The sequence below is a fragment of the Podarcis erhardii genome (assembly GCF_964252035.2).
Source record: "Podarcis erhardii genome assembly, chromosome: 4".
Lineage (NCBI taxonomy): Eukaryota > Metazoa > Chordata > Lepidosauria > Squamata > Lacertidae > Podarcis > Podarcis erhardii.
This window is the reverse complement of record NC_138508.1, coordinates 64,407,555-64,479,643: the sequence shown is the minus strand read 5'-3', so window position 1 is coordinate 64,479,643 and position 72,089 is coordinate 64,407,555. Positions and strand designations below refer to the sequence as shown.

The following is a 72,089-nucleotide window of genomic DNA, read 5'->3' as shown; positions in this document are numbered from 1 at the left end:
CCAACATACATTTCTACCTTCTCAACACTTAAATGGTCATCTGCATTGTTACCTGAGTAGTTAGATATTAATGGCAGTCTGAAGGGGTCCTTATGCACATATTGGTGTATGAACATACATAGGATTTCCTAATGGGAATTGGAATTGGAATTGATCAGATTCTAGTCCCCTTGGAGAGAGCAGTGTGTGCCAGTCTCTCATCAGCCAAGGGCCCCAGCCAGTGCTTGCATCGGCATCTAGCAGGTGAGAATAGTTGCCATGCTCTCCAAATTCCTTCAAGTGTTTGCTACTGGATACCTGAAAAAGGCTATGGACTTTGTAACATGTAGAGGTGTCATTCAAGTCATATCACTGTGATCACAATGAGGGTCAGAATGGGAGCTATTTTCCCTTTAGTATTTAACAAATAGCATTTGCCAAGCTCATTCTGGATGAAGCCAAGGGAAATTAATTCATCTGTTGTTGAAGTCGCTGAATGATGAGATGCCAACTGATATATGTACATGTGTGAATCAGCCTTAATATACTTCAAATACTGCAGTAACCTGACCTGAACCCTATGTTATCATTTGGAGTGACAGAGACCTATTGGGATTTTTTAAAACAAAAAACCTGTTGTAAAGTTCATTTTTTTGATTCACAGTCTTATACTTAATTTCTACTCATACTTTATCTCTGTGTATTACCTAGACTTTCTGTATTCCTTGATAGTGATCCACTTAGCACTGAAACAGAGATGCTTTGACTTAAACTGACTTGACCCTGTTGACTTACTGGAACTCAATCAGCTCAGATGCAAGCACTCTAGATTAACTGGTTTGAGAAGAGAGTTTAATGTTGTATCTTTTCTTTATAATCAGCATTTCAGTTACTTCAGATCTCTACTGTTTCTCTGCTAGATTTTTTTTAAAAATCTGGGTCTCTGCAGACTCTCATGCTCCCTTGCCTTTCTTCTGTTCTTAACTCCCAATAGTCTCTCCCGGATTCTTCCTTCTGTTGTCTTAAGTGCTTTTATTCTATCTGATCAGCTTTGTGCAAATCTTTTTAAAAAATGCTAACTTGACAACCTTAAATTAGATGTACAGTTTTAGAATGCCATCTGCTTTCATCCACCAAATGGGGTTATGACTGAATAGCAAATGAGTAGGAGGGGTACAAATGAAGCCTCCGGTCCTCTGGGGTCTGTGCCAGCAGAACACTTTGAAGCTTGGGTTGTCTGCCTTAAAGTGACTAAGTAAAAAACAGGACATCTGCCAACACAACCTTTAGAGTTAAGTGTTTCTTTCTCTTGTTTTGAAAGATCGTTCATTTGAAGACAGAAGGTACACAAAGCAGTGTTGTTATTCATAGGAAAATATTGCCAATTTTGGTTACTGCCAGCCAGTCAGATTCAACCAGAAAATCCCACTGGTAAGACAGTTATAGTATTGGCTATAAATTGCACTATTTAGCCCATCACTTCAAATTCAGTTTCAGAGCAGATGGAAGGACCATCCTCCACATCTGGTAATTTGCTTGGACCAAACCATCAGAAGGCTTTCTGATCTCACGTCCAGCTTTTGAGCAAACAAACACGTTCATGTTGGTTGTCCAAAATGCTGAAGCAGGAAAGGATTTATTTCAAATTTCATTCCTGGTGTCTGTTCAGCGTCTGATGGGAATAGAAGCAAAGTTGTATAAGCTTCTTAAAAACATTCAGAAACTTTCTAGAGCTATAAAGCAAGTGAGTGTTTTCAGGTGCCATATATGTTTCTAACTTTTGTATAGACTGTGGCAGCCAAGACCTCCAGGTGATAAATTACAACTCCCAACAGTCTCAGACTGCATGGGTAATGATCAGGGACAATGGGAGTTGTAGTCCAGCAATATCTGGAGCACACCACCTGGTTTAGACATTATAGCATAGATGACCAATTAGAGAACTGGGTTTTGAATCTGAATCCAGATCTCCAGTTCATTCTTTTACTGAAAAGGAGAGGACTTTCCTGTGGTGAAAATATGACCAGGGACTTACTGCCAATATTGGTTTGAAACCTAATTGTCTGTCAATGTGTATTTTAAAAATGAGAAGCAGCTGCACTAGAAGCACTAGTATCACATATGCATAGGATTGACAGTACATGGCCTTGAAACATACAGAGAGCTGTTCAGCTGGTTTGGCTCCTCCAGTCACTATTGTACTGTACTGAAAGAAGATAAACTTTCCAAGAGTTACCCTGGTACACAGATAAATTAGCATGTTTGTTTTATATAAATAATTTTTATTGAGATTTAAGATCACCCACCAACACCCACCAACATTAGCATGTTTGATTTGTTAGATGCATGCCTGAATTGAATTTAAATTTTCACAAAAAAGGCCGGTTTGAAGATAAAGCATAGCATCTAGTCTGCTTAAAGCCAGTATTAATACATGATACTTGATGCATATCCATGCAAGTGTCCCAGTAGAACTGGGAAATCCTGTTCTTCTGCGCAAGAGCACGGCAGCCATTTTGGGCGCCATAATCTCACATGATTTTGCACTGTGATCGTGCCCCCTAAAAGTGCTTTTTTCAGGCCCGCAATCTTGTATGGCATCCCAAAATACATGCTTTGGGGGTTTTGTGCTCTCATGCAAGAGCACAGCCCCGGAAAAAACACACCTTTTTGGTTCCATGATCTTGCGTGGGTCACACAACTTGCATAGGAGCATGGCCAGAAAGACACATGCCCTGGTTTTGAGAGGGTTCAACCTCCGCCACACCCACATACACATGTCTAAGACTTTCCTAACATGAAGGAACTCCACATGTATATACTGGTTCAAGTATAGAACCTTGTGTCATACATGGAAAATGTATTGCCAGTGGAGAGGCATAGGAGTTTTGAGCAACAGCCCACTGTTCCCATCACCATGTGAGAGCCATTCATATGAGCACTCCGATGGAGAAATGACTAAAGCAGTTACAGACAACTGACACATGCACTCACATTTCTTGCATCTTGTCCTGAGAAGTGGTTTGTGCAGTCATCTTTCCCATGTATGGAAACCTTATAACAAATATATGTGAGTTTCCTGCTTTGTTACACCAGAAGCACCGTAAACAGCTACACATAATCACACATGCAGCTGCTTATCTGTCTCTTACCTGCAGCATCCAAAGCAGGTATCTTGTTTCATCAACAAGAGAACTTTCCACCCTCCCACCTTGCACTTAAAAATAAAACAACAACCACACAGTCTTTCTGCTGTCTTTCAATGGCAAGGTTTAACATGGGGTGGGGTTGGTTGGGATTTTGTGATACTTTATCTTGATATTTTCAGGGTTATATTTTTAGTGTTTTTTATGCTTTTAACTTTAAATGGTTATAACACACAGGAAGCCAAAATAGCAGAAAATAAAAATAAATGAGCTGACAATACATTAACAGAAAAACCTGTGCAATTGTTTCCCCATGTCTGTTCAACTGTACTTTGCCATGGCAACAGAGGCTAAGCGACAATATGACTCACACTCTTCAGCTGCAAGATGAAATGGTAGAGATGAATTAAGAGATGTAGATCATCCAATCCTGTAGACCAGCACTTACTCACCAGGCCAGATTCTGTACCTGCTGCCACCCACTGCTGTGCCGTCTACTGGTTCCCACAAGCAGCAGCCAGTTTGCTTGCACAAATAACTGCTCATGCCAGTGGTCTATTTATGTGAACAGTACCACCTCAAACCCAGTTTCATATCCTGTACCTAGAAAGGATCCTGTATCCTGTACGCATTCTTGCAGAATGTAGCTGTTTGGATATTGCCTAGCTCAAAGAGCAACCTGTGATTTTTAGCAGGTATTATTAGTGTGTGCTGAAAATTTATCTTGTCTTCTTTGTTTTACTAGCCTTCATCAGTTAATGAGAAGATGAATTTTGTTCAAATGTTATGAAAGAGGAGTGAAAATATTAATGAAATTGCTAGCTTCAATGTTTTTGATGCTTTTTAGTTTTGAGGTGGTCAAGAGGTGTTTGTATGAGTGTGTCCTTCCTTTCATTCTGTAAATAATTTCACTAGTGTTCTTCAGTCTGTCTGTCCAAGGGGAAATCTCTAATTCCTCCCATGGGGCTTTTCAGGAAGCACAAGTAGTCAGGGAGGCTGCAGAGAGCTAGACAAATAAGTGGAAACCTTATTTAAGGCAGTCCTTCAAGTAATCAAAGTCTAAACTGTGTTTGTGTGTCTGTAAAATGGGCAGCCTACTTTTACATTAGGAAATGATATGATGCTCGGCTTTTATGGAATGCAGTGGACGCTTGGATTGCAAACATGATCAGTGAGGGAAGAATGTTTGCAACCCGCAGCACCGCGTCTGTGCACGTGCGGGTTGTGACTCAGTGCTTCTGCGCATGCGCAAGTGCTGAAACCCGGAAGTAACCCGTTCCGGTACTTCTGGGTTCAGTGCGGTGTGCAACCAAAAATTGCACAACCTGAAGTGTCTGTAACCCAAGGTATGACTGTAGGTTTCCGAGCACAATTCAAAGTGTTGGTGCTGACCTTTAAAGCCCTAAGCGGCCTCGGCCCAGTATACCTGAAGGAGCGTCTCCACCCCCATCATTCTGCCCGGACGCTGAGGTCCAGCGCCGAGGGCCTTCTGGCGGATCCCTCATTGCGAGAAGCAAAGCTACAGTGAACCAGGCAGAGGGCCTTCTCGGTAGTGGCGCCCGCCCTGTGGAACGCCCTTCCAGCAGATGTCAAAGCGATAAACAACTACCTGACATTCAGAAGACATCTTAAGGCAGCCCTGTTTAGGGAAGTTTTTAACGTGTGATATTTTACTGTATTTTTGGTTTTTATGGAAGCCGCCCAGAGTGGCTGGGGAGGCCTAGCCAGATGGGCGGGGTATAAATAATAAATTATTATTATTATTATTACCCTTTTTTTGCTTTATCCTACTTGATCTGCTTTTAATTGTAGAAGGATAGTGCAGATGGCCTCAGAACTGGACTACATGTTATTCTTGCTCCCCAAGGACTCATGCCAAGGTCTTTCTCATACTTGATACCTGAAGCTGTTGTATCAGGAGATGCCTAGTATTGAAGTGAGCGGTGTGGACTTTTTTCATGCAAAATATGTGCTCTACTCTGCTAGTACTACTGAGCTGTTCTGGTTGTCACAACTTACCCACAAGAGTTGAAAGAAATAGTGGAATAAATGCAGGTGAAACAACATAAGGTTGTTCCAATGCCTAGAAAAACAATTACGTTGAGAAAGGCATTCATTTTAATAACCTGTCTACACATGTGCAGTCTATACATTTCAAAGCTAGTGAATTATTTTGCTAAAAATAGACGACAAAGGAATTGGCAAATACGACAAGCCCAACAGCTTGGTAAATTGCCTTTGCAGTACTAGACCCAAGTAGCCAGCTGCCATTTACTATGATCCTTTGAGCTGCTTCAGAATTACCCTTTGGAGAAGGTCAAGAGGAATGTGACCATGTAAATAAGAGGAATAATAATTTCATCTTGAAGCCTCTTCCACCACAAAACAACTTGATGATGGAAACATTCCATAGAACCCTGTCTTAAAGTTGGCTACTAGATTATCAAACACAAGAAATATCTCTCAATCCAGCAAGATGTATAAGCCAGGGCTTCCAGCTCTCTACTATGTCTGCTTTGATTGAAGGCACTTGGCTTGTTCTAGAATGAAAAGACCAGGCCCTGACAATGTAAATGTGTGAATCTGTTCACAGGACTCCTGCTGTTACTTTTATCATACTGTGCTTTCCTATTGTGTATAGCTGCACGGTTAGGTTTGATTTTTCAAACAAAAAAGAAAAGAGAGAAAGAAAAGAAAGGGAAAGGAAACCTAGAAATAATAATAAACAGGTGCTGTGCTCGATTAGTGGGCCTCTTCATCTTTCACTGAGGCACAGCAGCCATTTTGACAGCTTGCCCAAAGCTTGAATATCACAGTCAATTTTGTACATTATAGTGCATGTAGGCTTTCCAACTGATGTCTTGCTTTGCTGAAATAATATTTCTCATTATTCTTGTTGCAGCTCCTCTATAGGCTAATTAAATTCAAATGTAACTTATCCCGCAACCCATAGAAGCATTTGCTGTCATTCGCAGAGCTCTCCTTGGTGTGCATCCTAAGGTAAGTTAACATACATAAATTCACAGAGGGCTTGTTTCCTCTCCTCCTTTGACAGCCACATGTAACCACATGTAACCAAATCTTTCAACATGTCTTTCAACTTTATTTAGTTATTTTTCTTTTTTTCTTACCCCCCCCCGGGGGGGAAAGGGTGGTACTTTAGCCTCCCCTCCACACCACACCCCCAAAAATCAAACCCCTCCCACAGTGTCTACAAGAGCCAATTCTTCTTCTTCTTCTTCTAGCTGGGAAAGAAAGGGAGATTCCTTGTTGAGGTCCCCGCCCCCCCGCTTTAGGAGGGTAGGAGTGAGGAGGTAAGTTCTTTTGGACCTGCACCTTGTTCCCTTTGAGTTGGGCTCCTTGCCTCCTGCTCTGTGTCCTGGAAAGGGGAGCAATTGTCCTCCTCAAGGCAGCAGCTTCGAGAAGGTAATGCAGCTGCTCCTGAGGTGGGGAGGAAGGCAGGGGCAGGATAACTGAGTCATTTTTCTCTCTGGACGGCTGTCATCCTCTGTGCCCCCCTCCTCCTCAGTTGGGGCTGCTGTACGCTTTGGGTCTTCCATGTAAGGAGGGACATTCCTTCTGCTGCTCAGCGGAAAATACGTATGGGAAATTCTGGACATCCATTAAAATTAAAAAAATCCCCCCCCCAGGACGCCATTTTAGGCATCCGATTTCATGGCATGTATTTTCTGGACGTTTGGCAAGCCTAGGGTAGTCAAGGGACCTTCTGAACAATGCAAGCGGGGGGAAGGGGGCTAGTGGGCAATGGAAGGGATAGCAAACATTTCCTCTGTGAACTTGCTTTAATTAACATCTTCGAATCCATTATATTCCTGCATTCATGCCCCATTGTTTTCTTAAAATGAATATTGACGCTGTATGTCATGTCTTAAATACAAAATAAAGCCTCGTAGATGTAAGTTCAATGACAACAATATAAGAAGAAGAAACAATGTATAGAGTCTGACTCCTGCTTAATATTCTAATGATTGCAATGCTGCTCTTTCTACATGGGTAATTCCTTTTTCTTCATTCTTTCCTCCAGTCTCTTTAGTTAAACTTAATTCTCCAGCCTTTTATTTTAGAAGAATTTCAAATGTTTTCATTAGCGCTTCATTATTCTGGAGTTGTCTGTTAGAAGCAAAATTATCAAAACTCTCTTGCTGCAATTAACATATAAATTATCTTCCATTTTACAATAAGAAGCTCCCCGACCCCAAGGTTGGGTTTATTCCAGTTTCCTTTAGACTCTAACTTTCCTGGGTGCATTTTAAAGTTTGTCCACACATAATCATAGTAAACAGGCACACACTATGTATGTGCATAAGTTTGTGTAAGTATGCACCCTCTAATAGAGAACTCAGCTAGTGTGCACTAACAGAACTGGAACAAAAAAGAAACATATCAAAGGACATATCAAAGAGTGGAGTAAAAATGCTTTAAATAAGTGAATAAATAATAAATCCCGAGGTTTCAGTTTAGAAACAGTAAGATATTTTTTGATTAACTGTCAACAATTTATTGAAAATAATTTGCTTGGAATGGCAAGTTCGAGAAAAAGAAACTGGAACCATTACAACCTTTCTATGTCAGGTTTGTAGGAATTGAGTGTCATGAGGATGTGAGACACTAGTGAGAGTCTTGGAGGTAGTAACTAATTGTGGTCCAATTCATAGCACCACACTGCAGTGGCTATAGTTAAGGTGTTATGAACAAATTCAAGCAAACAACAATGTGGTCTAAAAATGGCAACAATTTTATTGTTTACAGGTGCAGGTGGAATTTTGGGTGTATATCTATTTCAGCCTCCTGCCAGAGGGCTGAAGAAGCTTCAGCATTGTGCCAAGGAATATGGTCTCTCCCTCTACTGAGGTGGCCATCCTAAGGCCCCCACTGGAAGCTCTACGACCCATCTGCCCCATGCTTGGCTTCTTGACAGAGACTTCCACCTAGATACCTCTGACAGAGACCCCAAATAAGCCGCTGGACTCTTAACAGGTGAGATGTGGTGTCAGAATGCAATGCAAGAAACTTCCCCTTCTCTCTGAAGCTCCATGTTTGGGTGTGTGGAGTGGACAGGTAAGCTTTGCCATTTGAATTTGTGCCAATCCTGGCAAATTTTGAACCAAAAGAAAGTGATTACCTTGCTATATACAGAGGCTTGATGGCAAGAATAGAACAAACCTCAACAAACTTAAGTTGAAATGGGGATTGTCTGTGCTAATGTTATAACCTTCAGTAGTAGCATCAGTGTTCTCCAAGAGTTCCATAGGCAGTTTTGTTGTTTAAAAACTCCAGTTGAAATTGGAAGCAATAGCACTGAAGAGCAATTGCTTACTATTGTTGTTCTTTTTTTTGCAAGTAAGACTTTTCACCCATGTTGTATTTATTTATTTATTTTATAATATTTATAATGTTGTATTTATTGTTAATATTTTGTGTGTGTGTGTACATATGCACAGTTATATTTTGGGTTTTCTATGCTAAAAATAATGCAGTTTTGTGTGTTTCCTCTAATAACTTTTGTACTTCATCAGGAGGAAATGCTTAAAAAGTGATATTATCTCTATTTTCACCTGAATAGAATGTCTCTATTTTCACCTGAGGAATGTTGGCAGAAGAAAGGGTTTGTTGGCAAAGGAGTGTAGGGAAAGGAGCAGGCCTCATCCTATTTCTGATTAGTATTGTTGGTTGTTTTTGCTTGCAGCTATGTTTCCTTGAGTGCTTGGGCTTGGAGGCTCAGACTTGGTGTTATGGGGACAAAGATGAGTCATTTTCAGTTGCTTGGAAACCAGTGGAGCTGCTGGTGGGTTGGCTTAATGCTGTGGGTTAACTGTTGCTGTTGCTTCACCAAGAGCTGAAACATGAGCAGTTTCCCTGGTGCTTTTCATCTGTCTTGGAAAAATTGACCTTGGTAAAATATCTGGTCTTCAATAAATCAGCAACATCTTGAGGGATGTTGGGCCCATTAAATTGTTGTTTTAGGGGAGTTAGGATAGCTTGTGAAAAATCGTCTCTGGGAAGGATTGATGAGAGGCTATGAATCCTGCTGGATTTAATTGGTCAAGGAAGAAGTCAAACTGGGACAAAAGCAGGATTGTTGTATGACAGGGGATGTGTCAGTGAGCAGCTTTAAACATCATCTTATCAGGGCTGATATTTGTTCTCTAAGAAAAGATGCAGCAATTTAACAAGTCCTGACAATTGGGATTTGGGAGGGAAAAGAAACAGGAAAGCTCTGGGCTGCCTCTTTCCATGCCAGAAGCTCTGGTTGCTGTGATGTTTGTTGTGTGTCTGGGGCTACAGTCCTGCACACATTTATCTGGGAATATGTCCTGTTGAACTGAGCGCAAATGATTGCAGTCTCTCTGTCTCTCTCTCACTCTCTCTCTCTCGCACACACACACACACACACACACACACACACAGCATTTTGTTATGTACACCAAACAAACAACACTCCCTGCTTCTAAGGTCCTCAGAGGCCCAGTCCTTGCTATTTCATGCTTTAGTCCATCTAGCGAACCACAGGACTAGTTAAAAGATGCCACTGCTTGGATGGATTGCATGCGGAATGGGCCTGTTTTAAATTACCAAAGTGAGGGGAGGGAATAGGAGCGAGGCAGATAACAAACTGTAATTGAATAATAGTGATGCAACTATTTAATAAATGCTACACCACTTGCAGATAGAAAATTAGAGGCAAAGTTTGGTGTTTTGTTTGTTTTCTCAGGGGCAGCAGTTGCAAAAATGTTTTGGGGGCTGGGAGTTTCAGGCATTAAGTCAGTGCATGTTACTCTTCTTTTATTTTGCCAACCATTCTGACAGTCGAAACAAAATAAAAAAATTCCTTCCAGTAGCACCTTAGAGACCAACTAAGTTTGTTATTGGTATGAGCTTTCATGTGCATGCACACTTCTTCAGATACTACTTATCTGAAGAAGTGTGCATGCACACAAAAGCTAATAACAAACTTAGTTGGTCTCTAAGGTGCTACTGGAAGGAATTTCTTTATTTTGTTTCAACTACGGCAGACCAACACGGCTACCTTCCTGTAACTACTGTACATTCTGACAGTGGCAGTGAAAGTCCCCTAGGTGGCTGTCTCTTGTCTCCCCAGAATACCTAGGATATATCATTCCAGTACATTCTGGGAAAAATTGGAAGCCACCAGAAAGCAGCTTCCAAGAGGTACTATGCCTACATTTTAAATGCTTAAAGTATATTAATAAAGTCAAGGTTGTATGCTTATGCTAAAATTTATAGTGCAAGCAAACGAACACTAGATGATTTTAATGTAAAATATTACATAGTGATTTCCTTCTTTTGGTATTTTTGTTCATAAAGAAGTCAAGTTACAGTATGTGTTCTATGATTTCATCATAGCAGTTTGAGCTAATTAGATTGCCCCGCAGGAGACTTATTGACTAATACAGGAATTAGGGCCTCATAATTGCTGACGCTTACCAATAAACTCTGATTTAGCTGGCTGCACACACTTACACATGAGTACATCTCATTCATCCCAAAGGAGTTTTCTCGTGAAAAAGCATAATTTATATCTTACAGAACTATCTTACTCAAAAAGATTCCATTACCACTTTTGGAAGTATAGTTTTAAGAGAAGCAAGGTTCGCGTCTTAAGAACACAGTGCAATAAAGTGCCCCTGACATAAAGGCATATAAAATTAGCATTTGATCTGGGAATCCTTAGCTTGTGCAAGCACACAAATTCCTAGGAGCAGAGGTGTCTTTGGCCCCCTCAGTCTTGAGGAGGCTGAGCGTGGAGCCAAGTGCGGCAAGATTTAGTGGCTGGCTCCTCCTTAGCATGAGAGAGGAAGCTACACTGTGCTGGGCTCCGCGCTCTGCCTCCTCCCAATGATGCAATATTGTGCAAGCGCCACACATCGCATGCATGACATCACATACGCCATGTGCATGATGTCACACATTTGAGATGCGTGCTGCGCCCCCTCAATCTTAGGTGCAAGATGGTGCTTCTGAACCTGTGGCTAGTGGAAGAGTGAAGTAATACATCTGCGATAGAAATATATTTATGGTAACTTGGTTTGGATCAGGAATGTCTCTCAGTTCAACCTATCTTTTGGAATGTTTCTCCCTGTATAAAACCTCAGCCTCATAATTTCATTTAGGACAAGAAGAATGACCTCCAGTGCTAGACTCTCAAGTTTTGGTCTTCAAGAGGGAAGGACAGATGTTTGTCTTCTAGAAAGATTTTGACTGATGTTCAAACTTTTGTTTGGGGGTTGAATCCAATGAAGTTATTTTGTTCACAGAATAGCTTCTCCTTGTTAAACTGAACTTTCCCTCCTCTGTATGCCCCCACAAAATCTGTTCCAGAGGATTGGGGGAAGCCCTACAACAGATTTTCTTATTTGGGGGAAGGGGAGATTCCACTGCATGAGTGGGAACATTTTAATTTATTTAGATTTTAGAATCTTGGGTGTGTGTGTGTGTGTGTGTGTGTGTGTGTGTGTGTGTATATATATTTGTTGTTGTTGTTGTTTAGTCATTCAGTCGTGTCTGACTCTTCGTGACCCCATGGACCAGAGCACAGTTTGGTCAAACTCATGCTGGTAGCTTTGAGAACACTGTCCAACCATGTCGTCCTCTGTCGTCCCCTTCTCCTTGTGCCCTCCATCTTTCCCAACATCAGGGTCTTTTCCAGGGAGTCTTCTCTTCTCATGAGGTGGCCAAAGTATTGGAGCCTCAGCTGCATGATCTGTCCTTCCAGTGAGCACTCAGGGCTGATTTCCTTCAGAATGGATAGGTTTGATCTTCTTGCAGTCCATGGGACTTTCAGGAGTCTCCTCCAGCACCATAGTTCAAAAGCATCAATTCTTTGGCGATCAGCCTTCTTGATGGTCCAGCTCTCACTTCCATACATCACTTCTGGGAAAACCATAGCTTTTACTATACGGACCTTTGTTGGCAAGGCGATGTCTGCTTTTTAAGATGCTGTCTAGGTTTGTCAAAGCTTTTCTCCCAAGAAGCAGGCGTCTTTTAATTTCGTGACTGCTGTCGCCATCTGCAGTGATCATGGAGCCCAAGAAAGTAAAATCTCTCACTGCCTCCAATTCTTCCCCTTCTATTTGCCAGGAGGTGATGGGCCAAGTGGCTATGATTTTCGTTTTTTTATGTTGAGCTTCAGACCATATTTTGCACTCTCCTTTTTCACCCGTGTGTGTGTGTGTGTGTGTGTGTGTGTGTGTAACAGCTTTCTAAGTTCAACTGACTTGATTTTTTTAAAGAAAAGGTGAGAAAAAAATCACTAACTAAATATATAGCAATCAATGTTCCAATGTACTTCAGCAATACAGTTAAGCATTTAGCTGTATTCTTATGTTCCATCAACTTTAATGAGACTCAAGTACAAGCAATTTTAGTCCTGGAACATATTCCCTTATTCCACATTCTTCAAAGCATTGTGCTGCTCCTATTTTATTGGTTTGTGGTGATGGAGCACTTTAAGATCACAGCTAAATTCAACATATCCACCCTCTACAACTGGAAGGATGAATGACTCAGTGGAATATGAATTATTTTACAAAAACTTTTTTGTACATGCAAATCACAGTTTAATGTAAACTATTGATTCTTGAAATTGAATTCAGATTTCCAAAAAATAGCAAGGAGAGACAAGAAGGCCTTCTTAAATGAGCAATGCAAAGAAATAAAGGAAAACAATAGAATGGGAAAAACCAGAGATCTGTTCAAGAAAATTGGAGATATGAAAGGAACATTTCGTACAAAGATTTCCATAATAAAAGACAAAAGTGGAAAGGACCTAACAGAAGCAGAAGACATCAAGAAGAGGTGGCAAGAATACACAGAGGAACTATACCAGAAAGAAATGGATGTCTCGTATACCCCAGGTAGTGTGGTTGCTGACCTTGAGTCAGACATCCTGGAGAGTGAAGTCAAATGGGCCTTAGAAAGCACTGCTAATAACAAGGCCAGTGGAAGTGATGGTATTCCAGCTGAACTATTTAAAATTTTAAAAGATGATGCTGTTAAAGTGCTACACTCAATATGCCAGCAAATTTGGAAAACTCAGCAGTGGCCAGAGGATTGGAGAAGATCAGTCTACATCCCAATCCCAAAGAAGGGAAGTGCCAAAGAATGCTCCAACTACTGCACAATTGCACTCATTTCACATGCTAGCAAGGTTATGCTTAAAATTCTACAAGGCAGGCTTAAGCAGTATGTGGACCAAGAACTCCCAGAACTGCAAGCTGGATTTCGAAGGGGCAGAGGAACCAGAGACCAAATTGCAAACATGTGCTGGATTATGGAGAAAGCTAGAGAGTTCCAGAAAGACATCTACTTCTGCTTCATTGACTATGCAAAAGCCTTTGACTGTGTCGACCACAGCAAACTATGGCAAGTTCTTAAAGAAATGGGAGTGCCTGATCACCTCATCTGTCTCCTGAGAAATCTCTATGTGGGACAAGAAGCTACAGTTAGAACTGGATATGGAACAACTGATTGGTTCAAAATTGGGAAAGGAGTACGGCAAGGCTGTATATTGTCTCCCTGCTTATTTAACTTATATGCAGAATTCATCATGCGAAAGGCTGGGCTGGATGAATCCCAAGCCAGAACTAAGATTGCCGGAAGAAATATCAACAGCCTCAGATATGCAGATGACACAACCTTGATGGCAGAAAGTGAGGAGGAATTAAAGAACCTTTTAATGAGGGTGAAAGAGGGGAGCGCAAAATATGGTCTGAAGCTCAACATCAAAAAAACGAAGATCATGTGCACTGGGCCCATCACCTCCTGGCAAATAGAAGGGGAAGAAATGGAGGCAGTGAGAGATTTTACTTTCTTGGGCTCCATGATCACTGCAGATGGTGACAACAGTCACGAAATTAAAAGACGCCTGCTCCTTGGGAGAAAGGCGATGGCAAACCTAGACAGCATCTTAAAAAGCAGAGACATCACCTTGCCAACAAAGGTCCGTATAGTAAAAACCATGGTTTTCCCAGTAGTGATGTATGGAAGTGAGAGCTGGACCATCAAGAAGGCTGATCGCCGAAGAATTGATGCTTTTGAACTGTAGTGCTGGAGGAGACTCTTGAGAGTCCCATGGACTGCAAGAAGATCAAACCTATCCATTCTTAAGGAAATCAGCCCTGAGTGCTCATTGGAAGGACAGATCCTGAAGCTGAGGCTCCAATACTTTGGCCACCTCATGAGAAGAGAAGACTCCCTGGAAAAGACCCTGATGTTGGGAAAGATGGAGGGCACAAGAAGAAGGGGACGACAGAGGATGAGATGGTTGGACACTGTTCTCGAAGCTACAAACATGAGTCTGACCAAACTGCGGGAGGTAGTGGAAGACAGGAGTGCCTGGCGTGCTCTGGTCCATGGGGTCACGAAGAGTTGGACATGACTAAACAACTAAACAACAACAACATTGATTCTTGGGAAATTTAGCAGTACCACATATTCTACTGTATTTTATTTTTAAGATTTTGCTGAAAGTGCATCTTTCTCTTAGAGTAATAACTGGTATGCAGAATTAGGAGTGGATGGAGAGAAACACCTTTGCTCTGCCAGATGTATGGCAGCTGCACCTGATATGTTTTCTGCTGGGGAGGGGAAACAAAAACCACATAAACAGCAAATACAGCCTCAAAAGGCAGGTGTGACTCCAGTGTCCTTTGAAACTCTGCCAGGGCTGGGTGCCAGCCCTGATGCCCATATTCCACTCCCTTAGAGGGAGAAAATGAACTCTCAAAGAGAGGAACATACTCTCTCACACACAACACTCCCTGTATCTCTATAGCCAGTCTACTAGGGAAAGGGCTTTAGCCCTAGTCCCTAGATAACAAGTGGGAAGGCCTTTCAGGACATACACACCAGTGTGAAATATATTCCTGGTGGAACAGGGTATTTCAAGTTCCACTGGAGTAATGGGGCTTCTGTCAAAACCTGCACCCCCTCAGGAAGCAGAAATCAAATATAAGATTGTGCTCAAAACATCTTTCCTGATTTAGGAGTGCTTTTTGACTATTTGACTGAGGGAGATTACTTGGGAAAGCACCACGACTCAGAAGAAAAGCAAAGCAGAAAGATATAGAGCCAGAAATGAAACTCAACTGATATAAGTTAAATGGGTTATGTGATTCAAATAGAGCCCCAGTATTGGTATGTAACAGATATGTTTTTTAAAAAATCAATTCACTTTTCCATTATTCCAATGGAAACAACATGGTCTGGTGCTCTGGTGTGTGTTGGCTGTACTAGTATCTATGGTTTCAAGCACTTAGCCCCATGAAATGCTCGGTCATGTGTAGCTGGTCTGGGATATCTTTCCTTTCTACATAGCAGAGTTACTGGTGTTGCAAAAAAAGAAAAGAAAAAGGGGAAAGCAGAAAACTGGTGTGTGGAGAAAGTGATGGACTGTCTTAGCCCTTTCTCCCTTTTCTATTTTCCCCAATAAGTCCAGCTCCCTCAGTTGAAATTTACTCTATAGGGGTAAATATAAAAGGTAGAAGTGTAAAGACTTCAAAATAAAATCACGCCTGTCTTCCACTTTAGTTTTTAGTTATTCTGGCTACACTTCACAAAACAAAAAAGCAAGGGGGAAAACTTTATGTGTAGCACCATGTGTAGTTTAAATCTTATTAAAAGCCTGCTTTTGTGTTCATGGTTTTGATGAAGAAGTACATCACACTATTATTAGGATTTGGAGTGAAATGGCTATAATATCAGTGTTACAACTGTGCTGGAAATACAATATGCAAAAGAGACTTGTATGTAGTTCTGGTTGAACAGTTCATCATAAATATTTGATGCTGAGAGCCTTTTTTTCTCCACTTTATGAATTATAAATAGAGGATACCATAAACATTTTGATTTGCTATAGAAATAGATACTTTCCAACCAATATGCTTCTATACAATTACGTGCAGATATGGCCAGCTTTCATCTTGTCTTCCTGAAGATTTTGCTTAGAGGGAGCTCCTGTGGAATTTGTCTGATACATGCAACCAAACGCATGTGTTCTGGAAGTATAGGATCATCAAGGTTGAATTTGCTGATCACATGATGTCGGAGGTGCTAGAGAAGACAGAGAAAAGGAGGCAACATTCCGTGTATCATTCTGGATTGCTCCCCCCATTCTACTATACAGGTACACATGCTGCATGCTGCAGAGCATGGGTTTGCCCATTGATAAATGAATCCATATTTTGTAGCAAAGGTGTTTTATGAATGGTCACTTATCTGGTGATAGTTGGCTTGGTAGGAGTAACTAAATGTTTTTTATGTGTTTTATCAGACTGCAAACTAAACTGCACCATCATTTAAGAGGGATATAGACAAAATGGAGCATCTGCACAGAGGGGTAGTGAAGATGATGTGTGGCCTGGAGGCCAAGTCCTATGAGGAAAGGCTTAAGGGGTTGGTATGTTTAGCCTAGAGAAGAGGTAATCATGAGATGATATTTCCATTTACAGTGGTACCTCGGGTTAAGTACAGTGGCACCTCGGGTTACATACTCTTCAGGTTACATACGTTTCAGGTTACACACTCCGCTAACCCAGAAATAGTGCTTCAGGTTAAGAACTTTGCTTCAGGATAAGAACAGAAATTGGGCTCCAGCAGCGCGACAGCAGCAGAAGGCCCCATTAGCTAAAGTGGTGCTTCAGGTTAAGAACAGTTTCAGGTTAAGAACGGACCTCCAGAACAAATTAAGTACTTAACCTGAGCTACCACTGTACTTAATTCATTCCGGAGGTCTGTTCTTAACCTGAAGCACCACTTTAGCTAATGGGGCCTCCCGCTGCCACCGCACTACCGGAGCACGCTTAAAGTTCTCATCCTGAAGCAAAGTTCTTAACCCGAGGTACTATTTCTGGGTTAGTGGAGTCTGTAACCTGAAGCGTATGTAACCCGAGGTACCACTGTATTTAAAGGGCTGTCACACTGAGGGACCAAACTTTTCTCTGTTGTTTCAACGGGTTTAAATTTTGAGAGAGGGTGTTTTGACTGAATACTGGCAACAGCTTCCCATGCTAGAATGCTGGAGCAGATGGCCGTGGAAAATAGTGGCCTCTCCTTTCTTGGAGTTTGCACTCTGCTCCATAGGCAACTGGTTGGTTGCTGTGAAAACAGAATGCTGCATAATAGGGACCTTTGGCAGTAGATTTCCAGCATAGGTGGGGGACTTTTGACGTCCCTTCCAACTCCATGGACCTATGATGTAGGATGCTGCATATGTGGCCCATGAGATAAAAGCACGCAGGAGGAGTTGACGTTATGATACAAAGATTATTGTTTCAGTTAAGGCAGACGAGATACGAATATTATCTGGTGCTGCTATATTGGCTTCCTCATAGATTATGTGAATAGTGTTCTGAGGCTGGTGCAGTCACCTGGGGTAAGCCTCACTGAATGCAGGTGGAGATACTTCCAAATAAATATGCATTGGCTTGAGCCTTCAGTTCTGCACTTTGTATTGGTAAGCATGTCAGCCTTTCCCAAGATCTGCCTGATTGGGGGGGGGGGGATGTGTGCGCACACACATACAGTGAAGAGGAATATGGGACTGGCAAATTACCATACATATGTGATACACCAAGTCAGATTATGAGAGAGACAATATGCAGACTAGCATGATAGCTTGGGGGGGGGGGAGAAAAGGTAAAATCACTGGTTTGTTGTCATAGATTTGGGATCCTCAGCTGCTCTGTGTATGTGTGTGTGTGTGTGTGTGTGTGTGTGTGTATGCACATCTCTCTGCAGTAGAGAGATCTGAGTCAGCCACACCTCCACATTCTTATTAATAGATACACTTTAGTTCTCTCATCTCCTGCTGTCAATTCCTTAGATTGTTAGACAATCCTACATAGTGTCAAGAAAGGCAAGGGAAGGAGACAGAATTGAGGGAAACCCACTCAGAAATTTCAGCTTCTTTCTGCTCTCCTCTTAAATGTCACATAATTGCATGCTGCTTCCTTCCTTCCATTCTTTAGGGCATAGAGAAGGGAAAGGTGCACACACACAATCAGGGAGTTGCTGCTGCAGTATATGAACCTCTGAAGATGGCTTATGCTGTGTCAGCCCTTTGGCCCATCCGGTACAGTACTATTACATCACATTGGCAACAGCTTTCTGCCAAGAGTCCAGTCACAGGTGTTTCCTAGCCCTGCTATATCTGAAATGCTTGAATGAAGATGCTACAAACTGAACACGGATCATGAGCATTAAAGCGGCCCCTGAGGGAATGGCCTCCTAATCCCGAGTGAGTTTCATCACGTGCAAGAAAACCTTTTCAAGTGAAGGGAGGACAAAGTCCTGGCTATATTCTTCCTCCATTGGCTGTGTTCCACCTGCAATGTCAGAAGCAGTATGCCTCTGAATACCAGTTGCCAGGAATTGCAGGTGCGAGGAGTGCTGCTCCCCCCAGTGCTGCTTGCAGACTTCCCAAAAGCAATTGGTTGGCCACTATGTGCATGCACGCACACACAGTGCTTTAGCTGAGATTCCTGCGTTGCAGGGGGTTGGACTAGATGACCCTTGGGGTCCCTTCCAACTCTGATTCTAGTCTGTGAACATAGGCACAGGTTGTATATATGTGTAATTAAACTATATCATAAATATCACACTCTCTGTTCTCCTTCATTTCAAGGAACCCGAACACTGGTTAAGCACTTGAGGTGGTGTGCAACAATATATCTCTTTTTTGCAAAATTAATCCAAAAGCTTTGGGAAGATCCTGAATGCCTCTGAAGCAACCTCCTTCAGTTTGGGACTTGTATCAACCAAATGCACACCCCTAATAGCCACAGAAAGCTGTGGGAAACCCTAAAAAATGGAATTGTAAGGGTAGGTTTCTAATTCCATGGACACCAGTGATTAAGCATATACAACCAGGGTAACAGATGTTTCACATGAGCAAGAAACAATACGCTTTTTAATACTTTTCAGCTAAGTGTGCCCAGCTGAGTTCACAGCTCAGGCAAAGTTCCACTCAAAATGTGTGCTTGATTTAAAAGAGGATTATTTCATATTCCTCTCTTTCTCCTTACCCCGTAGCTTGTCCTCCTACTCACACTTCTATTTAAAGGCTCATAAATCAGTTCAAACTTTTCACTTTAAAAAAACCATCATTCTATTTCTATAAATGACTAAATGATGTCTCATATTATTATTATTACAAAGAATGGTATTAGAAGACAAATGGATTCCTTTCTTTCTTCAAAATGTTCACCATTTCATTGTTTTTGATTCCATTTTGTATTTTTCCCCGACATCATTTTATTTTTCCCAAAGAAAGAAAGGAAAAACGGATAAATGTTTTTGGAAAAGATAAAACCAATTGTACATCTAAATATACAAATAATGGGTTGGATCCAAAGAACCACATTACTAGGCTATGCTTGAAAAGTGTCCAATAACTGCAACTAGTACAAATGCTGCAGTCAGGTGGCTGCCAGGTGCGAGGCATTTTTGTCTCTCTTCCAATTACTGGCCACAGTTTCCTGGTCACAAATGGTAAAGTGATATTAAGAGTGCAGTGCCTGCAACCATCTGCTTTATTCTACCATGCTACTTCCTTCTGTGTCCATAATCATAACATCTGATTACCCCTTAGATATGTATCAAGCAATATCATGACCATAATTACATACAGATTTTATTTCACCTGATACATCCCTAAGGTTTGCACTAACAATCACAGCCCTCACAGTTCTCAAAAATAGGATGTCTACTTCACAGAGGACACTCCAAGAGAAAACCTATGCTATAAAGAAAAATCTGCCAAACAGCTCTACAGGTCAACTTGGTCCCAATGTTTGGGCATCGCTTTGAATTGAAATTGTATGCTGTCAGTGCAGTTTAATTTAAGTCAAGCATCTTGCACTTCCAAAGCATAAGGCTTAAATTGCTAACAGCCTGTTTGCAGATAGAAACCTTTTTCTCTGCTACTAAAGCTGAAACAAAAGGAAAGCATAAAAAGGAAAACATACTTTATAAGCTTCACAGACTCAAAAAAAAGTTATGAAGGTGAAAAGCACTATCTATTTAAGGGTACGGTACCCCTGGATGGTTAAGTCCAGTCAAAGTCAAAGGTGACTACAGTGGTACCTCGGGTTAAGAACTTAATTCATTCTGGTGGTCCGTTCTTAACCTGAAGCACCACTTTAGCTAATGGGGCCTCCCGCTGCTGCCACGCCGCCATGACGCAATTTCTGTTCTCATCCTGAAGCAAAGTTCTTAACCCGAGGTACTATTTCTGGGTTAGTGGAACTGAACTGATCTGATCTGTACCTCTTGGACTAATGTGAGGGTCAGTACACATCTATTCATTGTAACATAGTTCTGCCTCTCTGTTTAGAAATACATAGCTTGAGGGAGAAATTCTGCATAAATGTTTGCATAAAATACATATTTATATGTGATCCTTCCCAGCAGAAACAGGATGGTAGATTTTCAAGTAAGCTTATGCGAATGACATGGACCAAATACAGATTAATATATATAATTGAGAACTTCCAATTAATAGTACATACAAAATTCAGTTAAACACCATGAAACATCTATAAATTTGCGTGGACAGGCGGAGTCCCCAGATCCCGAGTGGTCCCCCCCCGTCATGTGGAATAACGACTCTAGACAACGTGCTATGGGATTAAATTGGCCACAACTTTATTAAATTTCAAATGTGGGTAGACCTTGGCTCAGGCATTGGGCGTTCTCCCTCCCTAGTCCCCAGCCGGGGACCTAGGGAGCATCAGGGTTATCCAGTGTGTGTGGGGGTGGGTGGGCCGGCTCTGGAGAACATATGTTCAAGCAGAGATAGCCGCCCCCGTTACGCCGCCGCAGGGGAGAGCAATGACGACCTTTCGGCGTACGGCCAAAGCCTCCCTTCAAAAACCCCTTTAACGGGGAACCCTGGTATCGCCACCGCAAAGAGGAAGATGGACTAAAGGATTCCGCCCAAGGCCTGATACCGCCAAAGTTGTGACGTTTTGCTACGGGAAAGGCGAAACCTGCCAATGCAGGGAAATTCCTTTCCGGCCCTTTAACAGCGACCTTATCGTAGCAGCGCCCGCATACCTGTGGAGACAGGTTAACCTGCAAAACCTATGAAGAAAAGTTAACCTGCAAAAGAAGACATTAACTGAGGGTGGGTAGGGTGGGAGAAGCTCTGGAGCCAAGTGAAGATTACCAATTAAGATCCACCCTCTATTGTGTGGGCAGGTAATCCCTCCCCTTACCTGGCCTGGTTTCCCTGGCAACGCTTCCCCCAGGTGGGATTGGACAACTCACTGGGGTAGGCGGGGACCTCCAGGTATCCCACCTGAGGGAAGGCAAAGCCTATGCTGATGGGGCCACTCCAGATCCAGGGCTGCACGCGTCCATGCAAAAGGCGCCCCCCATTTTAAGTGGGGAGCGGTCATTATCCCCACAACACAAATTCCTAAATGCAAGCCTACATAACTAAAGGTGGCTCAAATAGTGAGTACTTATACTGATTTTAAATGATAAAATTAATATATTTTTTAAAAACCCTCAAATATTCACTAATGAGAGCAATTGTGTCTTGATTCCCTTTTCAAAGAAAAATGCCTACTCACGGTCACAGTTCATGATCCCAGTCTGAGGACACATAATGCTGAAGCTAAGCAGACCTGTGTCTGGTCTGGGCTGAGATGGGAGATCTCCTGGGAATGTCAACTATGCTTGTCTTGAGTTCAACTGTGGAAGAAAGGTGGGAATAAAAATGTACTTATTAATTTGATCTGTATATGCCCTGATACATCTGGGATGTTCCATTTATATGTTAATAGCACCATAACTTGTTACCATGGAAACACCTATGATGTTGTAAACAGTAAATGGTTAAAATTAAATCACCGAAGAGATCACCCAAAAGCAAACAAGAACACCTGTAGATATTTGTAAAAAAAATACAAAAAACCAACCCAAGATTTCATAAGCCTGGTTTGTTTTTTTTAAGGAACAGCACAAACAAGAAAATTAAGCCTGCAGTTATTTTAAAATGCATTTTAAAAAGTTTGTTTAAGTCTTTGAGTTCTGGAGAAACACTGACATTGACAGATGTATTCACCCGTCAGTCTCTCTTAACTGACACTTCATCTCACAGTATTTAAATAACTTTGTATGGTACCATATGCTACATTTGGTACAAAATGCAAGATATTCTATAGATAACATTTCTGTTAGTGCAAGCAGGGAAAGAATGTCTGCACCGATGATGTGGTTGCCTTCATTGATGTGACTACTGGCAGGCTTGGAATAAAAAACACTATAAATGCTGAATAGTCTCAATCCACATGTGTTATTTTGATTGCCATCAGCAATGTGTGGTTTAGCTGTCTGCTGCTGCGACATCTATTTTTTGCTTTCACCATCATACTTTCTATACTAGTTTCCTAATTAATTTTTCCATGACACTCAGTGGTGGCTACAGTCACGAACCACATCCTAGAAGAGTTTGGATTTGATATCCCGCCTTTCACTCCCTTTAAGGAGTCTCAAAGTGGCTAACATTCTCCTTTCCCTTCCTCCCCCACAACAAACACTCTATGGGGTGAGTGGGGCTGAGAGACTTCAAAGAAGTGTGACTGGCCCAAGGTCACCCAGCAGCTGCATGTGGAGGAGCGGAGACGCGAACCCGGTTCCCCAGATTACGTGACTACTGCTCTTAACCACTACACCACACTGGCTCTACTTGTGGTGAATGTGTGCATGTACCAAGATGGTCTACCAGGCTTGCACGCTGAGCACACTGCTTTATGGAAGTGAGTTGCGGGCAACTTACAACCGTCAAGAGTGACGGCCTCAACGTCTTCCACATGGGCTGCATCAGGAGGATTTTGGATATCATGTGGCAGAACAGAATTCCAAACAAAGATGTGCTCTCTCAAGTCCACATGTTCACACTCCTGTCTCAGTGACATCTACACTGGCTTGGTTGTGTCCCCAGAATGGAAGATTCTACAGGGAGCTGGTTTCAGGCACCAGGCCCATTGGCAGACCGACTGTGATACAAAGATGTCCGCAAACATGACAGGAAGGCTGGCAACATCAGCCCCATCCTGTGGGAATCCCTTGCAGATGACCACAGAGCCTAGAGACAGACAGACAGGTTGTGTGTCCATAGCAATGGCCAGCGGAGGAATGACTGCTGGGAGGAGAGCAGAGAGAAGAAACACCATGGTGCTTTAGAAGAAGATGATAAATGCCATCCACAGTCACTTTAGAATCACAGTTGGAAAGGACCACAAGGGTCATCTAGTCCAACCTCCTCCTGAATCTTTTTGCCTAATGTGGGGCTCAAACCCAGAACCCTGAAATTAAGAGCCTCATGCTCTACCGACTGAGCTATCTCTGGGTTGTGGTGTGTGTATATATTTTGCCAGTCTTAACAGTACCCTTCACTTACTTTCAGTTTCTTGCATGTATTGCTCATCCAAACACATTCAGGAATGAAATGTCAGAGGTATTTTGTGTGAAGAATATAAGCACATAAAGTGCACATTATCTCATATTGTCAAGTAGTATTATGAAATCATTGACATGGCATACTTTTAACTTCAGCTTACTTCAAGTGCTACACAATGAAATTGTCTTGGGAAAGTTTGGAAATGTTGAATATATGGATAATGAGAAGCATCTGACAATTATTCATCCCTTTGAGGGGTTTCAAAACTTGGGAAATATGCTGCTAGATTCTATGATGAATAAGGCAGAGAAAAGGCGTCTAAAAAGACATGGTGAAGCATAGGAAGAAATGTAGTTTTCTTTTTCAGCTACTCATTATATAAAAAGTGAAGTTATATTAAAGAACAAGACTTAAATGTAAATGAGATTCCATGTAGGGTCATAAGCTGCCTGCAGGCCCAAAAATCTGCAGTATCAATATTCAGAGTTTGATATGAAAAGAATAAATAATTATTTTGCTGAATCATAACTCTGTTGTATATGATAGCTTTCTACTATACTTCACAATATGAAAGGATCATTTTGAACACCTGAAGAGTATTATCAGAGCGCAGCTTGGATGACAAACCAAGGCAGGTTTGTAAGACTCACCTCAATGTGAAGCAAACATCACAATCCTGAAAATCCTTTTCCAGCTAGGTAGGGTTGCCAACTCTGGCAGAAGAAATTCCTGGATATCTGCCCCCCAACCCAGATCAAATTTCTACATACTGCTGTACTCAGCTAAGTGCTGATTAGCAGCAGTCATGTTGCCTAGTTTGCTCGTTTTATTTTTCCTCCCGTAGCTATTTGCTATGGCTGTGCATCAACAAATCCCAGATCCCAACTGAATCAAGCCCAATTGGGATTTGCTAGAAGCATATTAAGGCAGCCCCAGATCACCTTGGGTCACGCTGGGTCCACACAGAACGATCTGAGGCTAACAAAATGGGGGTGGCAAGCATATGTTTTGAACCCTAATTAAACCTGTCATTGATGGTGGGGGAGGAAAGGAGGAGATACAGGCAGAGACTCTTACCTGTCCTCCCCCTGCCAACTGCATGTTTAGTTAGAGCTTAGAACCTTGATTGAACACACAGGGGGAGAGTCTTTGCCTGCATCCCCTTGTCCCCCTCTTTCCTTGATACCAACTGCGTGTTTAATTTGGGCTGGAAGCCCTAAACTAGACGATTAGGGCTCTGCAAGTCCCCAATTTGGTTTGGGGCTCAGATCAGACCTAATCTGAGGTTGCCCAATCAGGCTCTAAACCAGATCTGGGCTGTAGCTGCCCAGCCCTTGCATTTACAGTGTAATTGTTACAGAGTGCCACACACAGAGCATCAAGCATAGATTGGATGGATCATTTACATATTAAAGATGCTACAAAATCCTCCTTAGGGATCGCAGGATGATTCATGTCCTGAAGCACCAGTCGTTTTGAGTTTTAAAACCTTTCAAAGCTCATTTCAAAATGCCACAATTTTGCAATCTTAAGACTATACACTGGAGTCCAATGGGAAATTATATATTGCCACAAGCAGTTGCATGCTCTGGCCCCTGCAAGCATAGCACCGCTGGCAAAAGCTGCACTGGACTTGCAGGGACCAGGGCGCATGCCTGTTGCATCCTTCTCAGCTGCCCCCCAGCTGGAGGGTGAAGATAAGGACACAAACGCTCACAATGGGGCAGGGCACCACAATGTGTCCCCCCTGAGGGTGATGGCCCCCTCAGCCTCCCCCACGTGGGGATACATGCAACATTTCTCTGGCCTCATCCAGTATACACCGGGGGGGGGGGACCTCTACTGAGGGTGGAAAAAGTCTACAAGGAAAAGTATTTATGCACCACAGGGCAATGCAGGCAAACAGTTGTAAATAAGCTGGGCATTCTGTATTTGACTTTGCATTGGGCTTACTTTCATTGGACTTAATGATTCTGCAGAATATTTTATACAGTAAATTCATACAAAGCAAGCTAACTCTTCCTACTCACTATTTTCCAAGATTAAAGTCTTGATCTACCATTGTTAAGAAAGGATAAATGTTTTACCTACCAAGGTGTCCTGTTTTTCCTCTATGTCACTGCTGAAATTCATCATGACTGATCTTCAACCTGGGCATTCCACAAGTACCTTATCAATCAAAATGATTTCAGTAATTGTAAAAAAAAAAACCATTGTAAAATCATAAATGACAACACAATTTCCAAGAAAAGGACAATATTAGCAGTGCTCATGCTCTACACAAACCATTTTGTCCAGGCAATTGACAGAAATCAGTGTCTACAAAAAGGATGATGGATGGTGTCACTACACTTGGGAGGCGGATTGAGAATTTCATGAGTAGCTGCAAATAATTAAATTATTAAGTGGCAAAACTATATGTAAAATCCACCAGTTTCCTGCATAGAATGTGCTTGAGGATAGTTGGGAGTTACGGTACATGTTATTTCAAGCACTGTGGCTATTAAACAAAATGAATTAATCTCTAACATGGGTTTACTTGAATGTCACTGGTGATATATTTGGCTCTTATTTCTGTCTATTCAGAGTTGGACACACACTGAAAAGATCCTGAGAAACAGGCTTCTGGGCAATCTAGTTCGAAAGTGGAATTTTGCTCTTTCATTCATCATGAACTAGGACTTTACTAAAGTTTTGTGTCTCAAAGGAAACCTATTACATAGGAGACTGGCCTTTCATATATGACTTTCTTCAGTGCATGATCTCAAACCATAGGAGTTGACTGATGTTCAAAGAGGCTTTGTTCTAAGGGTACTAGCTTCTGGGTGTTTTTACATTATGCTGTACTACAGGAGAGGGGACCACTCCAAGAGAATGGAATTAAAAAGTGAGAAGGAATATATATATTTTTAAGTCGGTTAATCAGAACTGGCATACTTCAGCTTTAATAAAAATCAGATAAATGAAAGACAGCTGTTACACTGGGGCATACATTAATTTCACTGTAAAGGAAATCTGTAAAAGAATGGCCACACTTCCTAGGTATTATATGTTTGCTGAAGCCCAAACAGCTGATGAGCATAAGCCAGTGGAATTTGTGGTTTGATCAGAAGACACATTTGTTTCCATGACAAGCTGTTTTTGTTGTGTTTTCAGAAGTGGCAAAGCAAGTGCAATAAAACTCTGATGCAAATGTTTATTATGCATTTAAAATATATAAGGGGTTGTATCCAGTGTTAGTCATACTTAGAGTAGACCCACTGAAATTAATGGACACAATTAACTTAGGTGCTTTGGGTGTTATTCAATGTTAGTTCAACTCAGCGTAGACACATTGAAGTTAATAGACATGACTAATGTAGGTTCAGTAGGTTTACTCTGAGTATGATTTTGTTGACCACAATCCATTAACTTTATTAGGGCTATTCTATGTAGAACTTAGTTAGATACAACTCAGGTTCGATGGACATTTTATTAATCCATGCCACAAAATAAATTGATGATCATCACAACGTTAATTTTAGATTAAAACTTCATGATATTATAGATGGTGCTGCTGTATGGAGCCAACATTAGAGGACCTTGTGTTGCAAAGTAGTTTTATATATAAATATAACAAATATATATAACATATATAACACACAACACACAACACACACACATATATATTCCACATTTAGTGAAATTGCTGCCATGGCTAATAATAACCTATGTGTTACATAACATCTCTCAAGACAATGTACATAAATAAAAGATAAAAAACCAAATAATCTAGTTAAAACATAAATACATCAAAATAGAATCAGAAGACTACCTATCAATCCTCACAAAGCAAGAATTCAGAAATCATGCTATCATACACAAACTCTCAACTATCACACTATCTTTGCATGCACTTCACCACCCCACCCAACTCACCGTTTAATTCAATAAAATTCTTAAACAATTAACAAACAATAATCAGTGGAAGACAGGAGTGCCTGGCTTGCTCTGGTCCATGGGGTCACGAAGAGTCGGACACGACTAAACGACTAAACAACAACAACAATCATGTTCAGAAGGATATGTCTGCTGAATAACAATCCAACCAAAGGTAAAAACCCCAAACCAAGTGATTTTTCACTTCCTTTCACACCTGGTGCAATACGAACACACACTGCAAAGTTCTGAGGTTAGTGATAATTACCTTTCTGTCAATAACTGCAAGGATGCTGCCATTGTTTGCAGAAGATGGAAATTGATCAGCTCAGCAATGATCCACTTTAGCCCTTGTCCTCTGGTTCTTGCCCTTCAGTTCATCCCTCTGTACAAGCAGCCCCCAGCTACATGCCTGAGGGAAGAACAAACACATTCTTGTACCCAGCAGTCTCCCACTTGTTTTCAATCCTCCAGATGCTCACCTTGTGCGCAAGCATACATTCTAGGCACATGCATGCATTCTGGTCATTTCCTTCCAAATTATTCTGTTCAATAGATGCCTCAGATATATGTTTCAAATCAGGCTTCATGAATCAATCTTGCTTAACACATTATCTGTTTCATGGCCCTGGTTGGCAGTTACGTTGTTTGAGCATGATCTTTACAGGCGCCACTTTGGTGCTGTTTTATGAGACGCCTTTCTGTTCAGTATTTTGGTTGTAAATTGATGGAACCTGCTCATTCTTTACAACATAAGAGAATGGCGGGAACATTTAGTAAAATTACTGAGGTGTGACAAACAGCAAGACACAAATAGTGCATAAGCTGTTGCTATATCAGCATAAAATCAGCAGACTGAGTACCTTCTGTATATTAATCGTTGACATAAAATGAGGTGGTGGTTGGAGGAGCGGGGTCGGAAGATGGAGTAATTTAACACAAAATGAATACAAGGAGACCTTGCTAATAAAATGCCATGAAATGTAGTTCACCATGAAGATGCAGTTTTTCCTTGATAGGAAGCAGGAACCTAAATTAAGAGAGGATCCAAAGTATTGCTCCCCATTTAGCACTTCTAGAGTGGTGAACTGGAGTCAGCTGTTTTAGTGCTGTATTAGGGGCTACGATTCCCCCCCTCCCTGCTCTGTAATGGTTATATAGTGTGTGAAATTTTGAAGAATTACTACCCATCAACAGACAGCAATAGTTGATGCAGATCTTGTGAGGGCAGGAGGATGCCATATGCCCATCATTTCAGAGAAGAAACAAATTGTAAACCTGTGCCGTGAAGGCCAGACTCAGGGACTGCAGTTCATAACATGAAACAATTCCCAGAGATGTGGTAGGAGAAGTGCCTTTCCAAATAACAAAGTTATCTCATAAAATGTCTGAGTCCATTTTTGTGTACTCTAATTGGGGGCACCTCCCCAACGTCTCAAACAGAGAACTGCTACCCAAGATCCATTTTGAATAGAAGTAAAGAAAGAAGCATGTCAAAGTGCAAGTAAATAAATAGGTACCGCTCTGGCGGGAAGGTAAACGGCGTTTCCGTGTGCTGCTCTGGTTCGCCAGAAGCGGCTTAGTCATGCTGGACACATGACTCGGAAGCTGTACGCCGACTCCCTCGGCCAGTAAAGCGAGATGAGCGCCGCAACCCCAGTCGGTCACGACTGGACCTAATGGTCAGGAGTCACTTTATCTTTTAAAGAAAGATGAGCTGTCTCTGTGAGGTGGCAAAGGGGTGCCCCCCACTCCCTCAACTTGCTAGTAGTTAGAAAGAAAAAAGCCAGAGTTGAGAGTTGGGTATGTGAGGTAGAAGCTGGATGCAGACTGCAGGCTGAAGCCTTTGAGATAGAACCATGCCTGATTTCTCCTTGAATCTAAGGCTGTGACCCTCTTGGGAAATTAATATATATGTGTAAATAAACCATATGTCACACAGACACCACAGTCTCTGCTATCCCTCAATTCGAGGAAACTAAACCCCTGGGATTTTGCACTACTCAGAGATTGGGGTGGCATGAAACACTATGATCCACTCCTATAGATTTATGTCATGTCCAGAAGAAACCAGTCATCTATTTAAGCATCTCTAGCTTAATTCTTAGTTCTATAATTGATGAAAACATGACTATCAGGAGGGATGATATGCAGATTCATAGATCTATGCTTTAATTCAGCGCCACTGATTCTGTGCTTTTCTGTAAATTACTGAAATAATGGAACTAGCCATGTGAGTAAGCTTCAGCAATTACATAATGCTTTGGAGACAGTTGTTTGCTTGGACTAATGTTACATGCTTCATCTCCTTGATATGATCAATTCTTCAGAATTATTTAAAGTGAAAACTATTGTGCCATAATTTCATTTCATTTTTATTTCAGAAGGTAGAGTATTTAAACCTGAACCATCTTATCTCATTTTGGTTTCATTGCTGATTACGAAAGTGGTGCACCCATCCGTGTTAGCATGCTGCTATACTTATCATACTTTGAACTGAAATTGTAATTGGGAGAGGAGAAACAAAATCTCTGGGTTTATTTTACAAGTAGTTGATTTATTCACTTGTGCACTAACTGCATTTTCTTTTCTATTAGCATGGAGAGTGTAAACATCATTAAAAAAACAAATCTGAATAACTGTATTTTACTTGAACTTATTTCCATTTCAGTAAAACAATATCCTTTTTCATGCTTTACTTAGTGAAGAGTCAGTGTGGCTACAGTGTTGAACTTGGACGTGGGAAACCAGGGTTCAATTCTCCATTCAGCCATGAAGCTTACTTTGAGCCAGTCCTCATTTAACATTAACCAGCATTTTAGTGCAAATTTCTCCAAAATATACACATTTGTCCTGGGCATTTCCCCCTAATATAATGCATTTCTGTTTGACAGTTTCATTAATATATGCATTTCTATTGACACTTTGATCCAAGATACCACAAGACACACCTAGTTTTTGGAGGAGGAAAACAAGAAAAAAAATATTCTGAATCTCAGAAGCCAGAACAGCAAGAGGGATCGCTGCGCAACAATCCCTCTTGCTGTTCTGCCATCCTTGATAGCTGCGCAGCCTGCATTTGCTCCATAAGACGCACACACATTTCCCCTTACTTTTTAGGAGGGAAAAAGTGAGTCTTATAGAGCAAAAAATACGGTATGTGTTTCTGTAAACATTACTTTGCTGGAGAACTGCATTACAGAATTCAGAGAAGCATGACTTTTGAAGGTTGGCTGTGTTTTGGTTTGTATAATGTTCCAGAATGTTCTGATTTGGTAGGTTAGCCTTTAAATGTGAATTGAATAGAATTCCTCCCCCATTCCTAGTAGTCACAGAATCACAGAACTGTGGAGTTAGAAGGGGCCCGAGGGTCTTCCTGTCCAGTGCCAGAATCTCAACTGAAGCATCCATGACAGATGACTATCCAATCTCTGCTTTAAAACCTCCAATGGAGCAGAATCCACAACTTCTCAAGAGAGTCTTTTCCACATAGTTCATTGTGGCCCTATTGGTGTTGAGAAGATAACTTCAAAAGTGAGAAGCCTTTTTCTACTCATGGAGGGAACCTGCATGATTTTGAGTCCTTCGTGGTTAAAAAAAAGTCTTTGGCTAGAAAGAGCCACACAGACTCAGCGGGGCTGAATGTGCAGCACCACTTTTCCTTGTATCTGTGTTGTCCCTTTATGTGAATAATGCATGAAGTGTGCTAATGTTATCCAAGTAAGAACACTGGCAAGATTAACAGCAGGAAAAACTTTCTAAGAGATAGGGGGAAGCATGTTTCGATATAATTCCAAGACAACAGCTAGAGATAAGGGAGAAATTTGATCTGGCTCACATCTTAAGATGAACCTACCTAATATGTAATTTCCAAAACACAGCTATCTTTTGAAATTTTCAGTTTCTGAATTTTGCAGTAATACAAAATGTGTGGGAGAGGGGGAAATAAATTTAGGGGAAAGGGTGCATTAAAATGCACATCTTGGTGAAGATAAGATATAAAAATCCACTATAGTATGACTATAGCATAGAAAATTGCTTACAAAAACGTGCATATTAAATACAGACCTTTGTATATTAGGAGGAACATGCAATGAAATGGCCTGGAATGCAATTCTTGTTCAGAGTCCACTTGAAGGCCGAAGTGGCTTGATGCCTGGCCTGTTAAAGTCAATGGGAGGCAGGTCACTTAGTACCCTGTCTGTGGCTATACTTGAGTATGCAGCTTTAAGCAGTCAAATCCTTGCTCCATCTAGTGCAGTACCATTATAGTCTATTTTAGTGATACGGTTGTGTCTGAAGTGTCTCAGCCAAATATTTTCCCTAGACCCAAAGATCCTTTCGTTAAAATCCACGGCACTTTATATATGGAAAACATTTGTACCACTATTGAACTGTGGCTCCTTTATCCAGCAAATGTATACACAGAGAAGCCCAGACAGTATAGCAAGCATCCTTGATAGAGCCCTGCTCTTCTCCGGACCCATTCTTGATAGAGCCTTTCTCTAACCTCATAATATATAGAAATCAATATGCAAACCAGAGGTCAACATATTAGACCACTATGGTCTTTAACATGAAAACACTTCAATTAACGTTTACTCAGAGTAGACCTATTGAAATTAATGGACCTAACAGTCAAGTTCCTTGATTTCAGTGAATCTAATCTGTGTAAAACTTTATTGAATGCCACCCTAAATGCTATAAACACCCTGAAAGTGGTGTGTGTTTGTGTGAAGGCGGTAATAGAAAGAATGTTTGTTTCAGGTATGGCCCCATATACCTCTTGGTGAATCCTTTGGGTTATAACAATTAGAATGATATGGCCTGATTTAACAATGCTGTCTATTATTTAATATAATGCACCAGCATTTATTGCAACTGCCAGCCGAGTTAAAGTTCATTCTTCAAAATTTCATTCTCCAAAGTATTATATAGTATGTAAAGATTCATTGAACAGAAACAACATTTAGTTTGATTTAATTCTTTGCTTCCTTTTAAAGGTCAAATATAGTTTGCAGCTTCTGAGCCTCATTATACCTTGTGGTTGAAGAATCAGAGTGGGATAGATTCCCTTTGACTTAATCCATTTTCCTGTATCAAGTTCAATGCCTTGTACCATTTCATTTCACCTTTTCCCATTAAAATAATCACATGTATATGGTAGATTGACTAAATGATTTACATTTTCTCTGAGAGTTCTTTAGTGTGAAAAAGCATCAGCAGGATAATTCATTGGCCCATATTTCTGTTGCCTTGAGCAGAAATACCACTAAGCAATATAAAGGAGAGCTTTCCACTATGACAATCTGATGCATATGCTTCCACACAGAAGAAACCCAATGCCATTTCCACATGATGACACTCCCTATGTGGTCTGTGACATTTCTAAGGCTGCAGTCCTATATCTGGGAGGAACTTGATGGGCCATACTTATGAGCAGACACATATAGGATTGGGCTGTGAATTTCTTACTGCATGTACCAACCTAATCACTTTGAAAGTCTTTGCAACAGCACCGCTCATTCCTGATGAAATAGTAATTCATGGGTATTTCAGGGCAGTATTTTAATCACATGAACAACTAGTCATTTTCAAATGTAACTAATATTTTGGAATACAGCCCAATTGAGGAGGATCAATTTTTACATCCTAAAGCATTTCTTAATTATCATAACAATCATAATCATTTTATATCTTGCCTTTTCTCCCAAAGGGCCTTAGGGAAGGTAATAGACCTAATCCAGATACTGCTTCAAATTTTGCAGTTCTTTAGCTCTGTAATGGCTCCCAGATAAAAAATGATGGGGTGGATTCTACAATTGTGTTTTCGGTGAGTCTGGGGGGTGGAGAAATTAAACTGCCAATTGTTTGAAATAAGCTTGTTTTATTCCCCCCCCCCATGTTTAAATTTGTGAAATTGTGCATGAGTACAACATTGCAATGATAAATAACCAGTGGTGGAATACTATTGCACCAGTCCTCATTTTCTCAAATAAAGACATTAGGTTAAAATGACAGCTCTTTCAAAGTTCTCTCACTCTAAGATTTCAAGAAAAGCCCAATGAACTCAGCTAAGGGAAGCCTTTTCTCCACCCACACCCAAAAAAACTATGGCAGAAGCCAGAATAACAGATAAATGTATACTTAAACTATTTCATCATGGAACATTTTCTTTAAAAACAAAACCAAAGTTCAAAATCAATAATAAAATTATATTTGTGTTATATGGTGAATGTGCAGAATTTTGCAAGGTACATTCCAGAATCTGAATTTCGAAGTAGAATTAAGCTGTGTGTCAGAATTTGGGAACAATTATGGACCTGAATTGGTTCATTTTGCTTATTCCTAATGAGAGCTAACTCTCATAGACTACAGAAATAGTCACCTTTTTTCCCCAACCATGTTCCACAGAAGATAAGTAAAGTCCTCACAACTGCTCTTACTTATCTCAAACTTCAAACTTCTGTTTTCTTCCAAATTTGGAGAAAGCTTTGCCTAGCCAAGAAATCAGGAGGATAGTGCCTTGGAGAAGGATACACTGGCTGAAACTAAGGGCTGCTTATTGATTTTTCTACCCCCAATTTCAATCTCTGCTGTGCCTAATTTCTAAGGGAAACACAAACCCTGAATATTTATCTGGAAAACGCTGTGATCTCACACCACTCAGAGATAGAGGTAGTGTGTAACAATACATTCCCTGTCAGAGACAAATAGGGGATTTTTGTGCTTAAGTGAATGGAGAACCCAGACCATCTTGGTAGATTAGTGCTGCCATCCGGATAGTTTAGAGAACAGGAAATGACTAATTATGAATGAATTCCCTATCGGCAGAAATGCAAATATAGCAAAGACTTAGACGAACTTGTTATGTTGGTTGAATACCTAGCAACCCCAAAGACCAATGTAATTCATTACATTGGTGTTCATGTGACAAGCTAAACAAATTAGCTTCACCTTTGAAGTTGTAGGAGCAATACTTTTTTCAAAGAGTCTGCTTTGTCATAACAGCTGTGACCTAGTTGTAATGGCTCCTGCTTGCCTCTCACAGCATAGTTTTCTGAGTTGTATGACACACTTGCTGTTTCACCCCTGCAAGCTTTCCCTTACAGACACATTCACCTTGTACTTTGCTTTTGTTAATTATTTGCAAGAATGACTAACAAACAAGCAATTAGCCCATTATCTACAAAAATCCCAAAGTGATCAATAATGAGAGCTGCTCAGATTCTTGCTACAATTAGCATTAGAGCTGAAAAAAGGAAAGTTAAGACACTGAACTGTTTTGGTGGCATGCTTTGAATGCTGAGAAGATGTGAATTAAAGCAACTTGTATCCCACCCAGTATGTGTGAGACCCAGTTCCTTCCAAGGGAGAGGGTTCAAGGTCACAGCAAAGCAGGAAGTGGCCTTAATACAGGATACACAGCAGCAGTGCCCCCTAACTGTGCTTTTAAAAATCAATGGAAGCTTCTCCCAGCATGGAGATGAAGAGTCCATATGTTCTGTGACTAAATATTTCACAGCTCTATTTATATACAAGTGTGTTGATGGGGGAGAAGAAGGAGGGAATAGCAGCCAACACTATTTTTGATGTCAAATATGTTCCTGTGTATTCCTTCTGTTCCATAGAAACTTACTATGCAGAAGAACACAGGTTGACTTGATTCAAGCATCATGATCTTGGCCCAATAAACCATGGTTTATGGGACCCGTAACAAGCAGTGTGTCTGTACACTTCATCCTCATCCTTTCCTTCCATCACGTGCCAAGCTTTGGGGAATATATCCCCATTTTTTAAACCTAGGTTTCCTGTAAAGTTTGAACTGGGCAGCTGTAATTAAGGGTTCCTTCCAAAGTAGAACATGGAACCAGCATGAGATGTAGCCTTGTGCTACTCAGCCAGCACATTTATGGGACATGTAGAGAAAACACATATTTAAGTGGTAGTGCAGTGTAGCAGAAGTGTAGTAGCAGTGTGGAAATACCTAGTGAGTTTTTGTGGGTCCATGTAAGAAATTGGTTATTTGTTAGGGGAGGGGAAAGCCTTCCCAAGCTACTCTGCTGGGCAATCAGGTGCTAGTAGCGAACTTGCTGATACAGCTTTTGCATATCAAAGGGAAACGATAGATGATAGATAACGATAGATGATAGATAAATATAGATAGATAGATAGATAGATAGATAGATAGATAGATAGATGAATGAAAGATAGATGGTAGGTGGGGACTTCTGGGTTAGCGCCTCTGGCAATGGCAGAATTCCTCTGATCGGGGGGAATTTACTCCGTGGAAACAGGGTCTGGCCGCCACGGCGAAGGCGGAGACCCACTAAAAATCACAGGCGGGAGAAGCCTGTGAACCTGGGATTCGTCTGGCACCTTTTGCGCCTCCCCTACTTGCGGGGAGACCCGGTTTTGGGGATCCGGAGCGACGTGGGGTGAGCGGCGCGGTGCTTCGAATTGATTGCTTCTTTCACGGAGTGAAGCCGCATTGCTGCTGCCAGAGAGCGCTGACTTTTTCCTGTGGACAATTTGATTTTAAACAACTACCCGTGAGTAGAACGGAAAATTGGATCTATAAATGTCTTAATTTGGCACCGAAACGGAAAGGTTTTAAACAGAAAGTCCGCCTTCCCCTTTTGTAAATAGATTGAAGCAAAGACGCTGCAAGCTAAGGTCTTGGAAAGTCTTCCGCAAAGGACTAAACTTCCATCGATTAAAACTATTAAACCCCCCTTGGAAGCAGGAGAAGGGGGGGGGGATTTTGGATCGTGCAAGCCTGCAGGAGAGAGTGTTGAAAATTAAATCACCACTGCTCTGAACCTGGAAAGGGGCTGCCAGTAGATTGACGTTTTGGGAGAGTTCATTGGCTGTGAATAGAACGTAACTTGACAGTTAGCTAAATAAGAGAAATATATTGTTTCCATTGTCCTCTTCTGCGTTTAAAAAGGAGGAAAAGTAACTGAAAATTGAAACTATATTTACTGTTTGAACTGTGCTTAAAAGGATTGACACAAATAGAAACTGTTTCCCTCTAGAGGGAGCCTTTGAAACTGTTATAAGAGCTGAGCTGGGGGAACAAGCTGCAAGATAAGAGACTGTGAGAATCAGGGATTGACCTTGGACTATTTGAGAATGTCGACAGAAGAAGCTTTAGTGATTGCATTATGCAAGATAAGTCACTCGTTGGAACAACTCCACAAGAAGACAGATGTCATGACTACTAAAATTGATAACTTGGGACAAAAAGTGACTAACTTGGGACAAAAAGTGACTAATTTGGGACAAAAAGTGAACACCAATACAGAAATTATTCAGGATCTGATACAGGAATCTACTTTGACAGGGCAAATTGTCGAGAAGGCGAAGGAGAAAGTTGCTGTTGTTGAACCTAAAGTAATACAAGTGGGAGCCCCAGCCTTACAGAGGCAAATTGAGGACTATAAGTTGAGGCCTTTTATGACTGAATTTAGAAAAAGTCAGATTTTGAGGATCGGAGCCCTGCCTGGACTGGAGAAGGAAAGTTGGATAGATCCCTTCATGCAGGGATTTACTGACTTTGGGGATTTGGACTTGTGTTGTGAGGAGATTGGAGCTGTGGGGGCCTTTGGATTTGGAGGAATTTTGAAACATGTCCTGAAATACCTTATGGATTTTAGATTTAACCATGGAGATTTGGTTGACCTGTCGAGAAGGAATAAAAGCATTGCTAGGTTGGAGCTTCCCCGAGATCTGCTCTTCAGTATCAAAGGAAGGAAAATAAGAACAAGATCAGTAGAAGACAAAGTAAAGTGCATGTATAAACATGAAGAAGACCTGCAGAAGGGACTTGGAAAAGAGTTAAGAGCTTCGGACAGAAGATCACCAGTTTGATGGACTATTTGGAATTGACGAATGACTGGCAGTATCCGAGACCAGGGAGAAGAGATGGTGGAAGAAGATTGGAAAAAGTTTAAAGTTTATTTTCAGAAATAGAAATATTGTAAAATTACTGAATGTTAGAAAAATGTTGGAATGAAATCTTATGGCTTTAGTAGAAATGTTATAAGGAGTTAAGCATAAATAAGCATTATAGTATTAATGGAAAATAAGGGTAAAAATAAGTTAAGATATTTACGTGACAGAAAATAGAGAAAGATGGAAAGGAATTGCTGAAACAATTAATAGAAGTGGAATACAAAAAGGGAGGTGAGAGGAGGTCGATGAAACAAGGGTATGAAAGGTAGACTATTGAAATGGTATGATGTATGTTTTTAAATTGTTTTTGTTTTGTTTAGGTTAATGTTGTGTTTTGTATTGTTTATATATTGTATTGTATTGTTTTTTCCCTTTCTTGTTGTTTTTTTCTTTTTTTCTTTTTTCTTTTCTTTTCTTTTTGTAAGTTTTAAAAGTAATAAATATTATTTAAAAAGAAAGAAAGATAGATGGTAGGTAAGTAGGTAGGTAGGTAGACAGATATAGATAGATAAAATTATTATTGTGATTATTTTATTTTCACAACAAACAAATGGAATTCAAAGACGTATTTGTTCAGTAAATGTTTCTGATCAGAACAATGTGTGTCCCTATCTTATGTACATTGAGAGTGCTAGCATGATGTTACAAAAAATGAATACAACTCATTTTATGATAGAGCCTCTCTCCAAAATGAAGCTTGTGCCATTTGAGGTCTCACTGCCTCCTCACTTCTGTTAACAAAAGTCATTAAAGGCGACCAAATTGTTGTTGTTGTTACCCTTCCCTCTCAGCTCCCAACACTGGTTAAAACACAATGTTAGAAACAGTTTAAAACAACTTACAACCAGAAAAATAAGGAGGGTCTTAAAGATATATCTTCACTGTCAAAAGCTAGGGTAAAGTGGTATGTCTTCAGCATTTGCCAAACACTATATAATGAAGATGCCAGATGAACCTCTGCAGGGAGGCAGTTCCACAATTTAGGGGCTGCCACAAAAAATGCCTTCTTCTTCTGAGCATTGTGAAGAACCAAGATTACCCCTTCTGTAGATCTTAGTGCCCATGAGGGTCTGTAAGGAAGAAGGCAGTCATTCAGTTACTCAGTGCCTAAGTCATTTAGAACTTTATAAAGTAGTGTGAGCTCCTTGAATTGGGTCCAGAAACGACAGGCAACCAGTGCAGCTGTTTTAAATGGGGGCTATGTGAGATCTCAATGGAATGCCAGCCAATAATCTGGCCACTGCATTTTGGACCAATTGAAGTTTCCAAGTTGTCTTCAAAGGCAGCCCCATGTAGAGCATGAGCTGCAGTAATCCAGTCCAGAAGTTACTAGAGCATGAAGTCAGCCAAGTCATTTCTGTCCAAATGTGGCTGGATCTGGAAAAATACACTCCTCGCCACCAAGGTCACCTGAATCTCCAGTGCAGGGGTGCCAAAGTGGGCCCCATACCATGGGTGCCCAGTGATGTGTGTGATGTGAAGTGATGTCATGGCGTCATGTTAGGTCACGTTCACTGCAGCAGTGCCTGGGAGTCCCAGAAGTCACATGTGAGGCCCTGTGAGGCCTCGGATACCACCTCTGAGGCCCCGCAAGGCTTCACAAGGATCTGGAAGTCGCATTGGAGGCCCCAATGCTTCATGAGGCCCGAGAAGTTGTGTCGGAGGCCCCGTCGTATGGGTGCTGAGAACCCACAACAATTTTTTGTGGGTTCCCAGACCCTCAGGGCCCCCTATAGTCGGCATCAGTGCTCCAATGACAAGGTTGAGTCCAGCCCATCGCCACATCCAATAGCTATTCTGTATCAATCCTCTCATCTCTTAGGAAATACTGCATTTTAATGCATTCCCCTCCACATCAACTTTTATACAAACTGAGAAAAGAGCTATATAGGTACATTTTAAATTGGTAAAACAACATGTACGCAGCCTTAGTTCCCTCCATCTTACTTCAGCAGCACATTTATGCAGAAGCCATTCACCGCTATCATAGGTTTCTTGAAACATTTGACAGCAATCAAATGTTGTTATCACTCGACAACAACACCTGAACACTCTTGTCAACAGCCTTTGACTGTCAACAGCATTTAGAAAATTGACAGGATTCTGCTATTGATGCTTTCAGAATTTGACAGCATTCAACAAGATTAATTTAGACTTTTTAGAGCTGCTACATTTTTCAGTTACAACTACCTTTCCACCTAACTTTGTAGCACATGTCGATATAATTAACACATCTAGTCTACCACCAAGATCCTCAGATGGGGTAATTCTGGTGGTTCCCCATGCCCCTGAAATTCAGTTGGCGTTCACTTGGCACTGAGCTTTTAGTGTTTCATACCCTGCTCTAGGAAACTCCATTTTTATTCATATATATTGTATACCAAGTTGATATATTTTTATGGAGCTATTGATTCTAAGTATGCAAATAAGTAAATAAATAAATAAATAAATAAATAAATAAAATAACAATAACATTTTTGAATTTCAGATGATGAATATTAATAGTTTGAAATTCCAAAGCAACCAAAAAAATTCAAAGATTTTTTACATTGGAAAAGAATTTTGACGATTTGGTTGCAACAAAATGTTGCAATGTGGAGTTTTCCTGTTCACAGTACTTGCCAGTCTTCAATCATACTGCAATCCCCTCCCCCACCCATTTTCCATTCATCATCCAGCAGTCAGTTAGCATTCTCTGCCCACTGAGCACACTCTGATCTTATAGGATAGTTTTAGTTTTCCTGTCTACTGTAGGGTTTTTGTTTTTACTTTTTTTGTAGTTCTGCAACTCTTTGGGCTCTCCCAAGCCAGCTAATACCAACATCTTTTGTGTTGATGATGCTATACAAATTGCTTATTGTAAGTTTGTTTGTTTATTGATTTACACTTTATTTATTGACATAACTTCAGACTAATTTCCATTCTCAGTGTTGCTCACACTTAAAGTCATATCCCATATCTAAAAAATGCAGAGACCATCATTCATTATCCTCCAATTGGAGAGCAGTTTCAAACAAAATACATGCAACATAACACAGAGAATAAAACAACCATGTCAATGTATATATGAAAATATAAAAACCATTGCAAAATAGCAGGAACAGACCAGACCAAAACAAGACCAATTAAAATCAGCCTGACAGTTGAAATAACACCAAAACCATGAGAGAACTGAATTTTCCCCCCCATACTTACATAGGATATGTATTTAATTATGGGCAATGCTAAGACTAGAAATTAAATTGCAAATCCCCATTCTTAGTGACCACTTACATTTATTGTATTGCTAATGCTAAGGAAAAGAGACCCTATCAAATGCTTTGAATGCGGAAGGTCTCAGGTCCCAATTCTGCCATATCAAGTTCAGAAGTAAAAGACCTCCTGCTGATACTTGGAAGAGCCAAGGCAATACTTGACTTGATGTAGTAATAATCTAATTTGATATCAGACAGCTTCCTACTTGGGTTCTGTACAAGATCCAACTCGTGGAGGGGGCAAGTTTAATAAAACATTCATGAATGTGGTATTTTACTTAAAAATGAGTAGAACATGATGGGTAAAACTTTGGGCTGTCTTGGAACATGACTTTATGCCAGCAGGAATAATTAACTTTAAGACTTTTATGTCAAGGTAAGGCATTCAGGGGAAACGAAAATTGCTGACATGAGTGAACAATAACTTATGCCAGTCTGGCCTTCACATCTCCTGTCACTGACTTTGATGTTGACTTCTAATAGACAAAAGGACTATAATAAACTGAACTCGGGCACACCATGGTTCAAGGATAGTGCAAATAGCATATGTCAAGTGGAAGGGGAAGAGTCTCAAGTCAGCAGTGGTTGTAGGAACAGCAAATGCAAATGAATTCTAACGCAACAATAGAATGTAAGGACAAGATCCTATGATCCCTGCGAGGGAGTCACAGGATAGTTCAGATCTACCCAGCTAATACTGGAGACATAGCTTCAGTGTCAGAGTAAGGTATCGGATTCTGGTTTCTCCTTCTTCACCACCACTGAATCCTCTGAAGCCTTGGCTCAACCACCCAATATCAGTAGGGCCACAAGGAGCCATACTGGAATTGTGCCAGGCAGCCATTTTTATCCCAGGAATCCAAAGCCATCTCAGTCACCCAGCATGCCCTGAAATTAAGGAGAAATCTCTCCCTTTCTAATGAAAATATGAACAAAAATTAAAGCAAAAGACAAATAGAGGAATACTAGATCATTTCTCTGTCCTGACTTCTGCCTTTCTGACTTGAGCCAATAGTCCATTGTTTATGATGGTAAAAATGATATTTGTATTCCCAATACAATGTCCTTAGAATTGCAGCCTGTGGGAGTTTATTAATTATCCATTTCATAAAAATTATATACTGCTTGATACAATTAAATTTTGAGAGATCTCTTCCCTGCTCTGCAGGTGATTTTATCCAAGTTTTGTTTTGACCTGAAAGAAACATTTCCAAATATAGACCCCCCATATTTAAACCACCCTAGGTTTTAAGCTGATGTGTTGTACGGCAATGGAAAAACCACTGATATAGACATGATAGCCAATAATTCAGCTGTAGGAAATTTAACTCACCCACAATTTGGTTTGCGCAAAAAGAGCCATTCATTAAAGCTAAATTTCATTACATAATTAATTCTAAAGAAGCAGTTTAAATAAACAAGAAGCTCTAGTGAAATTTTCAATACACCTAGTTACCCTTTGAATGAGTAAACCAATGAAGCCAGGTGGGCGGGGGAGGGTGTTGCCATAAATCCATATAAAAAGAGTATAAATTATATGTTGCTTTCATGAAAGTGCAGGTGTGATCTTCTGTTCTCCTTCAAGTCAGTAAGCATGATTTTGTCTGATTAATTACTGCAACATCAGACCTATTTTTAAGGATAGAAATGTGCAAATACACTCTAAAGCCTTTGATTTTTCTGCAAGACAAAAACTGCTGTTTGGAAAACAGCAAAAGCAGTCAGAAGCAATATAATTTAAAGGTCAGGTAGTGGGGCTTGCATATGAAGATCTAAATTCAAATCCTTGGCTCACCATATGGATTATTTTGGAGCAAGTAAATATTGTTTGAGGCTCTATTTCTAATTCTAAATGCAAAGAATAATGTAATCAATAGAAAGCTTCTGAGGATAACCCCCAACTTTACCTTTGATGGTTATGTAGATCAGAGGGGCCAATATGGTACCCCACAGAAGCTGCGGATTACAAGACCCCTCAGCCTCAGTCAGCATTGCTAATGGTTAGGGATGAGGGGAGATGTAGTCCACAGCATTTGGAAGGCACCATACCTTTGAAATAGATTGTGGAAGCAGCTCCAGGCAAGTACTTCTCAGGATTGCCCTTGGTAGCCAAAGTGTTCCTGCAATCAGGAACATCATAAGGGGAGCCCAAAGATTTGCAGGAGTACAAAGAGGTCATCATGATGAATCCCATACTTGCCCTTTCTCTGACTGTTTCTTTGGCCCTTTTATACCCCCAAACAAACATCAGAGAAGGCATCCAGGTGTCCTTTCCCATCTCTTTCTGGACCCCTTTACAACTTTCCCCAGCAGATGGCCACATCCTCTCCAATCCCCTTTGTTTTGAATTGCATCTATAGAGAAATGCCCCAACTTCTTTCTTTAAGCCTACATAGATTTCCTACAAACAGCCACACAAGTGTTTCATACTACAGTGGGTTACAGACTACCTTGGGTTACAGACACTTCAGGTTACAGATGCTTCAGGTTACAGACTCTGCTAACCCAGAAATATTACCTCGGGTTAAGAACTTTGCTTCAGGATGAGAACAGAAATTGTGTGGTGGTGGCGCGGTGGCAGCAGGAGGCCCCGTTAGCTAAAGTGGTACCTCAGGTTAAGAACAGTTTGAGGTTAAGAATGGACCTCCAGAATGAATTAAGTTCTTAACCCGAGGTACCACTGTATGCTTACTATTTCATATTGTTTTATACTACAGCAGCCATGGCTCAGACCAGAGGTAGCCAACATGTTAAACTACCACTTCTATCAGTCCTGACCATTGGCCAAGCTAGCTGGGGCTGATGGGAGTTGGAGTTCAACAATATTTCTCACTCTTCTGGAAGTAATTGTGGACATTGTAGAAATCACCCAGTCCACAGCCCCCCCCACACTGCCATGGCTTGGCAAAAAGGGATTTTAAAAACCCATTTGATTCAAAGGTTAATTAGCTCTTCTAGCTCCAATAGGACAGCACTTACCCAGTGCTCCCAAGGACTCAACACACTTCTGCTTTGTTTTAACGGCAGGTGTACTTTCCTCCCCCCTCCTTCTCTCCGCTTCTGCCCACATTTCTGTGGGGCTTTTAGAATAGTTAGGGAATCTTTTACTCTTTAATCAAGGTGTGTATTGTAGTTTGCTACCTGCTTGGTTTGTAACTTTGCTGTCTGTAGCTGTATTTTTATGTATTCTGTCTCTATTTTTTTAATGCAATAACCAAACTTTATTTCTTTATGTGAGATCTTCTTGCGGGCATAGGGTTAAGATTTAGCATATGTCCATAAAAAGCACATGCCATAATTCTAGCGAAAGAGCCTAAACCGCTCAGCAGTGTGTATATGAACATATATGAGTGCTGGCTGCTAACATGTGAGTCCAGGTATAAACTTGTAACAGTATTACAGTGTGTACACTGCTCTGATATGAATGAATGAACCAAATTGACCATTCCTGCCTCAGAATATCAAGCTGAGGGGAAAGTTTTGATCAGAGCTATGTTAGAACCTACTTGTTGTAGCAACTGCAAAATTTATAGATGGTTATAGCCATCCAAAATGGAATGCTTGTCAATAACCTTCTGGATCTCAACTGTTGCAGAAAAATGTATTTGACTTTGACTATGAAAGGTCACTCAATATTTCCATTGTCATCTTTCCAATGCAGCCTGCTTAACTAAAATGCCAATGTGGAATCCATGACCGTCCTTGCTTTAGTTGTTTTTGCTAACACATAAATGGTCTTGGGTCAATAGATCAAAAACAATGTAACTTAAAGCTGATTCCATGGATTACTGTAAATACATGTTTGTACAACGTGCTCAGGAAAATGCCAGGGGGGTTAGATGCTGTGGCAGAAGGTGGGAAATAATTTCCCTGAATAATAGGCAATACCTCAGAGGCTCTTCACCTTCTAACAATTAAATAAATGCAAGAGCAGCAGCCACATTTGAGAAATAATCAAATATTTAAAAGGTTAATGTGAAGAAACTATTTTTATGACGAGCAATTTAAACGTTAAAGGTTGTTCTGTTATGAACACTGTTGGGATTGCAAATAGTTTACTGCATGAAGGTTTTATTCCTAACCGAAGCCAGAGAAATACATTGTGCTGGGCTTCACCTGGCAGTCTGCCAGGAAGCAATTAAACTGATACTGTTGCTAAGGAGATGTCTATGTAAACAGTGGGACTTCAGTTATGATAGTTTGTGAAAGGAGTCAGCATTTACATGAGTCAGGTTGTGATTGGTCAGCATTCCATTGAAATGTATTGACTCATAGTTAAAGGCCAATGAGGTTTCAGTATTCCCCTGAAAAGCTGGTGATTGGTTGGAGGGTTCTGACTGGAAAGAATAAAAGGGCAGGCTGAGCAATGTTGGGGACAGTTGGATACATGGTGGGGGGAATATGAAGAGATTCACTGAATCTCAAGCAGCAAGATTTGAGATAGTCTGAAGAGGAGAGCAGCAGCCACAGTGGGGCGGGGACAACAGCTGACATCCAGAGGGGGGCAGGGAGAGCTAATGGTTTATGGGATAGCAATCTCTTAAAGCTAAAAGCACTGAAAGAAGAAACAGAGGGAGAGAAGAAGATTTTATTAAGAGGGACAACTGAGGCCAGAATGTTGGAAGTTGCTGGTTAACCTGAAGAAACAGCTAGTCCCTGGTCAGAGATAAGAGTACTAAGAATTGAAGTCTGTGGGGGAGAGAAACCCAACCATGAAGAATACTTCTGTAAAGTTCTCTATGATTTAACAGGGGTGTATATAAAAAAGTTCATTGTCCAATGGTTTAGTACAGAGCTTAGAACTAGAGCAAGTCTCTAAATAACCTCATGTAACTTCTTTAAAACAACAGCAACATCTTTAAGCTATTATCAAGCTATGCATTGTTATAAAACCAATTTGCAAATAACCCTTATTCCTTCAATTTAAGTAAGCTTTATGAAATTATAATATTTTGGTTTTATTTCCAAAAAAATAATAGTCTCCTGGTCCCATTGTCCAAAGCCTATACTCAGCTGTCATATGCAATAAAAGGATAACAAAGGTATTTTTTTTAAAAAAAATAATAATAATGGTGGCAGTAGGACTATAATAGCCCCAAGGAATGGTCTTCTGCTAACTGTTTTAGTGGTGTTTTGTGTTTTATTGTTGTACATCACCCTGATTTTATATATCTATGGTGGTATAGAACTGCTTAAATAAATAAATAAATAAATAAATAAATAAATAAAGGGTACGTGAAAATTCCAGTTTTAGTTTCTCTCTCTCTCTCTCATTTTTCCAATCTGAAATTCAATTCTCTACATTTTCACATCAGTTTACTTTATTTTTTTTAAGTTCTCATTAATATTCCAAAGCATTTCCATTTTTCTTTGCAATTTCCCCGTTTCATAATCTCCTATGAGAGAATGAGTACCTGAAGATGTCTGTGTGGCCTGAAATAGTTCACGGCTACCCTAATATGCCTAAGATGGACCAACATTTGCTTGGCCCTGAAGGAACATGTTTCATATTCCTAGAGAAGTGCTTCAGTTTCCTTCCTTGAAAAATACAGGAGTAGGCTAAAGAACATTGCACCAATCTAACCCGATTTATTAAAATGAAAGCATCATTCAGTTGATTCTGAGCATTGAATGGACGACTATAAAAGCTCTATAATAAAACACTAATATTCTTCCATTCATCTTGATTAATGCTAATGTTTACATACCTTTTCTCCATTAAAGTATACTGCAGGATGGGGCGGGGGGAAGCATGCACAGCACATCATTAATCAGGTTGTCATGTAGACAATATCATGACTTAGACAAACATGACTACAAATCAGATTCCTTCATACTTTGGGTTAAAACACAAGAGTGTCATAGATTTGCAGAGATCAGTCAACTTGACGGATGTTGTTATGACCCATAATAATGTTGTCCATTACATGAGCTAAAGAGGCAGTTGCATCATTTATAAAAGGCATGCAATTTGTGTGATGGTAGTACTAATGCTGCACAGTAACTCAAACAAATGAGTAGTGTGATTTAGGGAAACCATCAAGCAACTAATAAATCAGCAATACAACCTTTAATTCAGAAGCCTGATTTGTAAATCAGTCAGCTCAATTTTAAACATGCATGATTTATATAACAATCTGATGATTTATTAAGGTTATTGGTTGCCCTGTTTTGAAAATTAAAATAAAAAAGTTACCGAACACTATAGAAAGATACAGAAGACTAAATTTTAGGAAGCAACGCTGAAAGTTAAATGTACAATAGTTGCATTCATATATGTAAACAAGGATAGCGCAATCTTTGGCTGCAGTTCATTTCTGGGCTCAATTCAAGGTGCTCACATTAGTGTATTAAGCCCTAAATGACTTAGGCCTCAGATATATGAAAGACTATTCCTGTCCCTATCGACTTCTTAGTAGTTCTGTCTACCTTAGAAGTGTGGGGAAGGGTGATGCAGAAGAAGGCCCTAAATTGTTCAACTTCCTCTGTAGAGAAGTGCATCTAGCATCTTCATGGAACACTATTCACCATATGCTATTTACTTTGGCCTTTGGCAGTGAAGGTATTTTGCTGTTTGTGACCCACCTCCTTTGTTGAATTCATTTTGCCAGGGCTTTTTTTACAGCTGGAATTCAGTTTCGCCACCTCTCAGGTGGGCGCCATTGCCATTCTAAGAGACCAAAGGTGTTCATGTTGAGTTTTGGCACCTCTTTTTCTAGAAAAATAGCACTGCATATTGATCTGTTCCATTTTGAAATGGTTTTATGCAGTGCTTTCCCCCCCTTAAAAATGTTTAGGGGTACCTCACCTGGAGTACTGTGTCCAGTTCTGGGCACCACAGTTCAAGAAGGACACTGACAAACTGGAACGTGTCCAGAGGAGGGCAACCAAAATGGTCAAAGGCCTGGAAATGATGCCTTATGAGGAACGGCTAAGGGAGCTGGGCATGTTTAGCCTGGAGAAGAGGAGGTTAAGGGGTGATATGATAGCCATGTTCAAATATATAAAAGGATGTCACATAGAGGAGGGAGAAAGGTTGTTTTCTGCTGCTCCAGAGAAGCGGACACGGAGCAATGGTTCCAAACTACAAGAAAAAAGATTCCACCTAAACATTAGGAAGAACTTCCTGACAGTAAGAGCTGTTCGACAGTGGAATTTGCTGCCGAGGAGTGTGGTGGAGTCTCCTTCTTTGGAGGTCTTTAAGCAGAGGCTTGACAACCATATGTCAGGAGTGCTCTGATGGTGTTTCCTGCTTGGCAGGGGGTTGGACTCGATGGCCCTTGTGGTCTCTTCCAACTCTGATTCTATGATTCTATGATTCTACCCTTATTTTCCTACTCATATTGAAATACTGCCCCTCAATGAGGCCAAACTTAGATTCACAAAATGTTGAGGGGTATGCGTACCCCTGCGTCCCCCCAGAAAAAAAGCACTGGTTTTATGAGTTTTTAAATTGCAGTGGTTTTCATCTGCTTTAATGTTGTGTTTTCTGGTGGTTACAGTATAACCTGCCTTGGTAAAGGGTGGGTAATCAATCTTATAATGAGGGATGCGGATGACGCTGTGGTCTAAACCACAGAGTCCCTTGGGCTTGCTGATCAGAAGATCGGCAGTTCGAATCTGTGTAATGAGGTGAGCTCTCGTTGCTCTGTGCCAGCTCCTGCCAACCTAGCAGTTCAAAGCACGCCAGTGCAAGTAGATAAATAGGTACTGCTGCAGTGGGAAAGTAAATAGTGTTTCTGTGCACTCTGACTTCTGTCATGGTGTTCCATTGCACCAGAAGCGGTTTAGTTATGCTGGCCACATGACCCAGAAACCTGTTTGTGGACAAATGCCAACTCCCTCAGTGAGATGAGCGCTGCACCCCATAGTCACCTTTGAATGGACTTAACCGTCCAGGAGTCCTTTACCTTACCTTATAAAAAAATGAATGAACTATCAACTGGGACAAATGTGTGAGTCACTAGGTGCTATGAGGTTTGTGGCTCGCTTTTTAGAAGAATCTGATTAATGTGGAAAGCACTGAAAGAGCACCACTAGTGGGGAGATGCAATGTCATCTCCCCACCAACTTCCACAGTCACACGCTACTGAGCACAGTTGCCGCAAGCTCTTTTGTGGCTAGCATGAAGTTTCTATGAATGCTTACAGAAGTTTTTCTTTTATTATTTTTAGATCCCAGTTTTTCAAAATATATTGCAACTGCCTGCAAAGTCAGATAAAAGCTGAATCACATCTATGTGAACCTACAAATGTGTCGTCTACAAATAGATGGCACATTTGGTCTATACAGGGGCATGATCATGCATGTGGGTCATGCACACCCTTGTGTGTGCATTTGTCCATACACGAACACTTCCCCCCCTATTTATAGTGATGCTTTCCAACCATAGTGGTAGGCGGTACTTCTGCTGTCCCCTGCCCTCAATTACTACTTCCCCATCCTCCATTACCTCCACTATTATTATTTTTATCAACTGAGCATGTGTGCAAGTATTTCTCTAACTGTGTGAATGCACTATGGATGTTATATACATAGTTTAAAAGCCTGGTGTGTTTTATATTTTACTTTCTGTGTAAATTCTGCATTGCTTTAAAAATGCCTGTAGGATTAGATTTTGATCTAATCTACGCCAGCATGAATAAGATATTATTCCATTTCAGAACGGAATGTGTGCTGTGGCGGCATTCTTTCACAGCATTCCTTGTGTGTCCTCAACACAATATTTTAACTGAGGCTTAGCATATTTTATGATCACATTTGATCCAAATTCCTTTCCATATTTTAATTCCATTGAAACTATAATGTATTCAGTGAAACCAGGGGTTGTGTCTTTAGCATTTCATGCCATCGATAATTCATTAGAAATCCCAACAGAAATCAGACAGCATTCTGTCTTCAAAAAATCTAAAATAATGCATAATATGACCCCCCAACTGATTTGCCAAAGTAACACAATGAATAAGGACTTCCATGGTTTGGCACTAAATGAATGCACTGCTTTGAATGCTATCCAAAAGCTTCCTTGCACATATTTTTTCAGAAAATAAATGAATAAATAAATGGTCCCATAATGTAATCAGATGAGATCAAGAGAAAAGACACCAGCACAAAAGAAGATTAAAATTCGGTAGAGCATTAGTCTCTTAATGTCAGGTTTGTGGGTTTGAGCCTCACATTGGGCAAAAGCTTCCTGCACTACAGGGGTTTGGACTAGATGACTCTCGTGGTCCCTTCCAACTCTACAATTCTGTGATTCTGTATTGAAATGAGAGGTCTTCCACAGCATATAAGGAAGAAAAACCCACAATCAGCCAATTGCTACTTTCACACTCAAGGTAATGTGAACGTTATCATCCCTATTGTAACATTTTATTTGACATTCAGTAATATGAATTAAGGGACGTGGGTAGTGCTGTGGTCTAAACCACAGAGCCTAGGGCTTGCCGATCGGAAGGTCGTGGTTCGAATCCCCGCAATGGGGTGAGCTCCCATTGTTCTGTCCTAGCTCCTGCCCACCTAGCAGTTCGAAAGCACAAAGTGCAAGTAGATAAATAGGTACCGCTCCAGCAGGAAGGTAAACGGTGTTTCTGTGCACTGCTCTGGTTTTGCCAGAAGCGGCTTAGTCATGCTGGCCACATGACCCTGAAAAACTGTCTGCGAACAAACGCCGGCTCCCTCGGCCTATAGAGCGAGATGAGCGCCGCAACCCCAGAATCGTTCGCAACTGGACTTAACTGTCAGGCGTCCTTTACCTTTAATATGAATTAAAATCTGCTATGAAAGTAATATATTTGACATGGTGAATTACAGTTCTATCCACATGCTAACACACACACACACACACACACACACACACACACACGATGTGTGTTATGCATTGAACACGTTAAAAGGCAATGCCAGAAAACATGGGGCATAAATCTAAGTTCATTAAAATGATTGAATAAATCACAATCCCGGTGAACAGCGGGGTATTCATCTGGGAAAAAGAAAATGTAAGTCTGTACAACAACATTCTGTAAAGAACTAGCTCCACAAAGAGCTCTGGATCCCACAATGGTAGCTAATCTTATGTCATTCATTCTACTAGATTTTGTCACCTGCATCTTTTGGCGTTCTGGTCTTTTTTTAATATTCCGCTTCAAAACAAAATCAGAATACAGCGCTAAAGTAATGCACATTTTGTGCCAAGGGGAGCTGATTAGTGCCACCTAGATATGTAATTCATGTGCAACATGTTTGCACATTGTTGTTTCTGCAAAGTTACTCTGCTTCCGCCTGTCTTGGCTAGGTGCAAAGAACTGTGAAGGCCATTGAAAGTGCTTCCTGCACCCACTAGAGATGTTTTACAGCTATGTACTCCAATCAGTGGCTTCCAAGCTCTCAGCATACATCACCACTTTTCAAACTTATCTCTTCAACAATATGGCCTGGAAACATCTTTTAAAAAAGAAAAAGAACAGATGTAAACTGAGCTTCAGCATGTTGACTTATGCACTCATCATTTTGACAGTTCTGCATATATACTTACAGTGACCTTTTATGATGCATTAACTAAAAGCAACACTTTCCCTGCCTACGTTTAAGAAATTGCTACTCTTTGTGAACCCCTAAAGTGATGCATGGCAAAATGACACTGTACAAGTTTTACACTTCATCACTTCATCAGAATAATAAAATGCAGCAGCAGGCTTTCAGCCAGTATTTGCTCTCCCAAGGCTACATCTTCCTGCGTTGCTGACTCATCTTCACTATTAAGTAGATGGACACAGGAGCTCTTTATTGTCAACGTATTATCAGAAACATTTAGAAGCCACTTAAGAAAGTGCAATAAATTTTGAATTTCTAATTAAAAAAATGAGCACGATGCTTCTCAGAATACGGAATGTGAGAGGAGGAGATCACTTGTTTTAATGGTGCTCATATTTATGCCCTACTTTTTCTGGCTTGCTAGCACTCCTTTATTGCTTGAAAAAGAAAAACAAGGTGAAGAGGGCTCCGTTTACCTGGAATCCTACTGGGTATGGCAGCAAAACAACATCAAAGAAGTGCATTTAGAAAGAGAAATGTGATGGAAACACACTTTATTTTTCATTAAAGTGGGATTGCTCTGCTTGTGGCTTTTTGCACATTTGGATGCAATGGTCATACACCTGATATCCTGGGGATCTTCACCTCTCCATTCGCAATTAATGGAAATTCGGTCATTCACTGCCCTTGAGATCATATCCAAATCCTTTAGAGATAGTAGACTCAAGGCCTTCAGAATTGGAAGCTTGTCCATGTAAAATCTAGCTTACTAGGAAAGATCAAAGGTCTATGCTGCCCAGCACTTGTCACTTGCAGCATCAGTGCCAGCTGCTCAAGAAATATGGGATCTGCTATAAAGATGTGGCAGACTGGTCTCAGTTCAATTTTGAGGTGAGCAATCCTAATCAAACAACGACACTCCTTGAGGTGGGCTTGATGTTTGAAAGAATGCAAAAAGAAGCTTTCTCTCCACCCCTCTCCAATTCAGCAGGGTACATAAAGGGGAAAAGTTTACCTTGGGCATCATGATAGGGTAGCAGGCAGAGGCTCCAAATACAGTATCAAAGAGGCTCTGTGGCAGCCTATTGCCTCTTTTTTCCCTCCTAAGAACAAGTAGATTGAAATACAGTGGTACCTCTGGTTACGTACTTAATTCGTTCTGGAGGTCTGGTCTTAACCTGAAACTGTTCTTAACCTGAAGCACCACTTTAGCTAATGGGGCTTCCTGCCGCCGCGCGATTTCTGTTCTCATCCTGAAGCAAAGTTCTTAACCCGAGGTACTATTTCTGGGTTAGGGGAGTCTGTAACCTGAAGCATATGTAACCCAAGGTACCACTGTACAACTCTCATCAATCCCTGGTGGAAAATCCCTATCCACATGATCCCAGGTGGAAGGACATGCTGCAATGTCAATATACTAGCAATATTTTGTTCTGTTTTCAAATAAGCATTTCTTGTAACACTTCAGGAGCCACCAGCTGCTACCCCATCCTGAAACCCCTGGTAATTTTTTCCTTATGGGGATGTAGACAGCCTGGCAGGCAGGGGCGCTGACTTATAAAAAATATTGGGGGGGCGGGGGCCCATACCGACTTATAAAAAATATTGGGGGGGCCCAAGACCTCCAAACCGCTGCTGCTGGGGGAACGAAAGGGGCGAGCCCCGGGCTGCCCCAACCTTAAGTGAACCTGTGAGGGCCCGCCCTTTGCGGCAGCCGATTGGCTGCCGCCGTGGGCGGTGAATATTAATGAGCTAGGGGGAATCCCCGCGAGATTGTTGATGGGTCGAGAGCCCGCAACCCCACCCCCTCTCTAGATCGGGAGTGGCTTTGTTTTAACTCATTACTGAATGTATTTTAAAAGGTAATTGGGTGTTGAGTCCCACAACGCCACCCTCACCAAGAAATCACACTTCACACATCAATTTTGTTTAAGGTTTTTGGCATGATTTTGGCCACAACTTTATTAAAATACAAATACGTGAGTGGTTGCTTAGGCATTGGTTATGACTATCTGTCCTTGCCCAGGGACAGAGCTGGCCTTCCAGATTCCAGCGGAAGCCAGCGTGGGAAACAAGTATTGGGTGAGAAAATGAAGCCGGGTATCAGTCTCACACCTCTCACCCTCATGTTCCTGTGGGACTTGCATGGCCCAAGTCCGACTCCGGGGACAAGGACGAAAAGAATGGCAAGCCCCTGGATTCCTTTAACGGAATTCCCTTTCCGCACCACCATTGGAGGGGTAGGCACTTACCCCTCTACCAACCAATTTTAACCAATGCCTAACCGCCAACCTTACAAGTTGTGACTTATTTGCTACACAGTAGGCGAAACCCAAATGGCACCAGCCAATCAGCCAAATGGTAAATTCCTACCAGGCCCCCGCACCAAGGCGGACGACCCCATGACAGGCATAGCAAGGTCAATCGAACCAGAAAAACCTCACCTATTAAAGGGAGGGTGGGCGGGTGATCCGGTGCAGAGGCCAAGAGGACGCCCCAGGAGAGGCGACCTGCATTTATAGCCTCTGATCCCTCCTCCCCCGTTGGCAACACGCAAAATTCCCTGGTAACACAATTAACCCTTTAGGGGTTCGGCCTTTCCCCAACTGCCCGGTAACCGCAGGGTGGCTTGTATGTCCCAACCGCAACACGTGTTCTCATTTTCAGGGAGAACACGCTCTATCGTCAAACAAGGAAAATAAAAAATACCAACATAATTTTGTGATTTTACAAAGCATAATATAACTAATAATTTTCTTAAATTATTGGGGGGCATAGCCCCCCCAAACGAATTTTTGAGGGGGCTCGGGCCCCCTCAGGCCCCATGGAGTCGGCGCCTATGCTGGCAGGTAGGGCGCATATGGAAATAGACTGAGACTCACTCAAGGTGGGCTGTCCTACCCACCCAGACAAAGAAGTTGAGTAGGAGTGCTTACCTGTGAATACAGAGGTGGCCACTGAAGGGATGTCAGGGGCAGTCCTCTATCTGAAGGTGTTGTGTGTTAGAATGGCTTTCTTGTACAAGCCCAGTGTGAATATAAAGGACCTCAAGAAGAGAGAGCAGACACCATGAAGTTGCCATCAATTGTTAGCACCTGGATAGGAGAATGAGTAGAATCAGGTCACCTGGCCACAGTCATTTCACCCAGGTGAAGAAAACAAAACTTTGATAAGAGCTGTTGATTTGGAAATGAAGCAGCTCAGATGGGGAGCTTATATGGGAGCTAGAGGCTTAACCCCTTCCTGGCTTTCAGTCAGGTCCTAATCCGAGATGGTATTTCCCATTAACTTCCCCTTCCTCACTGGCAGCTAATTAAGCACTTTGATAGTGGTGGTTCTGCCATGTCTGCCTGGCTCACCACTTCTTCTGCTCCTGTAGTTATGGGGTTGGCCAGTTAAGAATCCAGCCAGCTGGTGTGGGGACCGCTAGTCTTGGGACAAGGATGTCCACATCTGATGGCTTTCCAGGGTAATGGGAAGTGTGGAGACTTGCTAGAGGGTCCCGCTCCTTGTCTAACGAGACCTCAGGGTCAAGCTCTGAACTCTATCAGCAAAATCCCCATTCTTTTAAGAAGCTAAATGGAACAGTGGGCATTCAAGAAGAAGCTTGAAAAAAGGATGGAAGGGAGTTTAGAGGGAAGAATATAAAACTTTTAAAAGCAAATTGCAACACACACAGAGAGCATGCACACACAAACTTTGGAACTTTCATGAAATAATCACCATAAGGTTCTGGGTCATGGCAGCTGTTTAGGAACTTGCAGTTAATCAGATTTAAAAGAGTACTTGTTAATTGGTTGAAGGCTATATAAATGTAATAACGATGGTAGAGTAGGCATTCTCTTCCCTTAATGCCAGTCTCTTACAACAATGAGAATGAGAATCAGCCAAAAAAGAAGAAGAGAGGTTATCATACAAACTCAAAGAAGCTTATTAAGCAAGGTACTACTCACAAAGGACTAACTGGAGGTACAAATTTATTACATGAAATATTCAAAGACTGAGAGCACTGTGGGCAAATTCCACTTAACTCTGTAATTTTTACAGGCCAATATTCTTTCTTCAGAATGTTACTTATGTAATAATTCTCCCAGTGCCCCACTAATGATTTTAGAATATTGGTTTTTTAAATACTTACTAAGCTATTTGGATGATTTCCTAAATATTAGTTTGCTAAATTATCTACTTTTATTCTTTTTCTGGAACAGCACAAATGTGGGACCAGAAAATAGGATAGCTGTAGTAGTGCAATCCTATACACGACTCCTCAGAAATAAGTGACACTGAATGAGGATTACATTCGGGTAAGTGGTGTTAGGGTCTCTCTCCATCAATTCCTTTTATTTATCCGCTCAGAAGAATGTCAATTGAAGCTGTGGGGAACCTGTGGGCCTCCAGATGACCTTGGACTGCAGCTCGCATCAGCCTCAGCCAGGATGGTCATAAGGAAAGGATGATAAGCATCACTTTCAACTGCTCTCACATTCCCCTCTGGGCATGTGGGGAATGTTAGATCAGCTCACTGAAGGGAGATGTGATACAACAGTGAGGTGGGGGCTGTGTGAGTGGGATGGGACCATTGGATTGGCTTCAGGAATATGCCCTTCAGCCACAATTTCACCGCTGCCCCATCCTTCTCCCTCCTGGTGAATGGCAGTGATGCTGCTGCCAGAGACTATTGCTATGGCACTGGCCCACTGGACAGTCTGTTCCTGTGTTAGGCTGATAGTTTAGGAGTGGCTGGATGTTTGCAGACCATGCTTCGTTCTAAGTGTAGAACCAATGAAATGTGACAAGAATAAATGAAAAGTGAACAGTTTCCAAGACTTTACAATCTGAAAAGATTGTCAACAGCAACAGAATAGTAGCACAGTAGGTGCAGAACAAGTTCTTGTTTAGTAAAAACAGCAAGAGCGAGATATACAAACACCAGGTTGACTTCTACCCTTGGCTATGCTCCATGGCCCAGTGGTGTGCCAATCACCACAAAGAACTGAACAACCACAGCAAGATGTCTAACGTTCCGGCTTAGGCAAAGGGACGGATGCTGCAGAGCTTTAATAGTGAGCAATAGCAAACACAACAGGGAAACTGACACTGATGATCTAAACATTGAGGAGACTGCTGGGGTTGGAGTGAACTGTTGTTCAGTCAAGCTCACAACTTGTGAAGTGGGTGTGAAACAGCAGCACTATTCAAATACTAGAGTGAGGAGGAGACCTACAACTTGCAGAAGAAGCATTTGGAAAGAACAGCCTGGGACAAGAATTAAGTCTGGGAAAATGGTGACTATGTACTGCTTCATCCCCACTATACGGCTGCAAATGGGGTGGGAAGCTGCATTCAGATTGCAGAGAACTGCAACAAATCCAAATTCTCTGGCTTGAGTATAACACACATCGTCATTGAAAGCACACAGTAGTGATGGACACACATGTAAAAAAATTGTACAGGTTGTTGTAAAAACCCATTGTATGCAGCCTTGTAATAGTAATTAAATCCTATCTCTGCTGTTCCTGAAAATAGAGCACATAGTCGAGCTCTTAGGCTCCCTGACTCAATTCATTGCTACAGGTAATGCAAACAGAGTATGTCCTGCCAGTCTACATGGTTCATTGCTAATGAAAAGGAGTTGCCTAACCTCTTGTAAAATTAGTAGTTACACCAATTTTAATCAAGTCAGGAATTAGCTAGTCTGATTTACATTTACAAGCATGCCACATGGGTATGTCATCCCAAAAACAGAATGTGGAGCAGCACCCACAGATTTCATGTTCCGAGTAGTAACCCAACAGCTAGAATAACGTGTTTATTGACTGGATTGATTTGATTTGATTTGATTTGATTTGCATACCACCCTTCATCCAAAGATCACAGGGCAGTTCACAACAAAAAATACAAAATGAGAACACAAAATAAAGAACAAATCAAAACCAAAAACCAAAACAACCCAATAAGCCTTTCCCACAAGGCTTAGCCAAAGGCCTAGTTAAAGAGAAACATTTTCATCTGGCACCTAAAGATATGTAATGAAGGTGCCAGGTAAGTCTGGCACTTAGGCCATCAGAAACCAGCCCTTGTAGGCATGTATCCTAAAATCAAGGCTTCTTGCTGTACACAGCTTTTGCCATTCCTTCCGGCTAAAGCCTTACCTCATCTGTGCCCAAGCATTTGGAGTTTGAGGGAACAGGAGGAAGTTCTGGTGTGTACATAGAAGCATTTATGTCACTACACAACTCTGAGCCTACTTACTTGGGTATATGATCGACTGAACATAGTGGAAATACAGCCAAGTAAACATACATAAAATTGGACCATAAGATCCAGTGTGGTGTAGTGATTAGGTCGCTGGGAGACCAGGACTTAAATCCCTACTTGGCCATAATGCTCACTAGTGACCTTGGGCCAGTCATAATCTCTCAGCCTAACCTACCTCATAGGGTTTGTCATGGGAGGGAGGGGTCTGAGGAGAGGGAGAGCTATGTATACCACCTTGGGCTCCTTGGAGGAAAAAGTGGATTAGAAATGCAACAAATAAAGCAGTAAATAAAGAAGGGGTTTGCTCACATGCCATTGTACATTCATTCATTCATTTATAATATTTATATACTGCTTACTGTCCAAACAATAAATGGCCAGCCTTTTCTTATTTCTAAGAAGATGGTGCAAGATAAAAGGAAATGTCTTTGCTATGTATTTCATTTCTGCTTATTTTCATCAGTAACCTCTTAGAAGAAGTCACTCTGTGATTGACTTGGACATTAAAAGTCTGCCAGAAGACTTGATATACCCTTTGTTAAAAGGGTGGAGCTGTCAAATATTCTGCTTGCAGTCTTTCTATTCTGCTACATAGAGATTGAGGTGGTTGAACTGCCAAAGGCTAGACTTTCAGTCCTTGGTCATTCACGATCCACAATTTATTTTTTATTATGTTATAATTTCATCATGTTATGCATCTCATTACGACCACGTTGTTGTTGTTTAGTCATGTCCGACTCTTCGTGACCCCATGGACCAGTGTATGCCACTAATTATGATCACTAATAACCACCAATAATCAAATGTAGCTACAATACATTGTCCAGTCACTCAAAAACAAACATGTAACCAATTACATGCTCAGAAATAGCTTTTAGTTATTTATTTATTTATTTATTTATTTATCCACCCAACATCTAGCATTCAATCATATCTTGATATCATTCACACTTCTCTTGTCACTGACATTAAATCTACTATATATCAGCATCCAAATGCTCTGCATTAGCAGTGTTCACATTGGATGGTATTTGGCTCAAATTAGCAGCCAAAATGACATATTAGACACACAGTCAGTTTTTTGACAATAACTGGCAACTGACATGCTGTACATGTCAACATTCAACTGTATCTGATAGGCAGTATTCAATTTTTTTGACATAACATGACCTTAGGCTTTCAGTTGACAATCCTTATTTGACAATATTTGATAAGTGACATGCAGCAGCAGCACTTAAAAGTATATGACATGCAGCAGTCAACACCTGAGTATTCATGAACTTATTTATTTATTTTAGAAGCATTTATGAACCAAAACCTCTAAGCAGAATACAATATTAAAAACCCAAACACCATTATTAATAGAAAAATACAGCCCCAAGCCAGTATAAAAGCAGTATAAAAACATGCAAAGCATATAAAACCAACTAAACAGGGTTCAGTCTTATGGGTGTGGGAAAACCTGGGCAAAAGGATAAGCCTTTACAAATGTCGATTGCTGCTTTACATACGACAGAGGAAAGGGAAACAGGTAGTATAGGGATCACAGCAGAAAATCCTCATTTTTGGGTCACCACCCTATGATATTCTGTAGTGTTCAGTGCTACAAGTAGAATTTCCCCAGATGATGAAAGTGAACTTACAGGTCTGTACAGGGACAGTTTTTTCAGATATCCTTTTCCTGAGTTGCTCAGGTCTCTCTTTGTTAACAAGAGCTTGAATATGGCCCAGTAGATGATCAGTACAGTTACCTGGGCATTTGTGCAGCATGTGTTCATCCAAATGCTCCACTCAACATCCTGCCCACAACATTCTGCACCAGCTACAGCTTCGGGACCAATTCCAAGGGAAGCCCCACATAGAATGCTTTACAGTAGACCAATTGTTAGGTTACCAACACATAAATCACAGTGACTAAGCTATGCCTGTCCAGAAAAGAGTATAGCTGGTATATCACCCTAAACTGATAATAGACACTCCTTATCACAGAGGTCACTGCAGCACCCAATGACAAAGATGGATCTAGAAGCATCCCCAAACTATGCACCTGCTCTTTCAGAAAGAGTGCCACCCTTTTCAGCACTGATGAACTCCCCAACTCCTGGACCTGGGAACCATGCTTACAAAGTCTCCATCTTATCAGTATTCAGCCTCAGTTTGTTGGCTTCATCCAGCCCACCACTGCATCCAGGCACTGGTTTAAAGCTGTCACAGGCTCTCCTGATTCAGAAAGAAAGCTGGAAGTCAGCATACTGATGGCATTGTGTCTCAAATCTCCTAATGGCCATTCCCAGTAGCTTAATATAGCTACTGTACTAGGCAGATTTCAGGATAAGATAATGTCCTGTGGCACCCTACAGCACAACTGTGGACACATAAACCCCCAACTCTATTCTTCGAACCTGACTCCGTAGGTCAGAGTAGAACCACTGCAACACTCTGCTACCAATTCCCAACTCACAGAGATGATCAAGGAGGATATTATGGTAAATGATACTGAAAGTTTCTGAGAGATCAAGCAGAAGCAACAAGGTCACAATCCCCCCATGGCTCCCCCATACTTCATAATGGCAAAGACTGATTCTGCCCCCAAACCAACCCTGAACCCAGATGAAAATGGGTCATGATGTGTGTCTGCAGCTGGACTGCCATGGCCCTCTCAAGCACCTTACCCACAAAAGTTATTTGTGACCAGACAGTATCTGTCAAGTACCTCAGGGTCCAGAGAGGGCTTCTTTAAAAGTAGCTACACTACAGGCTCCTTTAAGGTGCCAGACACACGTCTACACACACACACACACAGAGAGAGAGAGAGAGAGAGAGAGAGAGAGAGAGGTGCATTAGAAGGAGAAGAATTTGGATTTGATATCCCACTTTATTACTACCCCAAGGAGTCTCAAAGCGGCTAACAATCTCATTTTCCCTTCCTCCCCCACAACAAACACTCTGTGAGGTGAGTGAGGCTGGGAGACTTCAAAGAAGTGTGACTAGCCCAAGGTCACCCAGCAGCTGCATGTGGAGGAGCAGGGAATCGAACCCGGTTCACCAGATTACGAGTCCACTGCTCTTAACCACTACACCACACTGGCTCTTTTTGGACTCACCTGGCCTACCCCATTCAGATAGCTCAAATTAGTCATGATGAACAGGAGAAAGGGGAGCATGTTGTGGGTCAAAGTGATGCAAGTTCCTTGTGCATATCCTCAGACCTCATCAAGGAAGATACTGCTCTTGGCTCTGTAATAATGGAAGCATTCAACTCAACATGGAGAGGAACAATTTTATCCCCATAGTGGATTGTCACAGCTGGCCTCTGTGTCAACAGGTGTCCACAGCCCCCTCACTACATGGAAAAGTTCTACTGGCTACTTGTCTCTTTGCCAAAATTAAATTTTCTAGACACACATTTTTTAAAAGCCACAAATACCTGCAGTTACCTAATTTGACCTAAAGGTTAACATATTATCAAGGCTTTGAATCTCATCACAACTGATTTACTTACTAAACAACACCTGAAACCTGGAATGGACAGTTTTCATGAAGCGTTAAGTTCTATTCTGTTTTCTTTCAAAGTTAAGCAATACCACAAGATGAGATCCAAAATAATTTTTTTTCTAGCATGCCCTGAGGCAAATCTGTGGTCTGAATAAGAGAAATGAATGTTTGCAACCCAGCAAAATGGAACTATTTCTCTCAGAGAACTGCAGATAAGCGTGACAATAACTGTGAAGAGATAACTGAAGAGCAAAGGGTAGATCCTCTCATCACTTACAGTCCTTGAGAAACATCAGTCTCACTTAGATGAGCTGTTTAGACAAGTACTATAGTAGGCTAGGGAATAAAACAAAGGAGAAAATATTTTACCCCTAACAAAAGGAGGCAGGCAATTTAGTACTGTAATAACAAAAGAAACATTTTGCTGTTAAGGGAAGCACAATTATTTTTGATTTGGCTGCACTTCATAAGCTAGATATCCAATCTACAGCACAGCTATATCCTGGTTATCATTACTGATATAGAAAGCTTACATTAAAGGACATAATAGAGCTGAACTATGCATTTAACCACAATATTTCATGGGAAACCGTGATTACTTCCTGGATGATGTTTGATTATACCCCACACCAGTTTAATAAATGAAAATAGTAATCATACCATGAAACTTGGTTCAGGCCATGCTTACTTGCCTTCCTACTGCACAGTCATGTGCCAAGTTTAAATTATGTAAGGCTTTAGATGCAGCAGGGATGGTGTTAAAGAAGGACCGAACATTTTTTATGTATGCAACAACGGCAGCAAGGATACTCATCGCTAAGAACTGGAAAACTCAAGATCTACCCACACTGGAAGAGTGGCAGATGCAGCTGATGGACTATATGCAATTGGCGGAGATGACTGGCAGAATCCGAGACCTGGGAGAAGAAAGGATTGAAGAAGATTGGAAGAGATTTAAGATTTATTTACAAAAATATTGTAATTTGGTTGAATGTTAAGAAGGATGCTTGATCATAAAATAATTGACCACCACTAAATTAGACTGGAATTTGATGATAAGTGATATTAAGGAAAACATAAACCTTTTGGAGAATTGCTAGATTATATTTAAATGAGTGGAAATAAGATTGTAAATAAGATGATAATTTGCTTGAATTTTTTTTTCAACGATGTAAGTGGGAGTAGGAGACGTGAGGAAGTCCAAAGAAGTTATGAGATTTTGTTATGACATAACTAATGTTGTTTTTTATTTGTGCATTTCTTTTATAAAAAAAAACCTTAATAAATATTTATTAAAAAAAAATAGATGCAGCAGGGATGGGGAACCTGTGGCCATCCAGATGTTTTTGAACTTCCAGCCAGAATAGTCAATGGCCAGAGAAAATGAGAGCAACATCTGGAAGGTCCCAGGTTCCCCATCCCTGATATAAACAGGAGGCACATCTGCTTGTCCAAGACAGCACCTCCAAATTCTTGCTCTTTCCCTGTCTCACTGCAGTCTTCACAATTTACTACCCTGAACCATTCAGAGGGACAATCAACCACCAGGAACTTTTTCAGGGATACACAGGGGACGGTGGGGGTGTGGAGGAGACAGGAAAGCCCTGTTGCATGAACAGAGTTCTGTTCACTCACAAAGGCTTATGGGGGTTCAACTGAATCTCTCAATTTTTCTCAGCAGTGGTGCTGGTTTAGAGGATGGGAGAACTGGATTACTTGAGAAAGCATTCTACTCTCTTAGGAGTTAGTGGGTTTGAAAGGTTAGAGAAGACCCTTCTGTGTATGAAGCAGAGGAATGGAATCAGCCCCCCCCCATATGATTTTTGGAACTAGGTACAACAGTCATGGAAAAGCCAAGGGTCAATGGAGAAAGTTTATCTAACATTAAATTTCAGTTAGAATGAGTTTTTATTTTTATTTTTGTACTTATTTTAAGATTTATTCTCTCTCAGGATTTTTAAGAAGGCTGCTCTTCAGCCTTAGGAAAATGGAGATAGCAATTCAGACAGAAGAACAACATAGAAGATCCCAATTTGGTTCTCAGCTAACTTTGTGTTTCTGAAGGCTGCTACTGTATCATTTAGGTTCTCTTGGTTGGATGCTATGTGCTCCAAAAACATATGTTTTGAATTCGGTTGTTCACCAATCCATGTACCAGATTACCATGAGGGTGGGGTATTTTTCCCTTTGAGAAAATGTATAGCAAGCAACCTGATATAAGTGTTTGTTTTCTTTCCAGACAGACTGTGTACCATGAAACAGGGACTTAGGCTGCAGTCCTAACCCCGCTTACTTGTGAGTAAGTTCCATTGAATTCAATAGAAATTATGAGGAGACAAGCTTAAGCTTGCATCGTCAAATGGAAATCGGTATTTGTTTTCGTTTGTCTTTTTGGTATGTATTTTTATATTGGAAACTGCCCTGTGATCCTTGGATGAAAGGTGATAGAGAAATTGAATAAATAAAATACTATGAATATAAATAAATATCCAATTAGCAATAGGCTTAAAGCTGATTCATGCATGCAAACTAGTTTCTTATTTTTCCCATGTGATCCCTCTCATTTTGGGATGATGTGGAGAAACCTTTGTCCCTAACCAATGAAGCATTTGCAGCCATTTCAGGGACTGGGGGAGCTGGGGGGAAAGCCCTACTTTTATTACAGTGGTACCTCTAGTTACAAACTTAATTCGTTCTGGAGGTCCGTTCTTAACCTGAAACTGTTTTTAACTAGAGGCGTGCTTTCGCTAATGGGGCCTCTTGCTGCCACTGCGCCACTGGCACACGATTTCCGTTCTCATCCTGGGGCAAAGTTCTCAACTCAAGGTAACTCTTCCATGTTAGCGGAGTTTGTAACCTGAAGCATTTGTAACCTGAGGCGTTTAACTCGAGGTACCACTGTATTAGAAACATATTGGTTCCAGCGCATTCCTAGCCAGTATTTGCACCTTCTTAGAAAGCTTTTCTTTTAAAACATTTGGAAAACACTGGCCATCTGATGATGTTGCTTCCTTGTGGACTGCAATAAGTTTTCTCCCCCTTACGTGGACAAAATTGGAAACTACTCTGCCACATCCCTGTTTAGAGAGCACCCTCTACAATGTTTCCAGTCACATAAGCATCTGAAGGAAGATTTCGGTCTTAAGAGGCAATATGGGCTGAGTGAACTCTGCTGGATGTCCTTTTATTTGCCATGACACTCACCATCATTAAACTATAGGATCATTTGGCCTGCCTTATTAACTTTTGCGGGAGATGTACAGCTTTGTGCCTTGGTTTTCGAAAGTCAGTGGGGGGAAAATGCAGACAGATGACTTCATCAGCAGAGCAAGGATTGAAAGACAAAGGGAATTCAATGAGGTGTAAACAAAACAAAGCAGCAGATTGAGCTGGAGGGTGAGATTGGAAACTGAAACACATTAGTTCCAGCAACAGTTTTCCTAGAGGGTCTTTCCTTTTTTAAAAAAGAAAAAAATGTAAATCATTTTAATAACCAAAGAAGATTGTGCATATCTTAGAAGAACAAGACAAACATGAATCTCAAAGCAAACTGCAACGAAGGCTACCCGAATATGTACTACACTTAAGTACAGTATAGTGAATTTTACTTGCATGGCTAATTTTTAAGAGACTTTACAAACAAGCCTATGCCTGTTAATTGGAATCAGACAGATTCTACTTTGCTAAATGATCAGAAATTAAATTGCATGATCCTATTATGCCTTGATAAAATTCTCTCTATCTTATAGAATATTACTTGGAACTTTGCAAAATGCTCTTTATGCTTAAGATATTTAAGCAACCTTTTGACCCTACCTCACTCTTAGGCAAACTAATAAAAAAAAAGATAATTTAGAGATGCGTGCTTACCTCTAAAATCACTATATATGAAGACCACATATAGGACACCTTTTTTGGATTGACGTGTGCATTCACAGATACATTGACAAATAAATTTGAACTGTGCTGGTATAAGCATTTTTTATTGTATTCCTAACCTAGATGGAACATGAACTATCCAAGTTAATTAGCACCATTAGAAATATTAGTTGTCAATGGAAGCAAATCACAAGATGTTGAAATCAGTGACATTAACTCCCATTGATTTTAATATCACTGGTTTACATATAATATTGCCTGTCACTGGGCTGTATGGTGTATTCAGATCTAACTCTAGATGGGGAAATGAGGTATTTAAAACTTGAATAATATCCTTTAAATATTTCAAAAATCATTAGTACCTGAAAGGGCCATGGCACTGTTCATCAGCATGGGACTCTTAAACTCAGGCTCATGGGTTTGAGCCCCAACTTGGGCAAAAAATTCCTGCATTGCAGGGGGCTGGACTAGATGACCCCCATGGCCCCTTCAAGCTTTACAATTATATGATTCTATATCCCAGCAAAACAGCAAAAATGTCCTTACACCGATCTTCTCTGAAAAATCGTGCTTAGCAATACTTTGGTACACCACTATACTTGATCCATAGAATGTCACTGCTGTAATTATTTAACAGAAAAAAAGTACTGAGAGCTATTGAAATCACAAATGGCATAGCTATGTGATGTGTCATTTGCAATGAAAAATGGGGAAGGGAGTCAAAGTTAGGATTGGGGAATCAATCAATTTCGGTATCTCTCTGTCCCCCCCCCCCCAATCTTACGTATTGTTTTCCACATTTCCACCTCAGTTAAATTTTATGAAATAAAATATGCTTTTGATTTTTTGAATTGTTTTGTTGCTACTAATTATCTTACTGTTTTGTTTTTGTATACCACTTTGAGGTTTTCAACAATCGAGCAGAATGTAAATTTTATGAGAGAAATAAAACAACAACAAAAAATAAATCAGTTTGCATTAAAAAAAAGTCCCTGTGAAAATTCAGAACAGTAGCTCTATTGGTCTGTTGTATTCCTCCCCCCCTTTATACTTATTTGACAATGACCCTGTAAAACCCAGTGGGGGTAATCCTGACCCCTGATGCTAATGGCTTGGGAAGAAGGCATAGGGTGATATTCTTTCTTCTCTTGCCAGTCTCTACAGGATCCTGAAATGGGATGCTTTGGGCAGAACTGGGAGAGCCAAGGATCTGTTAGATGCTATGCTAGGGTTACCAGACGTCCCCACTTCCTGGGGACAGTCCCTGGATTTGTGAATAAGTCCCCAGACAAATTCCATCCCCTGAATGTCCCCATATTTTATCTAATGTCCCCAGGAAACGCAGCAGTGGAAATCTCAGCAGCCTGGAGCAGCTGGCTCTAGGAGCTACTCGGAAGTGGTGCAGGGGCTTCAAGATGCAGCTTCCGCGCTGCCTCCACCCTCCATGTCCCCAGCTTCTAAGCTGGGAAGGGAGGCTTCATGCTGCCTATTGGAGCAGCCTTCCAACTCCTAATTGCGTGCAAGCAGGAGCAGGATGGGGATTTCTCAGTTAGCCTCCCTTCCCAGCTGAGGGATCCCCGCCCCCTCCTGATTCCATGCAAATAGGAATGGGATTGGGGTTGCTTCGATGGGAAGAGAGGCATTGCTCTGCCCAGGCCTCGCTGCTGCTGCCGCTCTCAGTCCTCCTCCTCTGCCTTCCATGCCTGACCCACCGCGCACTGCTTCCCCACCGCCACTGTAGAACTAACAACTCAGGGGCCACCCAGGATCATGGAGAAAGGAGATAGAAGCTTTGGAGGAAGGGGAAACGTGTTGGTTGAGGTCAAGGTGGTGGCCACTCCTCTGCCACCGCCATCGCTGCAGCATCAACGTCCCAAATGTGGAGTATTTATTTATTTAATTAAAGTCTCCCCAGATTCATTGAAAAAAATATGGTAACCTTATGCTATGTGGGTCTATTGTCAGCTGAGAGGCCCAGTCTGGGTCCCTCTCTGCTGCTCTATCCCAGCATAGCAAAACTCCAAGAAACCTGCACCTGTTCTGCCTTGACTGTCAAAGCTTCAGATGGGAAATGGCTCTGCTTCTCTCACCATCTCCCAGGCAGGGTTAGCATTGCTGTGTCCCTTCTGGGCAGACTTGTATAGGACTGGGGAATCTAATCTGAAATAGGCTAGATGAAAATAGGAACAGGGTAATATTTGTTCTGAATCAGTTAGTCAAGAACACTTTTGTCTCGGGCTCAATCATTGATTCTTGCTTTGCAGAGCGCCGGCAATGGATTGCACTGGAGGGAGTGTGGCTTTCAACAGAAAAAAAAGGTTGCCCACCCTAATGTATAGCAGCTGTTAATCAAATCCAACCCATTGATAGAAAATAGCAACTACAGTACAATTAGCTGCTTGCTTTAAGCTATACTCTGTGCTCTTACAGGCCTGTGATAGTCAGAAAAGAAATATAACTCATTCTCTTAGCTGCTGTCAGTTCCTCAGATCTATCAGGGTCAGAACAACCACCAGCTCTGGGCAGTGGAAGATGAAGATGTGACGCAGAGCCCAGAATCAGATGAGAAAGCAGTTCCTTTATGAGCATAACTACAGTTCCTAGTGTCAAGTGTTTGGATTTCAGCTCAGAGGGTCAAGCATTTTAATATCAGCTTCGCTATGGAATTTATTGACTCAAGCACATGTTCTTCCTCCTACTCCCTCTTTTTCCAGCATTCAGTTCCTGAAATATATATGATGATGCATGCAGCCAAATAGCAGGTTGCCATAGGAACTGTCACAATCCCACATCATCCACATCTTTTTAAAAGATGGTCGTTTGCGCTTACATAAAACAGCTTGTTTCCATTGCATCTGCAAATCGTTCTGGAAAGATGATCTCATCGATCACAATTTGACTAAAGTGAGTTTATGCTGATTTGAATACAGTCTTATTTTCCACTAGTTTTTGTACAAATCACACATTACCAACTTGCATCAGCACTTATGTATTGATTAGCAATGAAGGTTTAGTGTCTAATGCTATTTTCATCAGATACATAAAAAGGTGTTGGGGCTAAAACTGTAACAGTTAGAACTAGAAGGGAATGTTACTAATGAGTTTCTTGGGCATGTAGCTTACAGTGTTTAATGAGCTCCTACTATTAAATAATCGAAGTAACATGCTTATCATACTTTCCAGAAGAACTAGTAGCTTAATTATTTGAGATATCAATAGAAAATGTGTGGAGTTCTCCTGTTCACTGTACAAGTCAGCCAGCCATATTATTCTACAGTATTCTCCATTGCATTTCTTATATCCATGTTTTTCTCAGTCAGCATTCAATCAGTCACTGAGGAAACTCAGTCCTCATTGAGCTAATTTGGTGGGTTCCCCCTTTGGTTTTTTCCCACCTCTTTTTTTGTGTACTTCTGCAACCTTGGGGTTCCTCTAAGCCAGCTGATTTCTCCCTTGTGTGTGGATGGTGCCATTTTGGGCACATAAGGACTGGAATCTGTCCCTGAATTCTGGAAATAAGAAGGGTTGATTTAAAGCATAGAACTGTCATCTTGGAAATAATAGCAGCCATCAAGTAAAATATATGATAGAATCTATTGGATGTCAGTCCTTTCTAGAGGTTAGCCTATATAAAATCCAGGCAATAGTATGTAATAAGTAGGGTATGGGAATAAAAAGTGACAGACACTGTATCAAGGTGACTGTAGAACAGATAGATCCAGTTGACTCAAGGGGAAAAGCCTTGTGCTGCCAAAGATGGCAAAAAAGCAGTTTGGGGGACAATTAGCTCCTATCACCATATATGGCAAGAACATTACAGCTGGTCACAAGTGTATGCACATCATTTGATATATTCAGCAGTTACTCACATGCATCTGGATGTGGAAACATTGTATAGTATAGTCTTGCGGTTGATTAACCTGTGGTGATTAACCTGTGGTGCTTATTCATATCTGAAAATCATCCCCCTGCAGCCAATCTAGGCTTAGAGCCTTATATGAAGTAAAAAACAAACAAACCACCCAACAACTTCTTTTGTTAGGGTAAAAAAATAATGTGGTTTAGTTGTTCATAGCCACAAAGGTGAGGAATTATTGTACAAAGATGGGAGTAGCATACAAATGTGTGGGATTCTGCTATAGTATTGCATTGGAAACTGGGTCTCCCTGCCTCTGCCTCACCAATGCTAGCTAACTACATGGAGAAATAGAGAACACCATTCTTGTTTTAGCAGTTCTGTGGGACAGATATAGCTTTGTGGTGCTGTGATGTCACCAAGCTTGTTTCTTTTCTTTTCCCCCCCAATAATTTTTATTAAGTTTCCATTTGCCAAATTAAACATATCATACCAATTAGTCCAAATTATATCAATACACATCATAAAGTCCAAATGTTTTCCAAATTAAATTTTTTGTGTGGGGGGTACCCATGCTCCTCGATCGTCAGGAATCCAAAGATCCAAATTCGTGCTGCTTTCCTTACTGCAATGATCAAGCTTGTTTCTTGATCCCCGATTGAGTCATGGAAATGGTAAGAAGAATCTTAATGATAAAAAGTGCTAGAACTGCTGTCAATAGGAATCGTGAGCAGGAAGAGTGAAATGCACACACCCTGAAAATGTTCACCTATGAGAAATTTCAGCCCTGTTTTTTTGGCTCAGCCATTTCAAGTAACATCATTTACAAGGTCAGAAGCATCTGGTTGTTTTAGTGGGCACATTCCCATCCCAGCAAAAGTGAATTTCATTTTCCGTTATTTCTGCCACACCGCTTACTTCATTGAATTGCCAGCCATTTTCACTTCATTATTTTCCCCATTTGACGTGTAGATTTAAATTATGGTAACAATTGACACTAATTAGAAGGTAACTTTATAGAGACCAATATAACTTGATGAATTTGCAATTGCAACAGCAGCGAAGGCAGTGGGTAAGTACATTTGGTGACACAAATGTTATACATTGCAGGACTTAATTTGCACGTAGGATGTGCTTGGCTATTGTATATCTGGACACACACAAAAGAATATAGTGGCAAACATGTCAAGCTTGTATGCTGCCACCCATTTAGTCTGAGCGGCATTTTGCTGAACCGTCTTCAAGCTGACAACAGCCTGGAAATGTAATATGGATCAAATGCAGATATCACTGTTGCCCTTCTCGGTGAATTGTGCAATGCACACATGTTGTGAAATAGGGTTTCAATGCACACCAAGACCAGAAAGAAGAGATGAATGTGGAGGAAGGATGAAATGGGCACAAGACTTATTTATGTGTCTCTACAATAGAATACATTGTACATGGAACAATTTTATTGTTTGCCTTCATCACCCACAGGACTGCAGCCTAGACTACAAATAATATAGAAATGGCTTAACCTTTGTTAATAAATGCTGACTGCCTTCCTGAGCCTTCTTCTTTACTAAGTTTATGAAGAAATTAATCAGTACAAAAAGCAGGGAAAATAAAATCATATCACATTTGGATAGTAATAAAATAGATTTTAATACCACAGCTCGAGTCACATTCTTATTGATTTGGTGAATTTTAATAGACACAGTTCTAATGCAGATAAATTCAAAAGGGGTGGCAGAAGAGGAAGGAGAATTGAAAATCTTCCATTGCTAAGGACTTAAATGCCAAGATTTTTCTTGTAAGGAAGCACAGAGTGATAAAAGATATAGAGGGAATAACAAATAAGAGAAGAGTAGATTAGTCATCTGGTCTAACAGAGAGGGAAATAAATCACATTTGTCTCTCCCATCCCATGTGTTTAGCTTCTATATGCATTAGTCACTTCTCTTATGGATCAACTGACAGACTCACAGATTTATTAATTGCCTCTCAGACAGTCAGAGGAGCAATTTGTGTGGCTGCTCAGAGGAAGTAGTATAGATGCACTTTTAGAGAGTAAGAGGAACCTGTTTAAACAGCCTCCAAGATATCCAAGCGGAGAAAGTGATGATCAGAACACAAAGCCTAAACCAGAATTAAACTGCTGTTGACTAGCATATCCACAGAAAGTATTATGTTGGGATCGAGACCATGGTGGGTCAGACTGTCTGTGGTGTGTGTCATTGAAATCCTATTGCTTCAGAAACAGGCATACTGAACAAACAGAACGAGAACATTATTTTGTTTTTCGAGGACCCGATCCCCACTTGGGGAATAAAGACACGTGGACACAGAATGTAAGGTTAATGGGTAAGGTGAAGGCCACAACTTTATTGATTACAGCATGTGAGAAGGTATTGGCTTAGGCATTGGACCACGGAACATTAAACTCCACCCACTCGTAGAGGGGTGAGTCTGAGGAGGGGTTAACCACCAGTAGGGGAAGCCTGTTGATGCTAATCCAACTATAGGCTCTCTTCCTGATGTCACCGAGGGTCATGCCATGGTCCCCCGCCACCCGGGCATCAGACAGGATCCACGACCGCCAGATTCCTTTAGTGGAATACCCAAAATTGTTGGGGAAGGCGATGACCACACCTTGCCACCCGAAACACCAACAACACATTCCAATGCCTAACCGCCAAATACCACGAAAGTTGTGATGGTTGCTACGAGGTAGGCGAAAAAAACCAAGAGGCCGGGCCAATTTAGCCAATTGGAAAAAACTCCTACCAGGCCCCCTGGTTAAACAGGGCGACCAACCAGAGGTCCATAGCAAAGTCTCAGGAACAGCTAATCTAAAGGGAGTGGAGGGTGGGTGACTCGAAGAAAATGTGTGTGCAATGGTGGGGATCACTGGCGCGGCTGCGTTTGAACAGCAAGCCACTCCCCCGTCGAGCCTCCCTATTGGGTGTCCAATTGGGGAGGGGCGTGACGCCAGCCCTGGAGTTGAAGCAGGGGGTGGAGCGCCCCCTGCATGACGTGGGAATCATCTCCCGATCACAACCCCTCCCCTCCTGGGAGGAGGAAAGGCTTTCTTCTTCATAAGAAAACTATACCACTTCTTCAAAGTTTATGCTATATAGATGTTTCTATAGCAACTATCCTTTTTATCGACTAGGCAAGGATTTATGTAAAGCAAAAAGATATGCATAAATTTTCATTGCATAAATTATTGCTGGGTTAGATTTCTAATCCATGTGTCTATATTTGTATTTTTTTTTTTAAGAAATCAGAAATGAAGTTTGCAGAGTAAATGAAGTAACTTTAATCTATCAGGGGGGAAAGGCATAAGAATCTAAGCATCAATATGACATAGCACTTGCAGT

General features: G+C 41.1%; 2 long non-coding RNA genes across 5 annotated transcripts; one reads left to right on the top strand and one right to left on the bottom strand.

Annotated features, from left to right (window-relative positions):
* Positions 1–15,054: 15,054 nt before the first annotated feature.
* LOC309340263 lies at positions 15,055–18,401 on the top strand. Its single transcript, XR_014155907.1, has 4 exons — positions 15,055–15,302; positions 16,070–16,290; positions 16,438–16,559; positions 18,134–18,401. It is a non-coding gene; the product is annotated as an uncharacterized lncRNA (long non-coding RNA).
* Positions 16,124–57,570, bottom strand: LOC309340261. 4 transcript variants are annotated; one of them, XR_014155904.1, is made up of 7 exons: positions 57,471–57,563; positions 54,540–54,778; positions 54,173–54,331; positions 27,710–27,904; positions 25,666–25,743; positions 21,739–21,863; positions 16,124–16,217 (listed from the first exon to the last, which is right to left on the bottom strand). It is a non-coding gene; the product is annotated as an uncharacterized lncRNA (long non-coding RNA). The 4 variants fall into 4 exon arrangements; XR_014155905.1 differs by having other exon boundaries at positions 16,135–16,217; positions 21,743–21,863; positions 27,761–27,904; XR_014155902.1 differs by lacking the exon at positions 54,540–54,778 and having other exon boundaries at positions 16,135–16,217; positions 21,743–21,863; positions 57,489–57,570.
* Positions 57,571–72,089: the final 14,519 nt, after the last annotated feature.